General features: G+C 61.0%; 2 protein-coding genes across 2 annotated transcripts; one reads left to right on the forward strand and one right to left on the reverse strand.

Annotated features, from left to right (window-relative positions):
- Positions 1–3918: 3918 nt before the first annotated feature.
- On the reverse strand, positions 3919–15049 carry naa10 (N-alpha-acetyltransferase 10, NatA catalytic subuni). The gene is given in 10 exon segments (XM_048525823.2): positions 3919–4174; positions 4176–4358; positions 5151–5235; positions 6293–6337; positions 6877–6992; positions 7168–7190; positions 7193–7212; positions 8840–8898; positions 9392–9490; positions 14913–15049. Coding segments are annotated over 10 exon segments (708 nt in total). The 5' UTR covers positions 14934–15049; the 3' UTR covers positions 3919–4117.
- Positions 15050–18780: 3731 nt separating this feature from the next.
- LOC125449926 (red-sensitive opsin-like) lies at positions 18781–26355 on the forward strand (the record flags this gene model as incomplete). The annotated part of the gene is made up of 4 exons (XM_059644100.1): positions 18781–18976; positions 22226–22522; positions 24523–24691; positions 26186–26355. Coding segments are annotated over exons 1-4 (754 nt in total), but the record flags the coding sequence as incomplete, so codon positions are not given.
- Between the last annotated feature and the right edge of the window lie 30277 nt (positions 26356–56632).

Here is a 56632-nt window from a genome sequence, read left to right on the forward strand (position 1 = left end):
GGAATTGGACAGCGTTCTTTGGGGCGAGAGAGAGCGGAAGGGTAGATGGGGAGAAGGCAGGAAACACTGAGTTGGATCATCTTGGTGTGGGGGGGTATTTGTCCCATTAAATCTGAGGGTAGCTATCTGACTTTACCACACACCAGGGGCACTGAGCCTGGCTTGTATACTTGCCAACATCCCTCATTACCTGGGGGAGGGGGGGGGGTATTTAGACCCTCTGGCAGCTCCCCATTTCCCAGGGTTTGGGGGGGGGGGGGTTCTGTCTCTCTCTGTTGCCCTCTAGGGAGGGCTAATTAAACCATCTTACTTAAGGGTAAGTCATCCCTCTGATAAACGTTCGCTGTGTAAAGCTGAGTAACTCGTAAATGCCCCACTGGGCGGGGGGGGGGGGCGCAGGATAATCTGAACTCCATTCATGGGGTATTTAAAACCTAACACAACCCCTCCCCCTCATTTTGTTGGGGAGTTTCAACTCTCCCGCATTCTCATTTTTTTGGGTCTTTATACCAATGAGAAGTCCGGGGGTTGGGTTGGGGGGGGGGGGTATACGCACCCCCAATTGACACCAGGGTGTATATAAATCCCCCAGGGGAGTATGTAACCCTCCCAACACAGCCCTGGGGTGGGGGGGGGGGATTTAACACCCAGACACAGCACAGGGGGGCATTTAAACCACCTGACAGAGCCCAAGCAGATAGTTAACCCCCACGACACACATAGCACTGCCTGGGTGGGGGTGGGGTATTTAGCCCCCCAGACATACACAGCACTGCTCGGGGGGGGGGGGGGGGGGGGGATTTAGCGCCGCCCAACTCACACACAGCACCACCCGGGTTGGGGGGGGGTAATTTAGCCCCTCAGACACACACACAGCTACCCTCCGGGGGGGGGGGTGGGGTATTTGACCCCCCCCGGACACACACCCACAGACATCCCCCCAGGGGGGTATTTGACCCCCCCGACACACACACACACACAGACATCCCCCCAGGGGGGTATTTGACCCCCCGACACACACACACACACACACACACATCCCCCCTGGGGGGGGGTATTTGACCCCCGACACACACACACACACACACACACCCCCCCTGGGGGGGGGGTTGTAATTTGACCCCCCCGACACACACCCACAGCTACCCCCCTGGGGGGGGGGTATTTGACCCCCCCGACCCCCCCGACACACCCCACAGCTACCCCCCCTGGGGGGGGGTATTTGACCCCCCCCGACACACACCCCACAGCTACCCCCCCTGGGTGGGGTATTTGACCCCCCCCGACCACACACCACAGCTACCCCCCCCCTGGGGGGGGGGTATTTGACCCCCCCCGACACACACCCACAGCTACCCCCCCTGGGGGGGGGTGTATTTGACCCCCCCCGACACACACCCACAGCTACCCCCCCTGGGGGGGGGGTATTTGACCCCCCCCGACACACACCCACAGCTACCCCCCTGGGGGGGGGGGTATTTGACCCCCCCCGACACACACCCACAGCTACCCCCCTGGGGGGGGGGGGTATTTGACCCCCCCCGACACACACCCACAGCTACCCCCCTGGGGGGGGTATTTGACCCCCCCGACACACACCCCCACAGCTACCCCCCTGGGGGGGGGGGTATTTGACCCCCCCGACACACACCCACAGCTACCCCCCTGGGGGGGGGGGTATTTGACCCCCCCGACACACACCCACAGCTACCCCCCTGGGTGGGGTATTTGACCCCCCCGACACACACCCCACAGCTACCCCCCCTGGGTGGGGTATTTGACCCCCCCGACACACACCCACAGCTACCCCCCTGGGTGGGGTATTTGACCCCCCCCGACACACACCCACAGCTACCCCCCTGGGTGGGGTATTTGACCCCCCCCCGACACACACCCCACAGCTACCCCCCCCTGGGTGGGGTATTTGACCCCCCCGACACACACCCACAGCTACCCCCCTGGGTGGGGTATTTGACCCCCCGACACACACCCACAGACATCCCCCCAGGGGGGTATTTGACCCCCGACACACACCCACAGCTACCCCCCTGGGTGGGGTATTTGACCCCCCGACACCCACAGCTACCCCCCTGGGTGGGGTATTTGACCCCCCCGACACACACACACACACAGACATCCCCCCGGGGGGTATCTGACCCACTGACACACACACAGCCCCCCGGGGGGGGGGGGGTATTTAACGCCCCTCACGGCCCCCCTGCCACAGGGTGAGGTGGGTATTTACTCACCAGCAGAGCGAACCGCAGCGGTATTTTCCCGAAGAGCTTGCCCGGGTCCGGGGCATTACACCATGACATGGCAGGCGTGCTTGTAACCGACCAGGGCCCGCGAGTCCCGCCGAGAGACGGCGCGATAACCCGGCTCCGCCATCACTCTCCGCCCGGCATCCGGGGACCAGCCGCCTCTAGCAACACGCCCCGCCCCTAGCAAACCACCCGCATCCCTAGCAACTACCGTGTGGGCGCCCTGGCCCCGCCCCTCGTGACCACCGTGTGGGCCCCTGGGCACAAGCCCCGCCCCTAACTACCACCTGCAGCAAGTACCGCCCCCAGCAACCACCGTGTGGGCGCCCTGGCAACACGCCCCGCCCCTAGCAACCACCCGCATCCCTAACAACTACCGTGTGGGCACCCTGGCCCCGCCCCTAGCAACCACCAGCAAGTGCTACCCCGAGCAACCACCGTGTGGGCGCCCTGGCCCGCCCCCTTGTGACCACCGTAGGGGCCCATGGGCACAAGCCCGCCCCTAACTACCACCGGCGCCCCGAGCAGCAGCCACCGCGAGCAGTCACGTGACCAACGCCCCGCCCGCTTGACCACCAGCGAACGGGGCCGAGCAGCAAACCCCACCCATGGCTACCGCCGAACAACCCCCTGGTGTACTTCCGAGGAGGGACCGCCCACTGACACCTGGACCCGCCCCCTCACGACCACAAAGGCAGCCACCGTAACAGGGCCCGCCCTTAGCAACCGCCGACCGGAGAGACTTCGCAACAGGCGGACACTCCGCCTTGACAACAGGCCCCACCCCAATCGCGCCTCTTAGCAACAGCTACCAAACCTGGGCAGACAGCCAAGAAACAACTCTCCCCGCCCCTGGCAACCAGTGATACTACCCTTAGCAACTGAGCCACCCCCATAGCAACCACCCACCATCTGCCTAGCAACTGCACCTCCCCATCCCTAGCAACCCATCACAGTCAACTGTAACACCACTCCAGGCAACCGTTGATTGGCATCGCCAGTGGCAACAGTGGCATGCCTCAACAACCCCAGCCCTTAGCAACGGGGACCCCACTCCTAGCAACCCTGCCCGGTGTCACTGGCAAAACATTTAGCCACCCGCTGCAAATGGGTGACAGCCCCCGGCAACCAGTGACCCCCTCCACCCTCCCTGGTCAACCGTCTCCGCCCCGACAACAGGTAACGCCGCCCTCGGCGATGGCGCCCTGGTCGACCCCCGGCCCGCCAGCGGCTGCAGGCTCAGCGCCCGGGGGAAGGAAACGAACCCCTCACCCCAGCAACACGCCCCACTGCCTGGGGGTGGGGGAGAAACAGGGAGGGTGCCCCATACCCTCCCTGAGAACAGGCGTTCTCGCAGCCTCACCAGCTCCTGTCCGACGGGTGGGGGGGGGGGGGGCGGTTTGGGTGATCCACTGGGTCAGCAGCTCTGGCCAAGAGGATCCCACCCGTCGGGGGACCTGAAGCTCCTTAGATCCCTCCGGCTCGAGCACACCCCCCGCCTCCCACCAAATCAGACGGCTGTACCGGGCATCCCGGTCGTGCGCGCTCCCTCGGCAGCCTCTGACCAAACCCGTTCCCTGAGCGACGAGGCTTTTGTAAGAACCCAGCGACCAAAGTGTCACAGCCCCCTGCATCCAAGAACCACAACAGAGACTCCGTTACAAATGCTCTTTATTCCGTGTGCCCGGGAGCCCAGTTGCTTTACGAAGATTTCTCAGGCATCTGCACGGCAAATAGGGCGGTGCCGAGGCCCGGTGGGTCCGATGGCTGCGAAAGGGACCGCACGATGCGAGCCCCCGCACCCCCCATGTCCGCAGGAGGAGGGGTGGGGTTGTCGGCGAGGGCGATGAAGCCTACGAAGCCGAGTCGGAGTTCTCTGAGCTGTCCTTGACGTCCGTGCTCTCCGTCGCCCTCGCTGACCTCGCTGACATCCTTGCTGTCGCCGCTGTCCTCGACCCCGGGCCTGGGCCCGGACGGGCACTTCTCGTCCCGGCAGCAATCCACCACGTGGTTCGACCGGCTCGGGACCCGGTGATCCAGCGACGCCAGCACCAGGGGTTTCAGCCTCTCCCTCGTGTCGGCCTGTTTCCTGAACTGGAGAAATAGAAGGCCCTGGGTGGAACCGCGGAACATCACACAACTCTCCCCCCCCACCACCCCCCCCATACCAATTCTCCTCATTCACCATCCACCCCACACCCCTGATCACTCCCCCCTCTCCCTGAGGGAGCAAGAAACCCCTCGCCCTCCCCACCCCCGGTTCTCACTCCCCTCTCTCCGAGAGGTTGGGAATGAACCCCCCCCTCCCCACTGTTCTCACACCCCTCTCCCACTGCAGGATCGAGACCCGCCCCCCCCCCCCATCACCCGGTTCTTCCCCCCTCCCTGCGGAGGAAGAGTCCCCCATTCTCCCCCCTCTCTCCCAACCGGAAGGAGTGGCCATGTTCTGTCCCTCCCTCCCTGCGGGAGGTCGTGCCCCCACCCCCCCCAATCTCTGCTCCTCTCCGTCCGCAGGAGGAAGACCCCCATACTGCCCCCTCCGCTCTCTGCCCCCTGTCCCTCTGCGGGACGGAGCCACACCCCCCACCTCCCCATGGGAGCAAGTCCGCTCCCCATTCTCTGCCCCTCTCTCTCTACCACCCCCCCCAACGGGAGGGAGCGAGTCCCCCACCCCCTCGGGCAAATCACCATGGGTGGCAGGGAGCAGGAGTGCCTGCTTCATCTGGAGCCCCTGGCCAAGCGCTCCGCACAGAGCCATTTGGGCAGGTGGCGAGGCCTGATCTCCCCTACATGACCGAGAGGAGCAGAAGCCGCGCATGCGGGGGGGGGGTCACTTGTGGAAATGGAGATGCCTTGGGACAGGGAGAGAAAGGAAGGCAAACAAACCTCATCAGCCATGAGAGTCAGGTCCCGTTTCATCGCGTACGCGTCCTCTCCATCGGCGTAGTACTTGGGCTCCACCTCGCTGATCCTGGAGGGGGCGGGCAGAAAAAAAGACAGCTATTCACCAAGCCATCCCCAGTCTCGCTGACGCTCACGTCGCTCGCTCTTGCTTCAGTTAAGGTTGTAGAGTCACACAGCGCAGACACAGGCCCTTCGGCCCAACTCAGCCAGGTTTTCCCCAAGTGGACATGCTCCCATTTGGCCTGTGTCACCCAAAACCCTTCCTGCCCAACCGCTTATCCACGTGTCTTTTGAACGTTTCACAGGGCAGGTGGTCAATGTGGAATTCTGCCAAAAATCCAACCCATCTCTCAATTGTCAGGAAAGAGCCAATTGATTCGCCCACGTCCTTCAGGGAAGGAAGCCTGGCATCCTGACATGGCCCGGCTTACTCGTGACTCCAGACCCACAGCAGTGGGGTTGACTCTGGGCAATTAGGGGTCACATAAAGCACACTTCAGCCCAACTCACCACACCAAACTCAACTAGTCCCACGTGCCAGCATTGGGCCCAGATCCCTTCCTCTCCACGTACCCACCCAGATGCCTTTGAAATGTCATAACTGAACCAGGCGTCAGCACTGAGGGATTTCGGAGAGGAGTTCCAGAGCCGACGAGCCCAGGCAGCTGAAAACATGGACCCCAAAAAGGTAGAGCGACGACAAGCAGCAACTTCTCCAGGGGCCGGGAGTGGAGAAGAGCACAGACCCCCGAGGGTCGGAGTAAAGGATGGGGTGCAGGGGACAAGGGGGGGTGGCGCGAGTGCACTTAAAGGGAATAGGGACAGGGACGGGGACAAGGAGGAGAGGGATATTGGTGATGCGGACGGGACAGGGAGGGGGCTGGATGTCGGTGACAGCGGGGGGAGGGGGGGGATGTCGGTGACGGGGGCAGCGGGGGGAGGGGGGGATGTCGGTGACAGGGACAGTGGGTGAGGGGGGGATGTCAGTGACAGGGACAGTGGGTGAGGGGGGGGATGTCAGTGACGGGGACAGTGAGGGAGAGGCGGGGGGGGGGGGGGGGAATGTCCGTGATGGAGACAGTGGGGAGATGTGATAGCTGGGGTGGTGCTGACATGGCACTTACTGGAAGTTGAGCGTATTCGAGTACAGGTGTAATGCCGCTCGATTGCTGTAAATTGGAGAAATCAGAAAAGCAGAGATTAAAATTCATTCAGTGTCTCTTCAGCACAGAGTAACACTCCTCAAACACCATGGGCCTTCAGCACTCCGACACAGGCGGGCTGCACAATGAGGGGAGCAGTGCACAATCTCAAAGATGCTGGACTGAAGAGCAAAGGGTAACTTTTCTCAAACCCTGGGGCTGCCCTCCCACAGGAGAGGGGCAACCACTCGCGGGTTTAACCCAAGTTTTATGGCTCAGCTGAGGTTAAGCGGAGACCCTCAGGGTGCAGGGGCTGAAACCGCACCATCAGCGTCGCCGACCAGCTATTCGGCCAACCGAGTGTACTGGACCCGAGCCTGAGCAGCACTGTTCAGTGGGAAAGCCCAGAACTACACCCACCAGCGCCGAGGGCGGAGCGGGCACAGTCAGAGGGCCAGCGCCGAGGGGGAGCCTGTGCTATTAGAGGAACTTGGGGGGGGGGGGGGGGTCGCAAGGGGCGCTGGGGGTGCTTGTCACCCCCAGGAGAGCTGGATCGGTGTGGGTACCTCTTCCGGACATGCAGGGAGACGTAGCGAGCGTTGAAATTCTCGATCATGGCTCTTGACGCCTGGTCCATGAGCTTCTGAGCCAATCCAAGTCGCCGATGGGATCTCTTCACCGCCTGTGTCATTGGACAAAACGCGATGTTCAATCCCACGAGACAGTGCTCTGTCCACGCCCGCCCTCTCCGACAGACGCATTGCACACCTCCCACCCCCCACCTCCATTGCTCCTTCACCACCACCTTCCAGTCCCGTTCCCTCACCTCCGGCCCCCCAACGCCCGCAACTCCATACCAGGGAGGTGATGTGGCCGTGGGTACATCGTCAGGATCTTCTTCCCTGGAAGCAAAACCAGAAAGGAATCATGTTTTACTGAGGGAGAGGGTTGTGGGGGTGGGGGGGGGGGGGGGGGGGGTGGTTCATGTAGCTTATTACAGCCAGCGCTTTGCACAAGATGGCATGAAATTACATGGGGTAGAACACAGCCCACTCCATCCTGCAAACCAGCCTTCCTTCTGTTGACTCCATTTACGCTTCCTGTTGCCCCAGGAAACCAGTTTCGGGAGAAGGTACACACCACACACTAACAGCTGCTGCCTTCCTGTTATCAGACATGCAAACGGACCTCTCAAATATTCCAGCTGATTCTTCTCTGCACCGTCCCCGCAGCTTCCTGTTCTATGACCCTGGCGTACTTATGTCAGGTGCGGTTTCCCTGGTTAGCACGCAAAACAGCACTTTTCACTCTACATTGGTACACGCAACAATAACAAATCAACGCAGTCATTTCTCCATCGTTCTGAAGTGGGGGTGAAGTGCCAACGTAGAGAAGGCAGGCTACCACATTAATTCATCGCCACAGAGCGCGCATGCGCGGGCACACACCCACCATCCCCCCCCACAATGACTTCTCTACCGGCATGCTATGGTTTATAAAAACAGACACCACATATTTAACGTCGCTCGAGTGTCGTCCATCACACTTTTTTAAAAACTCATTGCAGGACGCTGGCTGCGTTATTGTCCCGTCCCGAGGTGCCCCCCCCCCGCTCCCCCTCGCCATGAAGGTGGTGGTGAGCTGCCTTTGTGAACTGCTGCAGTCCACATGCTGTAGGTGTGCTCTTAAGGAAGGAATTCCTGGACTCTGACACAGTGACAGTGAAGGAACAGTGACACTTTTCCAAGGATGGTGAACGGCTCGGAGGGGAACTTGCAGGGGGGGTAGTGTCCCCATTTCCCTGCTGCCCCTGTCTGTCTAGGTGGAGGGGGCCGTAGGAATGGAAGGTGCTGCTTGAGGATCTTTGGGTAGATTTCTGCAGTGCCCGCCTAGATGGTACACACCGATGCCACTTAGCATCAGTGATGGAGGGAGTGAATGCTTGTGGATGTGGTGCTAATCCAGCAGGGGGCTGAGTGGTCCTGGATGGCGTCGAGATTCTCGAGTGTCCATACCTGTCCAGGCAAGCGGGGAGTGTTCCCTCGCACTTTGTCAATGGTGGGACAGGGCTTGTGGAGTTCTGCAGCCTACAGATACCAATGGGCACACACAATATCTTGAACTGCTGCTGGGGTGGGGATCCCTTAGTTCTTGCAGCGCCCCTATTCTCTGCCCCCATTCTCCTTCTTCTTGCTTTCAAAGAGGCAAGTCACTGGAAAGTAGAGAATCCAAACAGACAGAACAACAGGGAGATGGGAACTGAAGGATGTGTGGACGGGAAAGGTTTGGAAGGGTATGGGCCGAGCGCAGGGTAATAGCTCTGGGCCGAAGGCCTGTGTCCCTTCTCCTGCAGGTCACAGCAGAACTCTGTGACCGTCTGACCTACCACCTCTGTGGTAGGGAGACAAAGGAGGTGTGTCGGAAGGCGTGGGGGTGAAATCCCGATGTAGAGAAGGCGGGCTGCCACGTGGCTTCACCGCTGCGCACGCAGGAAACACAGTGAGCACCCCCCCAACCCCAACACCTTACATTTTTGCCAGGACATAGCCCACAATCTTTCCGTTCTCGTCCTCTGCAATGTACGAGAGCTGCAAAGAGCAAGAATAGCCGGTGTAAGGTTGCTCACTGTCAGGACCACCCCAACACCCGCACTTGGCCCCCCTCCTCCACACACACCCCCCTGACCCAGGGGCCTACAGTCAGCCCTCCACTGACAAGGCTAAAGATGAAACGATACGCCGGGGGTGAGGGGACCGTCTGCTGTAGCCGGTGTGACAGCTTGGAGCTCATGCGTTCCCCAACCCCGCCCCCACCCCCACCAGACGGACTCTGCAATACCACGGCGAGCGGGATTTTTTTTTCGGGCCGGACGAAATGTCCTGCACCCAACCCCGCCCTCCCCCAACCTTCCGAACCGTGGCTAGCACTGGGTCGGTATGGACCTGTCGGACCTGCTTCCAGGGATCCGGGTGATAAGCGCTGATCGATTCGGAGGGGAGGCCCTGAGGTGGCGACAGACCGGGATGGCACAGCACAGCACGAGGCCCAATCCCCACGCCCCCTCTCCAAGCCGCTCCGTACCTGTGGCCACGACAGACCATGGTAGAAATAGTATTTCATCTGGTAGTTCTCCGGTAGGCACAGCAGGTTGCAGTGCTGCATGTTCATCAGGTCCTCGGGCTGTGTTTTTTTTGGGGTGGGGGGGGTGGGGAGAGAGAAAAGCAGAGGCAATCACACACAGGGACGTACACTCCCACCCGAACACTTCACACGGGTGTCGGAAATAGCAGCAGGAGCAGGCCCTCCGGCCCATCTTTGCGCGGACTCAGTTCCGCCCACCGTAACCCTTGGCTACTCCAAAATCTATCTTTGCCTGAAGGAAACGCAGCGAGGAAGCCTCAGCTGCTTCCCTGGGCAGGGAATTCCGCAGATTCCCAACCCTTCGGGTGAAGGCGTTGCTCCTCAACTCGGTCTGCAATCTACTCCCCGCTATTTTGGGCCCCCGCCTCCGGTTCTAGTTTCACCTGCCAGCGGGAACAACCTCCCTGCTTCGATCTTATCTATTCCCTTTGGAATTGTGCGTGTTTCTGTAAGATTCCTACCCCTCGTTCTTCTACATTTCGGTCCATTCAATCCCTCTCATAAGCCAAGCCTCTCAAATCCGGAATCGACCTCGTGCACCCCCTCCAGCGCCAGTACATCCTTTCCTCGAGTCAGGAGAGTGAAACCGTACGCAGTACTGTGGCCTGCCCAGCTCCCTATACAGCTGCAGCATCAGCTCCCTGGTTTTTAAACTCCACCAATGACAGAATGTTCCATTTGCCTTCTGCGTTACTTGCTGCACCTGCCAACCAACCTTTTTTTTGTGTGTGATTCATGCACAAGGTCACCCAGATCCCTCTGCGCCGCCATTTTTCACCGTTTAAATAACGGCCCGTTTTGCTGTCATTCTGACCAAAGTGGATGACCTCGCACTTCCCGACATTGTATTCCATCTGCCAGACCCTCGCTCCCTCACTATCTGTGATAACAAGGTGCAGAGCTGGATGAACACAGCAGGCCAGGCAGCATCAGAGGAGCACAAAAGCTGACGTTTCGGGTCTAGACCCTTCTTCTGAAAATCACTATCTATATCCCTTTGCAAACGTTGTCCTCTCCTTGCTTTGTCCTACCAGTTACCTACGCACTTTCTCCTTCAGGACAAACGGGGCAGAGCATCCCCGCTCTGAGCAAGGGTCACGGGACACTACATGTTAACTCGGGTTACTCTCCACAGATGCTGCCAGACCTGCTGAGCGTTTCCAGCAACTTCTGTTTTTCTTGGGGACAGGACAACATTCTAATTCGGGAGGGGGAATAGGGGATGCAGCAATGGGAGGGGAAGGCGAATCCCTGGGGAGCTGGTACAGCATGGACTGGAGGGAGCGAGTGGCCAAATGGCCTGTTTTGGAGACAATGCTGGGGCTGGGTCAGCGGCACTTTTGTTCCTCACATTTAAATGGATCTCCGGGGAGTGCTCCCCACCGATTCCTCATCCCCCTCCCCTCACAGCCATATGGCACGGAAATAGGCCCTTTGGCCCAATTGGTCCATGCTGGCCAGGTTCCCTAAACTGAACGAGTCTCATTTGCCAGCATTTGGCCCCTGTCCCTCTAAACCCTTCCTTATCCACGTCCCCATCCCGATGCCTGTTAAATGCTGTCACTGTACCAGCCCCCACCACTTCCTCGTCCCACACACGCACCACCCACTGCGTGAAAACGCTGCCCCTCAGGTCCCTTTCCCCCTCCCACCTTAAACCCACGCCCCTCTAAGTTTTAAACTCCCCTACACCTCGTCTATTCACCTTATCCATGCCCCTCATGTTTTTATAAACCCCCGAAAGGTCACCCGTCAGCCTCCGATGCTCCAGGGAAAATAGCCCCAGCCAATTCAGCCTCTCCCTATAGTTCAAACCTCCAACCTGGGCAACATTCTCACAAGTCTTTCCTGAACCCTCTCAAGTTTAAAAACGTCCTTCCTGTAGCAGGGAGACCAGGATTGAATGCAGTATTCCAAAAGTGGCCTCATACAGCCACAACATGACCCTCCCGACGCCAACGCTCAACGCACCGACCGATAAAGGCGAGCGCCCAACCCCCAACGCCCCCCTCACCGTCCTGTCTACCTGCGGCTCCACTTTCAAGGAACTATGTACCTGCTCGCCCCGAAGTCTCTCTCTGCTCAGCAACACTCCCCCAGGACCTTCCCATTAAGTCCTGCCCCTGATGTACCTTTCCCCAAGGGCAGCCCCTCACATTTATCTAAATTAAACTCCATCTGCCCCTCCTCAGCCCCATCTGATCAAGGTGCCATTGTACTCTTGAGATCACCTTCCCTTGCTGGACCCACATTGGTACTTTCTCGCCACAGATGTTCCCGGACCCCTCTTGTCCGTTCCTTCACTGTTCTCACTGAGCCAGCATTTATCGCCCATCCCCAATTGCCCAGAGGGCAGCTAATAGTCAACCGCATTGCTGCGAGTCTGGAGTCACATGCAGGTCTGACCAGGTAAGGATCGCAGTTTCCTTTCCTGAAAGGATATTAGCGAACTGGATGGGTTTTTCAGCAAAGGACTGCCTTTGGATTAATTCCAGCTTCTTTTGCAAATTCAAGTTCCACCATCTGCCAGGGCAGGATTTGAAGCCAGGTCCCCAGAACATTAGAGATAGCAAGAACTGCCGATGCTGGAGTCTGAGATAACAGCCTGGAGCTGGAGGAACACATCAGGCCAGGCAGCATCTTCTTCTGAAGAAGGGTCCCGACCCGAAACATCAGCTTTCCTGCTCCTCAGATGCTGCCCGGCCTGCTGTGTTCCTCCAGCGCCACACCGTGTTACCCCAGAACATTAGCTGAGCTTCTGGATTAATAGCCTGGTGATAGAAAACTAGGCCACTGCCCTCCTGCTGAGATTTTCCAGCAATTACTGGAAGCAAGCTCCAGGTGAATGATGGAATTCAGGTCAGTGTTTCTTCTGATCGGGCTGGGGAGAGAAGTAGAGTAACTCAAAACAAGAGTACACTCTCTCTCACCCCCTGCTCTCATCCTCCCTCCTCATGTGGAAGTGGCATCGCTGGACCAGGCTGGAGCTCTGTCTTGCTCCACAGATGCCATCAAGTCTCTGCAGCACCTTATAACTTTTAATTTGCTCCCGATCCACCTCTCAAAAAGGGGGAAATTGGGGAAGGAGGATAGCAATGGCGCGGGCGGGGGGGGGGGGGAAACAGTGCAGATGACTGACAGTGGAGTCAAAACGCAAGCTCGGTCCCCCTCCACAGACGTCACCAGCACCTGCACAGCCTTTGTGGCACAATCCCAGTTTCATTTGTTTCTGAACCCTCAGGAACGGGGGGTGGGGGTGGAAAAGTGCAATTGGGGTTAAAAGAGAGATGTCAGACACTGGAGTGAAAACACGATCTCCATCTCTCTTTCTCCTTCTACACAAACACTCCCAGGAGCTACCAAGTCCGCAAAGCGCTTTTCTGACTTTTATTTGCATTCAATCCCTCTCAGGAAAAGGGGAAAGCGGGGGATAGGAGAGGGGCGATTGGGGTTAAAGAGGGAAGGCAGCAGAGACTGGAATAAAAGCACGAACTCTCTCCTCTCTCAAAAACCGAAAGAAATGCAGATGCTGTAAATCAAAAGTAAAAACAGAAGCTGCTGGAAAAGCTCAGCAGGTCGGGCAACAGCCAAGAAGAGAATTCAGAGTTAACGTTTCAGCTCCAGTGACCCTTGCTCAGACAGGGTCTCTCTCCCCTCCGCAGACACCACCGGGTCCCGCTTGAGTCTCTGTGACACTTTCTCACTTTTATTCAGTCCTGATGCCTCAGGAAAGGGGAGCAATTGAGGGCTGGGGCGGGGGGGCAGCATCAGGAAGGCGATGGGCAACAAGACGGAAGGCGACAGACACTAGAGTTGAAATATGAACTCCATATAATGTCCACAAATAGTATCAAGTCTCTTGTCCCACTTTCATTTTGTTTGAAATCCCCCGTCAGGAAAGGGGGCAGGGCAACTGTGGGGACTGAGGGGTTGGAGAAAGGCGACTAGGAGTTAAAGAGGGACGACAACTGACACCGACGTTAGTAGATTAACTCTAAGCCTCCCTCCACAGACACAGCCAAGTCTATGTCTCACTTCCGGACTCTTACTTGTTTCTGATCCCTCCTCAAGAACGGAGGCAATTGTGGGGGTGCAGGCTAAGTAGAAAGGCAATTAGAGTTTAAAGATGGAAGGTGACGGAGACTGGAGTCAGTATGCTAACTCTATTCCTACCCCAACAGACACACCAGAACCTTCTGAGCCACTTCCTCACTTTTGTTTGTTCCCGACCCCTCCTCAGGAAAAATGGGGGGGTTGGCTAAGGGGAAGGAGGGCGGCAAATTGAGTGTTAAAGAGGGAAGGTGAGAGAGTGGAGTCAGTACATTAAGTCTACACCTTCTCCCCCCACAAAGGACACTGCCAGGACCTGCCCTAGTCTCTGTCCCTGGACTTCCTCACTTCTATTTGTTTCAGATCCCTCAGCAGGAAAGGGGGCAGTTGTGGGGGGTGGGGGTGAGTGTTAGGAGAGGAGCAATTGGTGGGGTGTTAAAGAGGGAAGGTGAGAGACTGGAGGCTGAACCACCCTCCACTGACACTGCCAGGACCTGCCCAAATCTCTGTCCCTGGACTTCCTCACTTTATTTGTTTCAGATCCCTCAGCAGGAAAGGGGGCAGTTGTGGGGGGTGGGGGTGAGTGTTAGGAGAGGAGCAATTGGTGGGGTGTTAAAGAGGGAAGGTGAGAGACTGGAGGCTGAACCACCCTCCACTGACACTGCCAGGACCTGCCCAAATCTCTGTCCCTGGACTTCCTCACTTTTATTTGTTTCAGATCCCTCAGCAGGAAAGGGGGCAGTTGTGGGGGGTGGGGGTGAGTGTTAGGAGAGGAGCAATTGGTGGGGTGTTAAAGAGGGAAGGTGAGAGACTGGAGGCTGAACCACCCTCCACTGACACTGCCAGGACCTGCCCAAATCTCTGTCCCTGGACTTCCTCACTTTTATTTGTTTCAGATCCCTCAGCAGGAAAGGGGGCAGTTGTGGGGGGCGGGGGTGAGTGTTAGGAGAGGAGCAATTGGTGGGGTGTTAAAGAGGGAAGGTGAGAGACTGGAGGCTGAACCACCCTCCACTGACACTGCCAGGACCTGCCCAAATCTCTGTCCCTGGACTTCCTCACTTTTATTTGTTTCAGATCCCTCAGCAGGAAAGGGGGCAGTTGTGGGGGGGTGGGGGTGAGTGTTAGGAGAGGGAGCAATTGGTGGGGTGTTAAAGAGGGAAGGTGAGAGACTGGAAGCTGAACCACCCTCCACTGACACTGCCAGGACCTGCCCAATCTCTGTCCCTGGACTTCCTCACTTTTATTTGTTTCAGATCCCTCAGCAGCCTGCGCATGCGCAAAACCAATACGCGTGAGCAATGGCGGTAACCGTTCCCACTTTGACTTTTGCCCTCCCTCCCCGCCCCCACGAGGAGCGGCTTATCCACCCGCCGCCTCCCGTTCCCGGTTCCCAGCCCCGACCTCCTCTCACCCGGGCGTTGCGGATATTCATTTTCTTCCCGCTATCTCTCACTCTCTCCCTCGCCGACCGTCCTCCGACGACCGGGGAATCACCTGACCTATCCCCATTGGTCAAAAGCCCGGCCCCGCCTCTCCAATGCCGGCCAATCGTACATCGGCGTTTTCGGCCACTGGTGCTCGCCGTTGGGGTGGGTGCGACCAATCAAACGCGAGCTCCGCCCCCTTTCTCCTTTGATTGACGGGGGCCGTACCCACTCTCTGACGGTGAGGCTGACCGACAGTTCGGGTTAGCCAATGGAGAGCCGTATGTTGCAGGCGAGGGGCGGGCGTGTATAGCCTGGGAACCAATACCAAGCGTCCGCCCTCCACTGCGCGCAGATTGTCAGCGTTTCTGACCATGATGAATGGAAGTGCTTGAGTGACGGTGGAAATGGCCAATGGACCGCCGCGAAACCGATGGGAGGCGGTAGCTTTCGAGCACGGAACCCTGAGATTAAAAAGTACCGCCCCCTTCCAAGCTGATTGTCGGCGCTTCGGACCAATCACAGATGGCGACCGCGGATTGATGGCCATGAATGACCAACGAGGTATCGGGAGATGTTGGAGGCTGAGGCAGTTTCGGACTGGGAAACAATCTCAACATTACGCCTCTCCTTAATTCTGTTTGTCAGCGCTTCTGACCAATCACTGATGGAAATGGATGATTGATAACTTGAATTGGCCCGTGCAAATTGTGGGCGGCGGCGGGCTGGGACAGCGAACCAATCCTAAATCTCCGCCCCCCGACCGTCATGATTGACAGTGCGCCTCGGCCAATTGCTCACCGGAGCTGAAGTGATTGATGGGTCAATTGTGCTCCGGGGAGGGGGCGGGGTCAGGGCGGCAAACTATTCCGAAACCTCGGCCCGTCCCGCGCCGGTACCGCCTCCCGGCCAATCAGAATGGCGTTAGGCTAGGATCGACAGCTCGAGAGGCCAATGGGCCAGAGGGACATGTGATTGACGCACCAAACAGACCGGTGAGGTTCGCAGACGTCCTCTAGCCTTCTGACCAATCCGCTGGGACCGTGTGCGACTCTATCCCCGCCCCCCAACGCTTAAAGGGATCCTCCCGATCCTGGTCCGAATTAGGGGGTGAGGGGATCCCAAAGGGATCTTCCTGATCCTGGTCCAAATTAGGGGGTGAGGGTATCAGAATGGGATCTTCCCGATCCTGGTACGAATTAGGGGGTGAGGGTATCAGAATGGGATCTTCCCGATCCTGGTACGAATTAGGGGGTGAGGGTATCAGAATGGGATCTACTCGATCCTGGACCGAATTAGGGGGTGAGGGTATCAGAATGGGATCTACTCGATCTTGGACCGAATTAGGGGGTGAGGGTATCAGAATGGGATCTACTCGATCCTTCTACTCGATCCTGGACCGAATTAGAGGGTGAGGGTATCAGAATGGGATCTTCCTGATCCTGGACCGAATTAGGGGGTGAGGGTATCAGAATGGGATCTTCCTGATCCTGGACCGAATTAGGGGGTGAGGGTATCAGAATGGGATCTACTCGATCCTGGACCGAATTAGGGGGTGAGGGTATCAGAATGGGATCTACTCGATCCTGGACCGAATTAGGGGGTGAGGGTATCAGAATGGGATCTACTCGATCCTGGACCGAATTAGGGGGTGAGGGTATCAGAATGGGATCTACTCGATCCTGGACCGAATTAGGGGGTGAGGGTATCAGAATGGATCTACTCGATCCTGGACCGAATTAGGGGGTGAGGGTATCAGAATGGGATCTACTCGATCCTGGACCGAATTAGGGGGTGAGGGTATCAAAATGGGATCTTCCTGATCCTGGACCCGAATTAGGGGGTGAGGGTATCAGAATGGGATCTACTCGATCCTGGACCGAATTAGGTGGGGAGGGTATCAGAATGGGATCTACTCGATCCTGGACCGAATTAGGTGGGGAGGGGTATCAGAATGGGATCTACTCGATCCTGGACCGAATTAGGTGGGGAGGGTATCAGAATGGGATCTACTCGATCCTGGACCGAATTGGGGGTATCAGAATGGGATCTACTAGATCCTGGACCGAATAAGGGGTGAGGGTATCAGAATGGGATCTACTCGATCCTGGACCGAATTAGGGGGGGAGGGTATCAGAATGTGTGTGTGTGTGTGTGTGTGTTTCTTTATCTGTCTACCTGCCTCTCTCTCTCTATCTCTCACTGTTTCTCTCTCTCTCTCTCTCTCTGTCTCTGCCTCTCTCTCTCTCTCTCTGTCTCTCTCTCTCCTGTCTCTCTCTCTCTGTCTCTGCCTCTCTCTCTCTCTGTCTCTGCCTCTCTCTCTCTCTCTCTGTCTCTCTCTCTCTCTGTCTCTCTCTGTCTCTGCCTCTCCCTCTCTCTCTCTCTGTGTCTCTCTCTCTCTGTCTCTGTCTCTCTCTGTCCTCTCTCTGTCTCTGCCTCTCTCTCTCTCTCTGCCTCTCTCTCTCTCTCTCTGTCTCTGCCTCTCTCTCTCTCTATGGCTCTCTCTCTCTCTCTCTCTCTGCCTCTCTCTCTCTCTGTCTCTCTCTCTCTCTCTCTCTCTCTCTGTCTCTCTCTCTCTCTCTCTGTCTCTCTCACTCTCTGCCTCTCTCTCTCGCTTGTATCTTTCTCAACTTGTCTTTTTACCTCTCTATCTCTGTCTCTCTATCTCTCACTGCCTGTGCCTCTGTCTCTCTCTGCCTCTCTCTCAGTCTCCCTCTATATCTCTCTGTCTCCCTCTATCTCTCTGTCGCTCTCTCTCTGTTTCCCTCTCTATCTCTCTGTCTCTCTGTCTCCCTCTATCTCTCTCTCTGTCTCCCTCTCTCTCACTCTCTGTCTCCCTCTATCTATCTCTCTGTGTCTCCGTCTATCTCTCTCTCTCTCTGTCTCCCTCTATCTCTCTCTGCACCTCTCTGTCTCTCTCTGCCTCTCTTTCTCCCTCTCTGTGTCTTTCTCTCTCTCTGTCTCTATCTCTCCCCCTCTCTCTCTGTCTCCCTCTCTATCTGGCTCCCTCTATCTCTCTCTCTCTCTGTCTCCCTCTCTCTCTCTCTCTGCCTCCCTCTCTCTCACTCTCTGTCTCCCTCTATCTATCTCTCTGTGTCTCCGTCTATCTCTCTCTCTCTGTCTCCCTCTATCTCTCTCTGCACCTCTCTGTCTCTCTCTTTCTCCCTCTCTGTGTCTTTCTCTCTCTCTGTCTCTATCTCTCCCCCTCTCTCTCTGTCTCCCTCTCTATCTGTCTCCCTCTATCTCTCTCTGTCTCCCTCTCTCTCACTCTCTGTCTCCCTCTATCTCTCTCTGCACCTCTCTGTCTCTCTCTGCCTCTCTCTCTGTCTCCCTCTCCCTCTCTATCTCTGTCTCTCTGTCTATCTCTGTCTCTGTCTGTCTCCCTCTATCTCTCCCTATCTCTCTGTCCTGTCTGTCTCCCTCTCTCTCTGTCTCCCTCTATCTATCTCTCCCTCTCGATTTACACACGACTTGTAACGCCATCCTACACGTCTGTGCGGCTTTCGCTGCCAACAGGAGGCAGCCTGGTTTCGCCTCGCTCCCCGCTGACTGGTTTGGGAGGCGGGGTGGGGGGGGGGGGGGGTGGGGAGCGTCGAGCTGATCTGACTGTGGCCACTTTATCCTGATTAGGCCTGACCTCGGACCATGTGGGCCGCCTTCACCCGAAATGCCCAGCAAAGCCCTGGCTCTTAGCTGAGGCCTCTGACGTCAATGGTTAGCGGGCAGCAAATAGAAATGCCGCGTGTCATCCCGGGATCACGATTAAGGGATCAGGGCTCGGGACACCTGAGCCCCGTTCCCCTGCCCTCCCCACCACCACCGCAGCCTATAAAGCACCCCCCCCCCGCCCCAGAGGCGAGAGCAGGCTCCTGCTCTCTGCTCCCTGTATCGGACACTCGCCTCTCCGCGGCCCCGCAGACACGAGAGCGCACGATGGCTTCCTGGGGTCCCGTGACTTACGCGGCGAGGAGGAGGTACGAGCTGGACGATGAGGATCAGGCCACCACCAGGAGCAGCATCTTCACCTACACCAACAGCAACAGCACCAGGGGTGAGTGGGCAGGGCGCCCCCCCCCCCTCACCCCCAACCCCCCACCCCCCCAGCTATGCCCCAATACCTTATGAGTGTCTCACGCACTCGACAAGAGAGAGACAGGCAGAGAGAGACCACAGCAGTGAGGCAGACAGAAAGACAGAGAGAGAGAGAGAGAGACAGAAAGAGAGAGAGAGAGAGAGACAGAAAGAGAGTGAGAGAGAGACAGGCAGCGAGAGAGAGAGGAGAGAAAGAGAGATAGTGATAGAAAGGAAGTGAGAGAGAGAGAGAGAGAGACAGAAAGAGAGGCAGTGAGAGAATAGATAGAGAGAGAGAGAGACAGACAGGGTGACAGAAAGAGAGAGAGAGAGAGGCAGCGAGAGATAGAGAGAGAGACAAAAAGAGAGCGAGAGAGAGAGAGACAGGCAGTGAGAGTGAGAGAAAGGATGGCAAAAACACAGAGATAGATAGAGAGAGAGAGAGAGAGAGAGACAGGGTGACAGAAAGAGAGAGAGAGAGAGATGGATAGACAGAGATGAAGAGAGACAGACTGAGGCAGCAAGAGATAGACAGAGAGAGACAAAAAGAGAGCAAGAGAGAGAGAGAGAAAGCGAGAGAGAGAAAGAGAGAGACAGGCAGCAAGAGAGAGAAAGTGAGAGAGAGAGAGAGAGAGAAAGAGAGAGAGAGAGAGACAGGCAGTGAGAGAGAGAGAGACAGTGTGAGATAGAGAGAGAGAGAGAGAAAGTGAGAGAGAGAGAGACAGGCAGTGAGAGAGAGAGAGAGAGACAGTGTGAGATAGAGAGAGAGAAAGCGAGAGAGAGAGAGAGAGAGAGAGAGAGACAGGCAGTGAGAGAGAGAGAGAGAGACAGTGTGAGATAGAGAGAGAGAGAGAGAAAGCCAGACAGAGAGAGAGAGAGAGAGAGAGAGTGTGAGATAGAGAGAGAGAGAGAAAGCCACACAGAGAGAGAGAGAGAGACAGAGTGAGATAGAGACAGAGCGCAAGACAGAGGCCCCCACCCCCCACCAAGTTTCTCTTCTCTATAAGAACATAACCCCCCCCCCCACAACTTTGGTCAAACCTAATCTCCAGGACCTTCAGAGATCAGCCCCTGCCCTTCACCAGTTCCACAAGTAGATTAAGCTGCGAGAGAAAATAATTCTCCTCTCTATCTCAAACAGTGACAACCTCCCCCCGCCCCAGCTCCCTCATTCAAGGTTCTCTCATGTTCCCACCCCTCTTTTGAGATTTGGTAGCCACCGAGCTCATCCCCCTTCCTTAAGCTGCTTTCCCGCCTGAGTTTTTGTGCTCGTATTCGTCAAAATTTGTCCCGATAACTCCCCTCGGTAGAAAGATATGAGGCGGTAATCACTTGCCACTCTGCTTCCTGCTGGGACCTCAAAGCGAACATCTCCTCCGCCTTCGCCCTTTATTAACCATTAGAGCTTAATTTTCGTCAGATTTTCCAGCCTTAAGCAGTCGGGCCCAGTCAATCTAAAGCGGCCAGAGAGCGCACATTAGCTGCTCTTGGCTGGGGCAGTCCGTTCGGCTTAAGTTAGGATTGAAGGGGCAGAGTCTCCATGGTTTAGAGAAAGGGAATTTTTGTGCTGAGTGGATTTCTTTGAGGAGCTGATGCGCTGAAAGGCGAAGGGAGGACCTCAGATTTTCAGACGGTGGGAGATGACCAGTCTGCGTCCCAATGCCCCCCCCCCGCCCCCGCTGCACGACTTCGCCCCCAAACCCTACAAACAGCCCCTACATGACTCTGAGGAATTGTACACCTTTCTCTGAGCCTCTCCCAGAGCAACCAGCTTCCTGCAGCTGCTACATCCACTTGTGAAAGGCCAGTTGCAGACTGGAGAATGGAACCGGCTGTGGAGGACGAGCGAGGAATCAGCGAGGGGGCGGGGGTGCGGGCGGAAAGCAGACGGGAGCCTGCAGGCTACCATTCAGCCAGGGGGTCGGGATGCGCAGAGGTTCAGCAGCCTCTCAGGCGCATAGCTCTGCGATGTTTAGCAGCTCTTTGGCTATGACTGATTTCTTGCTCCGTTCTCTACCCTTTCGATCCTCTTGTCTTCTTCCTGCTGTGCCATCCTCTCTCCATCTCTTCTCCCCCTCTCTCTCTCTCCTGCTCATCTCACTCTCCCTGCTGTCTCCCTCCCCTCTCTCTCTCTATAAATAACCCCCTCTATCTCTCACTCTCCGCTCAATCTCTCTCCCTCCATCTCTCCCCTCGTCACTCTCTCTTTCTATCTCTCCCACTCATCTCACATTCCCCGCATCTCTCTCTCCCTTCCTCTACCGCTCTTCCTTCTCTCTCTCTCTCTCTCTCTCCCCCATTATCTCTCACCCTCCACCTCTCCCCTCATTTTGCCCTCTATCTCTTCCACTTGTCTCACTTTCTCTACTGTTTCTCTCCTCTCGCTCTCTCTCTCTCTCCCCCTCTCCCTCCTCTCTCTCTATCTCTATCACTCTCTCTACTGTCTCTCACCTCTCTCTCTTTCTCTCTCTCTCTCTCTTTCTCTCTTTCTCTCTCTCTCTTTCTCTCTCTCTCTCTCGTTCTCTCTCTCTCTCCCTCTCTCTCTCTCTCTCTCCTCCTCCCTCTCTCCATCTCTCTCTCTCTCCCTCTGTCTCTCTATCTCTCTCTTCCTCCTCTCTCTCACTCTCTCTCTTCTATCTACTTCTCTCTCTCTCTCCTCTCTCTCCATCTCCCTCTCTCCCTCTTTCTCCCTTCTCTCTCTCTCCTCCCTTTCTCTCTCACTCTCTCTCTTCTCTTTCCCGCTCTATCTCTCTCCCTCTCTTTCGTCTCCTCTCTCCCTCTCTCTATCCCCCTCTCTCTCTTTCTCTTCCCCCCTTTCTTACTCTCTCTCTCTCTCCTTCTCTGAATCTATTTCTCTTTATCTCCCTTTCTCTCTGTCTCTCCTCCTCTCACTCTATCTCTCTCTGTCTCCCTTCCTCTCCCTCTATCTCTCTTTCTCTCTCTCTCTCTCTCTATCTCTCTCCCTCTCTGACTCTCTCTCCCCTTTCTCTCTCGATCTCTCCCTCTCTGACTCTCTCTCTTTCTCTCCCTCTATCTCTCTCCCTCTCTGACTCTCTCTCCCTTTCTCTCTCTCTATCTGTCCCTCTCTGACTCTCCCTCTATCTCTCTCTCTCCCTCTCGCTTTCTCTCCCTATCTCTCTCCCTCCCTTTCTCTCTCTATCTCTCTCCTCCCTCCCTCTCTCCCTCCCTCCCTCCCTCTCCTCAATCTCTTCCCCCCCGCCCGCGCCAGGCCCGTTTGAGGGCCCGAACTATCACATTGCCCCACGCTGGGTGTATAACCTGACCAGCCTTTGGATGGTCGCGGTGGTCATCGCCTCAGTGTTCACTAATGGCCTGGTGCTGGTGGCCACCTGGAAGTACAGGAAGCTGCGCCACCCGCTCAACTGGATCCTGGTCAACATGGCGATAGCGGACCTGGGCGAGACCCTCTTCGCCAGCACCATCAGCATCTGTAACCAGGTCTACGGCTACTTCATCCTGGGCCACCCCATGTGCGTCTTCGAGGGCTTTACCGTCTCCGTTTGTGGTGAGCCCCCAGGGCGGAGGGCAGCGGGGGCGGGGGGGGGGCGGGGGGAGGGATCCGCACCTCGGTGCGAAGACCGCTCGGCCCACCCGGAACCCCGTTATCTGTGCTCTCCTGCCTCCAGCCACGGCCGGCCCTCACCCGCAGCCCAACCCCTCCGTGCCCAGCACCCCTCGGTCGGGGCCGGGCACCTCTCCTTCCCTCCTCTCCCTCTCTCCTTCCCTCCTCCCCCCTCTCCTTCCCTCCTCCCCGCTCTCTCTTTCCCTCCTCCCCCCTCTCCTTCCCTCCTCCCCCCTCTCTCTTTCCCTCCTCTCCCCCTCTCTCTCTCTCCCTCCCCCCTCTCCTTCCCTCCTCCCCCTCTCCTTCCTTCCCTCCTCCCCCTCTCCTTCCTTCCCTCCTCCCCCTCTACTTCCTTCCCTCCTCCCCCTCCTTCCCTCCTCTCCCTCTCTCTCTTTCCCTCATTCTCACTCTCTCTCTTCCCATCTGTCCTGCCCTCTCTTGTCTGTCTCTCTCCCTCCCTCCATCTCCCATCTTCTCTCTCTCTCTCTATCAATCTCTCTTTTTCTCTCTCCTGTTTCTCCGTCTCTCTCTCTCTCTAAGCCCTCCCTCTCTCTGCTCCATCTCTCTCTGTTTAACCCCCTCTTCCCTCTCTCTTTCCCTCCCTGTCTCCTTTTGTCCCTCCCCCATCCCTCTCTCCATCTCTCTCCCCTCCTCTCCTCCCCTTTCTCTCTCCCTCCTTTCTCTCTCCATCTGTCATTCCCTCTCTCTCTCTCCTCCATCTCTCTCAGTCTGTCTCACCCCCATCTCACCCTTTCTCCCTCTCTTCCCCTTCCTTTTTTTTCTCTCTCTCTATCTCTCTCTCTCTTGCTCTCTCCCCCAACTGTCCCCCCATCTCTCTATCTCTCATTCCATGTTCATCTCTCCCTCTCCCTCTCTTCCTCTTCCGCTCTCTCTCTCTCTCTCTCTCTGTCTCCCTCCCTCTATCTCCCTTCCCCACCGTCTCTCCCTCTCTCTCTCTATGTCTCACGTGTCTCTCAATTATTCCCTCTCCCTCCATCCCATTCCCCCACAGCACCCCCCTCTATAGAGCGCACCAATGTCTATCTCTCACCCCAGTCCCTCCGTCCCACTCCCCCACAACCCCCTCACACCCCCCCCCAGAGCGTATCGATGTCTGTCTGTCTCTCTCTATCTCTCACCCCTCTCCCTCCGTCCCACTCCCTCACAACCCCCTCACACCCCCCTCTCTCTCTAGAGCGTACCGATGTCTGTCTGTCTCTCTCTCTATCTCACCCCAGTCCCTCCGTCCCACTCACCCCACACCCCCCCTTCTCTAGAGCATACCGATGCCTGTCTCTCTCTCTCTATCTCACCCCAGTCCCTCTGTCCCACACCCCCCCTTCTCTAGAGCGTACCGATGCCTGTCTCTCTCTCTCTCTCTTCCCAGTCCCTCCGTCCCACTCGCCCCACACACCCCCCTTCTCTAGAGCGTACCGATGCCTGTCTCTCTCTCTCTCTCTTCCCAGTCCCTCCATCCCACTCGCCCCACACACCCCTCTTCTCTAGAGCGTACCGATGCCTGTCTCTCTCTCTCTCTCTTCCCAGTCCCTCCGTCCCACTCGCCCCACACCCCCCCCTTCTCTAGAGCGTACCGATGCCTGTCTCTCTCTCTATCTCACCCCAGTCCCTCCGTCCCACTCGCCCCACACCCCCCCTTCTCTAGAGCGTACCGATGCCTGTCTCTCTCTCTCTCTCTTCCCAGTCCCTCCGTCCCACTCGCCCCACACACCCCCCTTCTCTAGAGCGTACCGATGCCTGTCTCTCTCTCTCTCTCTTCCCAGTCCCTCCGTCCCACTCGCCCCACACCCCCCCCTTCTCTAGAGCGTACCGATGCCTGTCTCTCTCTCTCTCTCTTCCCAGTCCCTCCGCCCCACTCCCTCACACCACCCCCTTCTCTAGAGCGTACCGATGCCTGTCTCTCTCTCTCTCTCTGCCTTTCCCAGGAATCACTGCCCTCTGGTCTTTGACCGTCATCGCCTGGGAGCGGTGGGTGGTGGTCTGCAAGCCCTTTGGCAACGTAAGGTTTGACAGCAAGTGGGCCTTGTTTGGCATCGTCTTCTCCTGGACCTGGTCCATCGCCTGGTGCCTGCCCCCAATCTTCGGCTGGTCCCGGTGAGGTTCCTCTGCTCCATCTCCCATCCGCGTCTTCCCCCCGCCCCTCAGACCACCGTTCCCTCCCATTCCTCTCCTACCGGGCTCCCTCCACCTCTGGCTCGCCCCGTTCCTCCCCCCTGCCCGCCTTCCATTCCCAACACGTCACCAATTAGCCAGCATTCCTGCTCCTAAGGGAGGGAGAGAGAGTTGGAGGGTGGGGGGGTGGGGGGTCTGCGGAGAGAGAGTGTGGAGGGTGAGAGAGGAAGAGACAGAGAGAGAGAGAGAGAGAGACAGACAGAGAGAGAAAGACGTGGGAAGAGAGGGGGTCGAGAGAGAGAGACAGAGACAGAAGGGAGAGGGGAGACAGAGGGAGAGAGAGAGGGGTGGGAAGAGATCTGGGGGGGGAGAGAGAGAAAGAGACTGAGGGACAGAGAGAGATAGAGGGAGAGGGGAGGGAGAGAGGGGAGGGAAGGGGTGTAGAGAGAAGAGGTGGAGAGAGAGGAAGAGAGAGGAAGAGACAAGGAGGGGAGAGAGAGAGGAAGGAAGGGGGGAAGAGAGAGAGAGGGTTGAAGAGAGGGGGGATGGAGGGGCCTGTGTGTCTGGGGGGGGGGGGTGGAGAAAGGGAGAGATGGTGGGTGAGAGAGAGGAAGAGACAGAGAAGGGAGAGGAGAGACAGACAGTGAGAGAGAGAGAGAGAGGAGACAGACAGAGAGAGAGAGAGGGAGGAGAGACAGACAGAGAGAGAGAGAGAGAGAGAGAGACAGACAGAGAGAGAGAGCAGGGGGTGATCTCTGGATTGGTGTTGGGGTGGGGGGGGGGGGGGGTTTCAGCCAGGATTCCAGCCCGTGATCCCTGTCCCATGGTGTTACCGTCACTGAATCCCCCGTCCCCCCAGCGATCGACATCCTGGGGGTTCCCATTGAGCGGAAACTGACCCCAGCCCCGTATCAATGCAGCGGCTACAAGGAGCAGCTCAGAGGCCGGGAATCCCGCAGCGAGTAACTCCCTCCCCCGCTCCCCCACAAGCCTGTCCCACGCAAGACCGGAGAGTGAGGGAGCACGCCTCACTTGCTCTAAATGGGGGTTCGCTCCAACAACGCTCGAAGCTCCGCACCGTCCCGGGATAGAGCAAACCCCCCCCCCCCCCCGCCATCCTCCCCCAACCTTCCCTCAAGCGTGGCAGCAGCTGGGCTCATTAGGAATACTCGGCTGAGCTCCAAACACCGATGCACAGCCGCAGCAGAGTCTACCGTCTGCACGCTGCACTGCAAGCCTCCTCCCTCAGCAGCTTCCAGCTCGGAGGGAGGGGGGCCGCAGCCACCCCCGCCCCACAAGACCCCTCGGAGACCCCCGTCCCATCTCCCACCAACTGGGCCTGCACTTCAGAGCCACCGGGAATTCTGGGAGGAGGCCTTCCCTCATGGGCGCTCTCGATTGTGCGACCCCCACCCACTGCCGAAAGCCTCCGGTGTGGTATATTTTGGTTCTTTCCCCCCCCCCCCCCTCAATCAGGTACTGGCCACATGGGCTGAAGACATCGTGTGGGCCTGATGTTTTCAGTGGGAGCACAGACCCCGGCGTCAAATCCTACATGATCACCCTCACTGTGACCTGTGCTGTGTTCCCCCTCAGCATCATCCTCATCTGTTACCTGCAAGTCTGGATGGCCATTCGAGCTGTAAGCATTAACCCCCCCCCCCCCGCCCACAGCAGTGTCAACCCATCAATGCCTCTGGGGCTTGGGAGACATTTACCAGGATGTTACCTCCGGGGCTGGGAGAGATTTACCAGGATGTTGCCCCTGGGGCTGGGAGGGATTTACCAGGATGTTGCCCCTGGGGCTGGGAGAGATTTAGCAGGATCTTGCCCCTGGGGCTGGGAGAGATTTACTAGGATGTTGCCCCTGGGGCTGGGACAGATTTACCAGGATGTTGCCCCTGGGGCTGGGAGAGATTTACCAGGATGTTGCCTCTGGGGCTGGGAGGGATTTACCAGGATGTTGCCCCTGGGGCTGGGACAGATTTACCAGGATGTTGCCTCTGGGGCTGGGAGAGATTTACCAGGATGTTGCCCCTGGGGCTGGGACAGATTTACCAGGACGTTGCCTCTGGGGCTGGAGGGATTTACCGGGATGTTGCCTCTGGGGCTGGGAGAGATTTACCAGGATGTTGCCCCTGGGACTGGAGGGATTTACCAGGATGTTGCCCCTGGGACTGGAGGGATTTACCAGGATGTTGCCCCTGGGACTGGAGGGATTTACCAGGATGTTGCCCCTGGGACTGGGAGAGATTTACCAGGATGTTGCCTCTGGGGCTGGGAGGGATTTACCAGGATGTTGCCTCTGGGGCTGGGTGGGATTTACCAGGATGTTGCCTCTGGGGCTGGGAGAGATTTACCAGGATGTTGCCTCAGGGGCTGGGAGGGATTTACCAGGATGTTGCCTCTGGGGCTGGGAGAGATTTACCAGGATGTTGCCCCTGGGGCTGGGAGAGATTTACCAGGATGTTGCCCCTGGGACTGGGAGAGATTTACCAGGATGTTGCCCCTGGGACTGGGAGAGATTTACCAGGATGTTGCCTCTGGGGCTGGGAGGGATTTACCAGGATGTTGCCCCTGGGGCTGGGAGAGATTTACCAGGATGTTGCCTCTGGGGCTGGGAGAGATTTACCAGGATGTTGCCTCTGGGGCTGGGAGGGATTTACCAGGATGTTGCCCCTGGGGCTGGGAGGGATTTACCAGGATGTTGCCCCTGGGACTGGAGGGATTTACCAGGATGTTGCCCCTGGGACTGGAGGGATTTACCAGGATGTTGCCTCTGGGGCTGGGAGAGATTTACCAGGATGTTGCCTCTGGGGCTGGGAGGGATTTACCAGGATGTTGCCTCTGGGGCTGGGAGAGATTTACCAGGATGTTGCCCCTGGGGCTGGGAGAGATTTACCAGGATGTTGCCCCTGGGACTGGGAGAGATTTACCAGGATGTTGCCCCTGGGACTGGGAGAGATTTACCAGGATGTTGCCTCTGGGGCTGGGAGGGATTTACCAGGATGTTGCCCCTGGGGCTGGGAGAGATTTACCAGGATGTTGCCTCTGGGGCTGGGAGAGATTTACCAGGATGTTGCCTCTGGGGCTGGGAGGGATTTACCAGGATGTTGCCCCTGGGGCTGGGAGGGATTTACCAGGATGTTGCCCCTGGGACTGGAGGGATTTACCAGGATGTTGCCCCTGGGACTGGAGGGATTTACCAGGATGTTGCCTCTGGGGCTGGGAGAGATTTACCAGGATGTTGCCCCTGGGGCTGGGAGGGATTTACCAGGATGTTGCCCCTGGGGCTGGGAGGGATTTACCAGGATGTTGCCCCAGGGGCTGGGAGGGATTTACCAGGATGTTGCCCCTGGGACTGGGAGGGATTTACCAGGATGTTGCCCCTGGGACTGGGAGGGATTTACCAGAATGTTGCCCCTGGGGCTGGGAGGGATTTACCAGGATGTTGCCTCTGGGACTGGGAGGGATTTACCAGGATGTTGCCCCTGGGGCTGGGAGGGATTTACCAGGATGTTGCCCCTGGGGCTGGGAGGGATTTACCAGGATGTTGCCTCTGGGACTGGGAGGGATTTACCAGGATGTTGCCTCTGGGACTGGGAGGGATTTACCAGGATGTTGCCCCTGGGGCTGGGAGAGATTTACCAGGATGTTGCCCCTGGGGCTGGGAGGGATTTACCAGGATGTTGCCTCTGGGACTGGGAGGGATTTACCAGGATGTTGCCTCTGGGACTGGGAGGGATTTACCAGGATGTTGCCCCTGGGACTGGGAGAGATTTACCAGGATGTTGCCTCTGGGGCTGGGAGGGATTTACCAGGATGTTGCCTCTGGGGCTGGGAGGGATTTACCAGGATGTTGCCCCTGGGACTGGGAGGGATTTACCAGGATGTTGCCTCTGGGGCTGGGAGGGATTTACCAGGATGTTGCCTCTGGGGCTGGGAGGGATTTACCAGGATGTTGCCCCTGGGGCTGGGAGGGATTTACCAGGATGTTGCCTCTGGGGCTGGGAGAGATTTACCAGGATGTTGCCCCTGGGGCTGGGAGGGATTTACCAGGATGTTGCCTCTGGGGCTGGGAGAGATTTACCAGGATGTTGCCTCTGGGGCTGGGAGAGATTTACCAGGATGTTGCCCCTGGGGCTGGGAGGGATTTACCAGGATGTTGCCCCTGGGACTGGGAGGGATTTACCAGGATGTTGCCCCTGGGGCTGGGAGGGATTTACCAGGAAGGAACGGGAGGAATCTGGAACTCGCTGCCTCTAAGGGTGGGGAGGGGTAGAACACCCCGTGTCACACCGGATATCGATGGGCACTGCCCGCGGGCACAGAGCCGGGGAACGGGGTGAGCGCGTCGTCACGGACAAGCTCCCACTCGATGGGCTGCAGCTCGGAGCCTGCGGCTGCCCTGTGATAGACACACAGCCTGCGCACACGTGCACACCCTGCACACACTCACACACCCTGCACTCACACTCGCACACTCTCTCATACGCACTCGCACACCCTGCACACTCCCGCATACACTCCCACACACCCTGCACACACCCACATACGCTCTCACACACCCTGCACTCACACTGCACACACTCACACACCCTGCACACACCCACATACGCTCTCACACACCCTGTACACACTCGCGTACACTCCCACACACCCTGCACACACTCATATACGCTCTCACACACACTGTACATACCCGCATACGCTCTCACAAACCCTGTACACACTAGCATACGCACTCACACACCCTGCACACACCCACGTACACTCTCACACACCCTGTACTCACACTGCACACTCTCACGCACTCTGCACACACCCGCATACACTCTCACACACCATGCACACTCCCACATACACTCCCACACACCCTGCACACACCAGCATACACTCCCACACACCCTGCACACACTCGTATACGCTCTCACATAGCCTGCACACACCCGCATACACTCTCTCAAACCCTGTACACACCCACATACGCTCTCACACACCCTGTACTCACACTGCACACACTCACATACACTCTCACGCACTCTGCACACACCCGCATACACTCCCACACACCCTGCACACACCTGCATACACTCCCACACACCCTGCACACACTCGCATACGCTCTCACACACCCTGTACACACTCGCACACGATCTCACACACCCTGCACTCACACTCACACACCCTGCACACACTCGCATATGCTCTCACACAACCTGCACACACTCGCATACGATCTCACACACCCTGCACTCACCCTGCACACACTCACACACCCTGTACACACTCGCATACTCTCTCACACACCCTGTACACACCTGCAAATATGCTCACACACCCTGCACTCTCACTGCACACAATCAGACACCCTGCACACACTCGCATATGCTCACACACACCCTGTACACACACGCATGCCCTCTCACACACCCGCATACGCTCTCACACACCCTGCACACACTCGCATACGCTCACACACACCCTGTACACACACGCATGCCCTCTCACACACCCTGCACACACTCACATACGCTCTCACACACCCTGCACTCACACTCACACACCCTGCACACATTCGCATATGCTCTCACACACCCTGCACACACTCGCATACGCTCTCACACACCCTGCACACACTCACATACACTCCCACACACACTGCACACACTGGCATATGCTCTCACACACCCTGCACACACTCACATATGCTCTCACACACCCTGCACTCACACTGCACACACTCACACACCCTGCACATACTCGCATACGCTCTCACACTCCCTGTACACACTTGCATACTCTCACACACACCCTGCACACACCCACATACACTGCACTCACACTGCACACACTCGCATACGCTCTCACACACCCGCATACGCTCACACACACACACCCTGCACAAACTCGCGTATGCTCTCACACACACTGCACACGCCCACATACACTCTCAGACACACTGCACACACTCACATACCCTCTCACACACACTGCGCACACCCGCATACACTCTCACACACCGTGCACACACCTGCATACGCTCTCACACAGCCTACACACACCCACATACGCTCTCACACACCCTGCACACACCCGCATACACTCTCAGACACACTGCACACACTCGCATACTCTCCCACACACCCTGCACACACCCGCATACTCTCTCACACACCCTGCACACACACGCATACTCTCTCACACACCCTGCACACACGCATACTCTCTCACACACCCTGTACACACTCGCATACTCTCTCACACACCCTGTACACACTCGCATACACTCTCACAGACCCTGCACTCACACTGCACACACTCACACATCCTGCACACACTCGCATACGCTCTCACACTCCCTGCACTCACTCGCATACTCTGCCACACACCCTGCACACTCCCGCATATACTCTCACACACACTGCACACCCTCGCATTCTGTCACACACCCTGCACTCACACTGCACACACTCACACACCCTGCGCACACCCGCATACGCTCTCACACACCCTGCGCACACCCGCATACACTCTCACACACCCTGCACACACTCGCATACGCGCTCACACACACTGCACACACCCGCATACGCTCTCACACACCCTGCACACACCCGCATACACTCTCACACACCCGCATACGCTCCCACACACTCGCATACTCTCCCACACACCCTGCACACACCCGCATCCTCTCTCACACACCCTGCACACACCCGCATACTCTGGCACACACCCTGCACACTCCCGCATACACTCACACACACTCGCATTCTGTCACACACCCTGCACTCACACTGCACACACTCACATACCCTGCACACACCCGCATACACTCTCGCACACCCTGCACACACTCGCACACCCTGCACTCACTCACACACCCTGCACACACTCGCACACCCTCTCACACACCCGCATACACTCTCACACACGCTGCACACTCACTGCACACGCTCACACACCCACATACGCTCTCACACACCCTGCACTTACACTGCACACATTCACACACCCTGCACACACTCGCATACGCTCTCACACACCCGCATACATTCACACACCGTGCACACACTTGCATATGCTCTCACACACCCTGCACACACTCGCATTCTGTCACACACCCTGCACTCACACTGCACACACTCACACACCCTGCACACACCCGCATACACTCTCACGCACACTGCACACACCCGCATACGCTCTCACACACCCTGCACACTCCCACATACACTCCCACACACCCTACACTTACACTCGCATACACCCTGCACACACTCGCATACACTCTCACACACCCTGCACACACTCGCATACGCTCTCTCACACCCTGCACACACCTGCTTATGCTCTCACACACCCTGCACTCACACACCCTGCACATACTCTCACACACCCTGCACTCACACTGCACACACACACCCTGCACACACCTGCATACGCTCTCACACACCCTGCACTCAGACTGCACACACTCGCATACACCCTGCACACACCCGCATACGCTCTCACACACCCTGTACTCACACTTGCATACACCCTGCACTTACCCTGCACACACCCGCATACGCTCTCACACACCCTGCGCACACCCGCATATGCTCTCACACACACTGCACACACCCGCGTACGCTCTCACACACCCGCGTACGCTCTCACACACCCTGCGCACACCCGCATACGCTCTCACACACCCTGTACACACCCGCATACGCTCTCACATACCCTGCAAACACCCGCATACGCTCTCACACACCCTGCACACACTCGCATACTCTCTCACACACCCTGCACACACCCGCATACGCTCTTACACACCCTGCACACACTCGCATACTCTCTCTCACACCCTGCACACACCCGCATAGGCTCTCACACACCCTGCACTCACATGCATACACTCTCACACACTCTGCACTCACACTCGCATACTCTCCCACACACCCTGCACACACCCACATACACTGCACTCACACTGCACACACTCGCATACGCTCTCACACACCCGCATACGCTCACACACACACACCCTGCACAAACTCGTGTATGCTCTCACACACACTGCACACGCCCACATACACTCTCAGACACACTGCACACACTCACATACTCTCTCACACACACTGCGCACACCCGCATACGCTCTCACACACCCGCATACGCTCTCACACAGCCTGCACACACCCACATACGCTCTCACACACCCTGCACACACCCGCATACACTCTCAGACACACTGCACACACTCGCATACCCTCTCACACACCCTGCACTCACACTGCACACACTCACACACCCTGCACACACTCGCATACTCTCTCACACACCCTGCACACACCCGCATAGGCTCTCACACACCCTGCACTCACATGCATACACTCTCACACACCCTGCACTCACACTTGCATACTCTCCCACACACCCTGCACACACCCGCATACTCTCTCACACACCCTGCACACACACGCATACTCTCTCACACACCCTGCACACACGCATACTCTCTCACACACCCTGTACACACTCGCATACACTCTCACAGACCCTGCACTCACACTGCACACACTCACACATCCTGCACACACTCGCATACGCTCTCACACTCCCTGCACTCACTCGCATACTCTGTCACACACCCTGCACACTCCCGCATATACTCTCACACACACTGCACACCCTCGCATTCTGGCACACACCCTGCACTCACACTGCACACACTCACACACCCTGCGCACACCCGCATACGCTCTCACACACCCTGCGCACACCCGCATACACTCTCACACACCCTGCGCACACCCGCATACACTCTCACACACCCTGCACACACTCGCATACGCGCTCACACACACTGCACACACCCGCATACGCTCTCACACACCCGCATACACTCTCACACACCCGCATACGCTCCCACACACTCGCATCCTCTCTCACACACCCTGCACACACCCGCATACTCTGGCACACACCCTGCACACACCCGCATACACTCACACACACTGTACACACTCGCATTGTGTCACACACCCTGCACTCACACTGCACACACTCACACACCACACACTCACACACCCTGCACACACCCGCATACGCTCTCACACACCCTGCACACACTCGCATACGCGCACACACACACTGCACACACCCGCATACGCTCTCACACACCCTGCACACACTCGCATACTCTGGCACACACCCTGCACACTCCCGCATACACTCACACACACTGCACACACTCGCATTCTGTCACACACCCTGCACTCACACTGCACACACTCACACACCCTGCACACACCCGCATACACTCTCACACACCCTGCACACACTCGCACACCCTGCACACAATCGCACACCCTGCACTCACTCGCACACCCTGCACTCACTCGCACACCCTGCACACACTCGCACACCCTCTCACACACCCGCATACACTCTCACACACCCTGCACTCACACTGCACACATTCACACACCCTGCACACACTCGCATACGCTCTCACACACCCTGCACACACCCGCATACATTCACACACCCTGCACACACTCGCATACGCTCTCACACACCCTGCAAACACCCGCATACGCTCTCACACACCCTGTACACACTCGCATACACTCTCACACACCCTGCGCACACCCGCATACACTCTCACACACCCTGCACTCACACTGCACACACACACCCTGCACACACCCGCATACACTCTCACGCACCCTGCACACACCCGCATACGCTCTCACGCACCCTGCACACACCCACATACACTCTCACACACCCGCATACGCTCTCACACACCCAGCACACACTCGCATACGCTCTCACACAACCCTACACACACCCGCATACACTCTCACACACCCTGCACACAGCCGCATACACTCTCACACACCCTGCACACTCCCACACACCCTACACTCACACTCGCATACACCCTGCACACACCCGCATACGCTCTCTCACACCCTGCACACATCTGCTTATGCTCTCACACACCCTGCACACACTCTCACACACCCTGCACTCACACTGCACACACTCACACACCCTGCACACACCCGCATACACTCTCACGCACCCTGCACACACCCGCATACGCTCTCACACACCCTGCACACTCCCACATACACTCCCACACACCCTACACTCACACTCGCATACACCCTGCACACACCCGCATACGCTCTCACACACCCTATACTCACACTTGCATACACCCTGCACTTACCCTGCACACACCCGCATAAGCTCTCTCACACCCTGCACACACTCGCATACGCTCTTGCACACACACCGTCTCCGTCTCTCTCACACACACTCTCATATACTCACTTACACACACATTCTTCCGTCCACACTCACACACTCATACACTCGCTCACTCACACTCACACACAGAGGCCCTGCCCGCCCCCCACACACACACACACACACACACAGTCACATACTCATGCACACTCTCTCTCACACACACATACACTCATACACACTTACAGTCACTCACACAGGTACTCACATACACACTGTCTCTCATAAGCACACCCACACTCACACGCACCCTCACACACACTCGCAGTCTCACACACACACGTGCCCTCGCACACTCACACATGCATGCACCCTGCCCCCAAATAGACAAATACTCTCTCTCTCTCTGTCTCTCTCACACACACACACACACTCACAGTCACATTCACACACACTCACTCACACAGATCCTCACACACACTCACACTCTCGCACACACACGCACCCTAACACATGCACACATCCTGCCCCCAATCACACATAGTCTCTCTCACATACGCACACTCCCACACAATCACACACTTACTCACATACTGACTCTCACACTCACTCTTTCTCTCTCACACACACATACACACACCCGTCCTCACACTCTCACACGCTCTCATATACACACTCACATACACAGACACACTCACAGACACACACACACACAATCACACACACTCTCTCTCACACACACACTGAACACGCCCACACTCACACACATACTCACACTCATTCACACACGTACACACTCTCACACACACACACTCACTCACACACATAAACACTCACACTCACACAGACACACACATATACACACTCACTTGTTCACACACACACTCATTCACTCACACAGATGCAGTCTCACACTAACACACATACACACACTCATACTCACATACACACCCTGCCCCTACACACACATACTCTCTTACGTATGCACTCACATTCACACTCACACACAAATTCATACACCACTAATACACATATTCTCTCTCACACACACACACAGACACACAGACACACACACACTCTCTCACACATACACACACATACGTACACACACACACACGTTCACACACACGTACACACACACACACGCGTACATTCAGTCACACACACACATTCTCACACACATATGCACTTGTGCAAACGCACAAAACACAATCGCACACACTTAGTCTGACTCCCTCACACTCATACACACTCTCTCATACTATCACTCTCTCATGCACTTTCACTGTTACCCACACGATCTCACCCATGCACGCTCCCACTTGCGCGCGCTCTGACACCCGCGCGCGCTCTCACCCATGCACGCTCCCACCCACGCGCGCTCTCACCCATGCACGCTCCCACCCACACGCGCTCTGACACCCGCGCGCGTGCTCTCACCCACACACGTGCTCTCTCTCACCCACGCGTGCTCTCTCTCACCCACGCGTGCTCTCTCTCATCCACGCACGCTCTCTCTCACCCACGCGCGCTCTCTCACCCACGCGCGCTCTCTCACCCACGCGCGCTCTCTCACCCACGCGCGCTCTCTCACCCACGCGCGCTCTCTCTCACCCACGCGCGCTCTCTCTCACCCACGCGCGCTCTCTCTCACCCACGCGCGCTCTCTCACCCACGAGCGCTCTCTCACCCACGCGCGCTCTCTCACCCACGCGCGCTCTCTCACCCACGCGCGCTCTCTCTCATCCACGCGCGCTCTCTCTCACCCACCGGCGCTCTCTCACCCACCGGCGCTCTCTCACCCACGCGCGCTCTCTCACCCACGCGCTCTCTCTCACCCACGCGCGCTCTCTCTCACCCACGCGCGCTCTCTCACCCACGCGCGCTCTCTCACCCACGCGCTCTCTCACCCACACGCGCTCTCTCACCCACGCACGCTCTCTCACCCACGCGCTCTCTGACCCACGCGCTCTCTCACCCACGCGCTCTCTCACCCACGCGCACTCTCACCCACGCACGCTCTGACACCCACGCGCGATCTGAAACCCGCGCGCGCTCTCTCATCCACGCGCGTTCTCTGACCCACGCGCTCTGACACCCACGCGCTCTGACACCCACGCGCTCTGAAACCCACGCGCGCGCTCTCTCACCCACGCGCGCGCTCTCTCTCCCACGCGCTCTCTCTCCCACGCGCTCTCTCTCCCACGCGCTCTCTCTCCCACGCGCTCTCTCTCCCACGCGCTCTCTCTCCCACGCGCGCGCTCTCTCACCCACGCGCGCTCTCTCACCCACGCGCGCTCTCTCACCCACGCGCGCTCTCTCACCCACGCGCGCTCTCTCACCCACGCGCGCTCTCTCACCCACGCGCTCTCTCACCCACGCGCTCTCTCACCCACGCGCTCTCTCACCCACGCGCGCTCCCCCACACGCACGCTCTGACACCCACACGCTCTCTCACCCACGTGCTCTCTCACCCACGCGCTCTCTCACCCACGCGCGCTCTGACACCCACACGCTCTCTCACCCACGTGCTCTCTCACCCACCCGCGCTCTCTCACCCACCCGCGCTCTCTCACCCACCCGCGCTCTCTCACCCACGCGCTCTCTCACCCACGCGCGCTCTCACCCACGCGCGCGCTCTCTCTCCCACGCGCGCGCTCTCTCTCCCACGCGCGCGCTCTCTCTCCCACGCGCGCGCTCTCTCTCCCACGCGCGCGCTCTCTCTCCCACGCGCGCGCTCTCTCTCCCACGCGCGCGCTCTCTCTCCCACGCGCGCGCGCTCTCACCCACGCGCGCGCTCTCTCACCCACGTGCTCTCTCACCCACCCGCACTCTCTCACCCACGCGCGCTCTCACCCACGCGCGCTCTCACCCACGCGCGCTCTCTCACCCACGCGCGCTCTCTCACCCACGCGCGCTCTCTCACCCACGCGCGCTCTCTCACCCACGCGCGCTCTCTCACCCACGCGCGCTCTCTCACCCACGCGCGCTCTCACCCATGCACGCTCCCACCCACGCGCGCACTGACACCCACGCACGCTCCCCAACGCGCGCGCTCTGACACCCACGCACGCTCTGACACCCACGCGTGATCTGAAACCCTCGCGCGCTCTCTCATCCACGCGCGTTCTCTGACACCCACGCGCTCTGACACCCACGCGCTCTGACACCCACGTTCGCACTCTCACCCACGTTCGCACTCTCACCCACGTTCGCTCTCTCACCCACGTTCGCTCTCTCACACCCACGCGCGCTCTCTCACATCCACGTGCGCTCTCTCTCATCCACGCGCGCTTTCTCACCTACGCGCGCTCTCTCACCCACGCGCGCGCTCTCACACCCTCGCGCGCTCTCTCACCCACGCGTGCGCTCTCTCACATCCACACGCTCTCTCTCACCCACCCACGCGCTCTCTCTTACCCATGCGCGCTCTCTCTCACCCATGCGCGCTCTCTCTCACGCACGCGCGCTCTCTCTCACCCATGCGCGCTCTCTCTCACCCATGCGCGCTCTCTCTCACCCACGCGCGCTCTCTTTCACCCACGCGCGCTCTCTCACCCACGCGCGCTCTCTCACCCACGCGCGCTCTCTCACCCACGCGCGCTCTCTCACCCAAGCGCGCTCTCTCACCCACGCGCGCTCTCTCACCCACGCGGGCTATCTCACCCACGCGCGCTCTCTCACCCACGCGTGCGCTCTCTCACATCCACACGCTCTCTCACCCACGCGTGCGCTCTCTCACATCCACACGCTCTCTCTCACCCACCCACGCGCTCTCTCTCACGCATGCGCGCTCTCTCTCACCCATGCGCGCTCTCTCTCACCCACGCGCGCTCTCTCACCCACGCGTGCTCTCTCACCCACGCGCGCTCTCTCACCCACGCGGGCTCTCTCACCCACGTGCGGGCTCTCTCACCCACGTGCGCTCTCTCTCATCCACGCGCGCTCTCTCTCACCCACGCGTGCTCTCTCACCCACGCGTGCTCTCTCTCCCACGCGCGCTCTCTCACCCACGCGCGCTCTCTCACCCACGCGGGCTCTCTCTCATCCACGGGCGCTCTCTCTCATCCTCGCGCGCTCTCTCTCATCCACGCGCACTCTCACACCCACGCGCGCTGACACCCGCGCGTGCTCTCACCCATGCACGCTCACACCCACGCGCGCTCTGACACCCACGCGCTCTCTCACCCACGCCCTCTCTCACCCACGCCATCTCTCACCCACACGATCTCTCACCCACGTGCGCTCTCTCACCCACGTGCGCTCTCTCACCCACGCGTGCTCTCTCACCCACGCGCGCGCTCTCTCACCCACGCGCGCTCTCTCCCACGCACGCTCTCACCCACGCACGCTCCCACTCACGCGCGCACTGACACCCATGCGCGCTCCCTCACGCGCACGCTCTGACACCCACGCGCTCTCTCACCCACGCGCTCTCACACCCACGCGCTCTCTCACCCTCGCGCTCTCTCTCTCATTCGCGCTCTCTCACCCACGCGCGCGATCTCACCCACGCGCACGCTCTCTCACCCACGCGCGCGCTCTGACAGCCGCGCGTACTCTCACCCATGCACGCTCCCACCCACGCGCACTCTGACACCCGCACGCACTCTCACCCACGCGCAGTCTGACACCCACGCGCGATCTGAAACCCGTGCGCGCTCTCTCACCCACGCGCGTTCTCTCACCCACGCGCGTTCTCTCACCCACGCGCGCTCTCTCTCATCCACGCGCGCTTTCTCATCCACGCGCGCTCTCTCACCCACGCGCGCTCTCTCACCCACGCGCGCTCTCTCACCCACGCGCGCTCTCTCACCCACGCGCTCTCTCACCCACGCGCTCTCTCACCCACGCGCTCTCTCACCCATGCACGCTCCCACCCACGCGCACTCTGACACCCGCACGCGCTCTCACCCACGCGCAGTCTGACACCCACGCGCGATCTGAAACCCGTGCGCGCTCTCTCACCCACGCGCGTTCTCTCACCCACGCGCGTTCTCTCACCCACGCGCGCTCTCTCTCATCCACGCGCGCTTTCTCACCCACGCGCGCTCTCTCACCCACGCGCGCTCTCTCACCCACGCGCGCTCTCTCACCCACGCGCGCTCTCTCACCCACGCGCGCTCTCTCACCCACGCGCGCTCTCTCACCCACGCGCGCTCTCTCACCCACGCGCTCTCTCACCCATGCACGCTCCCACCCACGCGCGCACTGACACCCATGCACGCTCCCCAACGCGCGCGCTCTGACACCCACGCACGCTCTGACACCCACGCGCGATCTGAAACCCGCGCGCGCTCTCTCATCCACGCGCGTTCTCTGACACCCACGCGCTCTGACTCCCACGCGCTCTCTCACCCACGTTCGCACTCTCACCCACGTTCGCACTCTCACCCACGTTCGCACTCTCACCCACGTTCGCTCTCTCACCCACGCGCGCTCTCACACCCACGCGCGCTCTCTCACATCCACGCACGCTCTCTCTCATCCACGCGTGCTTTCTCACCCACGCGAGCGCTCTCTCACCCACGCGCGCGCTCTCTCACCCACGCGCGCGCTCTCTCACCCACGCGCGCGCTCTCTCACCCACGCGCGCGCTCTCTCACCCACGCGCGTGCTCTCTCACCCTCGCGCGCTCTCTCACCCACGCGTGCGCTCTCTCACATCCACACGCTCTCTCTCACCCACCCACGCGCTCTCTCTCACCCATGCGCGCTCTCTCTCACCCATGCGCGCTCTCTCTCACGCACGCGCGCTCTCTCTCACGCACGCGCGCTCTCTCTCACCCATGCGCGCTCTCTCTCACCCATGCGCGCTCTCTCTCACCCACGCGCGCTCTCTCACCCACGCGCGCTCTCTCACCCAAGCGCGCTCTCTCACCCACGCGCGAACTCTCACTCACGCGGGCTCTCTCACCCACGCGCGCTCTCTCACCCACGCATGCGCTCTCTCACATCCACACGCTCTCTCACCCACGCGTGCGCTCTCTCACATCCACACGCTCTCTCTCACCCACCCACGCGCTCTCTCTCACCCATGCGCGCTCTCTCTCACCCATGCGCGCTCTCTCTCACCCATGCACGCTCTCTCTCACGCACGCGCGCTCTCTCTCACCCACGCGCGCTCTCTCACCCACGCGCGCTCTCTCACCCACGCGGGCTCTCTCTCATCCACGCGCGCTCTCTCTCATCCACGCGCGCTCTCTCTCATCCACGCGCGCTCTCTCTCATCCACGCGCGCTCTCTCTCATCCACGCGCGCTCTCTCTCATCCACGCGCGCTCTCTCTCATCCACGCGCACTCTCACACCCACGCACGCTGACACCCGCGCGTGCTCTCACCCATGCACGCTCACACCCACGCGCGCTCTGACACCCACGCGCTCTCTCACCCACGCGCTCTCTCACCCACGCGCTCTCTCACCCACACGATCTCTCACCCACATGCGCTCTCTCACCCACGCGCGCTCTCTCACCCACGCGCGCTCTCTCACCCACGCGCGTGCTCTCTCACCCTCGCGCGCTCTCTCACCCACGCGTGCGCTCTCTCACATCCACACGCTCTCTCTCACCCACCCACGCGCTCTCTCTCACCCATGCGCGCTCTCTCTCACCCATGCGCGCTCTCTCTCACCCATGCGCGCTCTCTCTCACGCACGCGCGCTCTCTCTCACCCATGCGCGCTCTCTCTCACCCATGCGCGCTCTCTCTCACCCATGCGCGCTCTCTCTCACCCATGCGCGCTCTCTCTCACCCACGCGCGCTCTCTCACCCACGCGCGCTCTCTCACCCACGCGCGCTCTCTCACCCAAGCGCGCTCTCTCACCCACGCGCGAACTCTCACCCACGCGGGCTCTCTCACCCACGCGCGCTCTCTCACCCACGCGTGCGCTCTCTCACATCCACGCGCTCTCTCTCACCCATGCGCGCTCTCTCTCACCCATGCACGCTCTCTCTCACGCACGCGCGCTCTCTCTCACGCACGCGCGCTCTCTCTCACCCATGCGCGCTCTCTCTCACCCACGCGCGCTCTCTCACCCACGCGCGCTCTCTCACCCATGCGGGCTCTCTCACCCACGCGCGCTCTCTCTCATCCACGCGCGCTCTCTCTCATCCACGCGCGCTCTCTCTCATCCACACGCGCTCTCTCTCATCCTCGCGCACTCTCACACCCACGCACGCTGACACCCGCGCGTGCTCTCACCCATGCACGCTCACACCCACGCGCGCTCTCTCACCCACGCGCTCTCTCACCCACACGATCTCTCACCCACACGATCTCTCACCCACGCGCGCTCTCTCACCCACGCGCGCTCTCTCACCCACGCGCGCTCTCTCACCCACGCGCGCTCTCTCACCTACGCGTGCGCTCTCTCACATCCACACGCTCTCTCACCCACGCGTGCGCTCTCTCACATCCACACGCTCTCTCTCACCCACCCACGCGCTCTCTCTCACCCATGCGCGCTCTCTCTCACCCATGCGCGCTCTCTCTCACCCATGCGCGCTCTCTCTCACGCACGCGCGCTCTCTCTCACCCATGCGCGCTCTCTCTCACCCATGCGCGCTCTCTCTCACCCATGCGCGCTCTCTCTCACCCATGCGCGCGCTCTCTCACCCACGCGCGCTCTCTCACCCACGCGCGCTCTCTCACCCAAGCGCGCTCTCTCACCCACGCGCGAACTCTCACCCACGCGGGCTCTCTCACCCACGCGCGCTCTCTCACCCACGCGCGCACTCTCTCACCCACGCGCGCGCTCTCTCTCCCACGCGCGCGCTCTGACAGCCGCACGTGCTCTCACCCATGCACGCTCCCACCCACGCGCACTCTGACACCCGCGCGCGCTCTCACCCACGCGCAGTCTGACACCCACGCGCTCTGACGCCCACGCGCGATCTGAAACCCGCGCGCGCTCTCTCACCCACGCGCGCTCTCTCACCCACGCGCTCTCTCACCCACGCGCTCTCTCACCCACGCGCGCTCTCACCCATGCACGCTCCCACCCACGCGCGCACTGACACCCACGCACGCTCCCCAACGCGCGCGCTCTGACACCCACGCACGCTCTGACACCCACGCGCGATCTGAAACCCGCGCGCGCTCTCTCATCCACGCGCGTTCTCTGACACCCACGCGCTCTGACACCCACGCGCTCTCTCACCCACGTTCGCACTCTCACCCACGTTCGCACTCTCACCCACGTTCGCTCTCTCACCCACGCGCGCTCTCTCACATCCACGTGCGCTCTCTCTCATCCACGCGCGCTTTCTCACCTACGCGCGCTCTCTCACCCACGCGCGCGCTCTCTCACCCACGCGCGCGCTCTCTCACCCACGCGCGTGCTCTCTCACCCTCGCGCGCTCTCTCACCCACGCGTGCGCTCTCTCACATCCACACGCTCTCTCTCACCCACCCACGCGCTCTCTCTCACCCATGCGCGCTCTCTCTCACCCATGCGCGCTCTCTCTCACCCATGCGCGCTCTCTCTCACCCATGCGCGCTCTCTCTCACGCACGCGCGCTCTCTCTCACCCATGCGCGCTCTCTCTCACGCACGCGCGCTCTCTCTCACCCACGCGCGCTCTCTCTCACCCACGCGCGCTCTCTCACCCACGCGCGCTCTCTCACCCACGCACGCTCTCTCACCTACGCGTGCGCTCTCTCACATCCACACGCTCTCTCACCCACGCGTGCGCTCTCTCACATCCACACGCTCTCTCTCACCCACCCACGCGCTCTCTCTCACCCATGCGCGCTCTCTCTCACCCATGCGCGCTCTCTCTCACCCATGCGCGCTCTCTCTCACGCACGCGCGCTCTCTCTCACCCATGCGCGCTCTCTCTCACCCATGCGCGCTCTCTCTCACCCATGCGCGCTCTCTCTCACCCATGCGCGCTCTCTCTCACCCATGCGCGCGCTCTCTCACCCACGCGCGCTCTCTCACCCACGCGCGCTCTCTCACCCAAGCGCGCTCTCTCACCCACGCGCGAACTCTCACCCACGCGGGCTCTCTCACCCACGCGCGCTCTCTCACCCACGCGCGCACTCTCTCACCCACGCGCGCGCTCTCTCTCCCACGCGCGCGCTCTGACAGCCGCACGTGCTCTCACCCATGCACGCTCCCACCCACGCGCACTCTGACACCCGCGCGCGCTCTCACCCACGCGCAGTCTGACACCCACGCGCTCTGACGCCCACGCGCGATCTGAAACCCGCGCGCGCTCTCTCACCCACGCGCGCTCTCTCACCCACGCGCTCTCTCACCCACGCGCTCTCTCACCCACGCGCGCTCTCACCCATGCACGCTCCCACCCACGCGCGCACTGACACCCACGCACGCTCCCCAACGCGCGCGCTCTGACACCCACGCACGCTCTGACACCCACGCGCGATCTGAAACCCGCGCGCGCTCTCTCATCCACGCGCGTTCTCTGACACCCACGCGCTCTGACACCCACGCGCTCTCTCACCCACGTTCGCACTCTCACCCACGTTCGCACTCTCACCCACGTTCGCTCTCTCACCCACGCGCGCTCTCTCACATCCACGTGCGCTCTCTCTCATCCACGCGCGCTTTCTCACCTACGCGCGCTCTCTCACCCACGCGCGCGCTCTCTCACCCACGCGCGCGCTCTCTCACCCACGCGCGTGCTCTCTCACCCTCGCGCGCTCTCTCACCCACGCGTGCGCTCTCTCACATCCACACGCTCTCTCTCACCCACCCACGCGCTCTCTCTCACCCATGCGCGCTCTCTCTCACCCATGCGCGCTCTCTCTCACGCACGCGCGCTCTCTCTCACCCACGCGCGCTCTCTCTCACCCACGCGCGCTCTCTCACCCACGCGCGCTCTCTCACCCACGCACGCTCTCTCACCTACGCGTGCGCTCTCTCACATCCACACGCTCTCTCACCCACGCGTGCGCTCTCTCACATCCACACGCTCTCTCTCACCCACCCACGCGCTCTCTCTCACCCATGCGCGCTCTCTCTCACCCATGCGCGCTCTCTCTCACCCATGCGCGCTCTCTCTCACCCATGCGCGCTCTCTCTCACGCACGCGCGCTCTCTCTCACCCATGCGCGCTCTCTCTCACCCATGCGCGCTCTCTCTCACCCATGCGCGCGCTCTCTCACCCACGCGCGCTCTCTCACCCACGCGCGCTCTCTCACCCAAGCGCGCTCTCTCACCCACGCGCGAACTCTCACCCACGCGGGCTCTCTCACCCACGCGCGCTCTCTCACCCACGCGCGCACTCTCTCACCCACGCGCGCGCTCTCTCTCCCACGCGCGCGCTCTGACAGCCGCACGTGCTCTCACCCATGCACGCTCCCACCCACGCGCACTCTGACACCCGCGCGCGCTCTCACCCACGCGCAGTCTGACACCCACGCGCTCTGACGCCCACGCGCGATCTGAAACCCGCGCGCGCTCTCTCACCCACGCGCGCTCTCTCACCCACGCGCTCTCTCACCCACGCGCTCTCTCACCCACGCGCGCTCTCACCCATGCACGCTCCCACCCACGCGCGCACTGACACCCACGCACGCTCCCCAACGCGCGCGCTCTGACACCCACGCACGCTCTGACACCCACGCGCGATCTGAAACCCGCGCGCGCTCTCTCATCCACGCGCGTTCTCTGACACCCACGCGCTCTGACACCCACGCGCTCTCTCACCCACGTTCGCACTCTCACCCACGTTCGCACTCTCACCCACGTTCGCTCTCTCACCCACGCGCGCTCTCTCACATCCACGTGCGCTCTCTCTCATCCACGCGCGCTTTCTCACCTACGCGCGCTCTCTCACCCACGCGCGCGCTCTCTCACCCACGCGCGTGCTCTCTCACCCTCGCGCGCTCTCTCACCCACGCGTGCGCTCTCTCACATCCACACGCTCTCTCTCACCCACCCACGCGCTCTCTCTCACCCATGCGCGCTCTCTCTCACCCATGCGCGCTCTCTCTCACCCATGCGCGCTCTCTCTCATGCACGCGCGCTCTCTCTCACCCACGCGCGCTCTCTCTCACCCACGCGCGCTCTCTCACCCACGCGCGCTCTCCCACCTACGCGTGCGCTCTCTCACATCCACACGCTCTCTCACCCACGCGTGCGCTCTCTCACATCCACACGCTCTCTCTCACCCACCCACGCGCTCTCTCTCACCCATGCGCGCTCTCTCTCACCCATGCGCGCTCTCTCTCACCCATGCGCGCTCTCTCTCACGCACGCGCGCTCTCTCTCACCCATGCGCGCTCTCTCTCACGCACGCGCGCTCTCTCTCACCCACGCGCGCTCTCTCTCACCCACGCACGCTCTCTCACCCACGCGCGCTCTCTCACCCACGCACGCTCTCTCACCTACGCGTGCGCTCTCTCACATCCACACGCTCTCTCACCCACGCGTGCGCTCTCTCACATCCACACGCTCTCTCTCACCCACCCACGCGCTCTCTCTCACCCATGCGCGCTCTCTCTCACCCATGCGCGCTCTCTCTCACCCATGCGCGCTCTCTCTCACGCACGCGCGCTCTCTCTCACCCATGCGCGCTCTCTCTCACCCACGCGGGCTCTCTCGCCCACGCGGGCTCTCTCACCCACGCGCGCTCTCTCTCATCCACGCGTGCTCTCTCTCACCCACGCGCGCTCTCACCCACGCACGCTCTCACCCACGCACGCTCCCAATCACGCGCGCACTGACACCCACGCGCGCTCCCTCACGCGCACGCTCTGACACCCACGCGCACTCTCACCCACGCGCTCTCTCACCCACGCGCTCTCACACCCACGCGCTCTCTCACCCTCGCGCTCTCTCTCTCATTCGCGCTCTCTCACCCACGCGCACGATCTCACCCACGCGCACGATCTCACCCACGCGCACGCTCTCTCACCCACGCGCGCGCTCTCTCACCCACGCGCGCGCTCTCTCACCCACGCGCACGCTCTCTCACCCACGCGCGCGCTCTCTCTCCCACGCACGCGCTCCGACAGCCGCACGTGCTCTCACCCATGCACGCTCCCACCCACGCGCACTCTGACACCCGCGCGCGCTCTCACCCACGCGCAGTCTGACACCCACGCGCTCTGACGCCCACGCGCGATCTGAAACCCGCGCGCGCTCTCTCACCCACGCGCGCTCTCTCACCCGCGCGCGCTCTCTCACACACGCGCGCTCTCTCACCCACGCGCGCTCTCTCACCCACGCGCGCTCTCTCACCCACGCGCGCTCTCTCACCCACGCGCTCTCTCACCCACGCGCTCTCTCACCCACGCGCTCTCTCACCCACGCGCGCTCTCACCCATGCACGCTCCCACCCACGCGCGCCCTGACACCCATGCACGCTCCCCAACGCGCGCGCTCTGACACCCACGCACGCTCTGACACCCACGCGCGATCTGAAACCCGCGCGCGCTCTCTCATCCACGCGCGTTCTCTGACACCCACGCGCTCTGACACCCACGCGCTCTCTCACCCACGTTCGCACTCTCACCCACGTTCGCACTCTCACCCACGTTCGCTCTCTCACCCACGCGCGCTCTCTCACATCCACGTGCGCTCTCTCTCATCCACGCGCGCTTTCTCACCTACGCGCGCTCTCTCACCCACGCGCGCGCTCTCTCACCCACGCGCGTGCTCTCTCAGCCTCGCGCGCTCTCTCACCCACGCGTGCGCTCTCTCACATCCACACGCTCTCTCTCACCCACCCACGCGCTCTCTCTCACCCATGCGCACTCTCTCTCACCCATGCGCGCTCTCTCTCACCCATGCGCGCTCTCTCTCACCCATGCGCTCTCTCTCACCCATGCGCTCTCTCTCACCCATGCGCGCTCTCTCACGCACGCGCGCTCTCTCTCACCCATGCGCGCTCTCTCTCACCCACGCGCGCTCTCTCACCCACGCGTGCTCTCTCACCCACGCGCGCTCTCTCACCCACGCGCGCTCTCTCACCCACGCGCGCGCTCTCTCACCCACGCGCGCTCTCTCTCATCCACGCGCGCTCTCTCTCATCCACACGCGCTCTCTCTCATCCACGCGCGCTCTCTCTCATCCACGCGCACTCTGACACCCACGCGCACTGACACCCGCGCATGCTCTCACCCATGCACGCTCCCACCCACGCGCACTCTGACACCCGCGCGCTCTCTCACCCACGCGCGGTCTCTCACCCATGCGCGCGCTCTCTCACCCACGCGCGCTCTCTCACCCACGCGCGCTCTCTCACCCACGCGCTCTCTCACCCACGCGCTCTCTCACCCACGCGCGTTCTCACCCACGCACGCTCCCACCCACGCGCGCACTGACACCCACGCACGCTCCCCAACGCGCGCGCTCTGACACCCACGCGCTCTGACGCCCACGCGCGATGTGAAACCCCGCGCGCGCTCTTTCACCCACGCGCGTTCTCTCACCCACGCGCGCTCTCTCTCATCCACGCGCGCTTTCTCACCTACGCGTGCTCTCTCACCCACGCGCGCGCTCTCTCACCCTCGCGCGCTCTCTCACCCACGCGTGCGCTCTCACACATCCACACACTGTCTCTCACCCTCGCGCGCTCTCTCACCCACGCGTGCGCTCTCTCTCACCCACGCGTGCGCTCTCTCTCACCCACGCATGCGCTCTCTCTCACCCACGCGCGCTCTCTCACCCACGCGCGCTCTCTCACCCACGCGCGCTCTCTCTCACCCACGCGCGCTCTCTCTCACCCATGCGCTCTCTCTCACCCATGCGCTCTCTCTCACCCACGCGCGCTCTCTCTCACCCATGCGCGCTCTCTCTCACCCATGCGCGCGCTCTCTCACCCACGCGCGCTCTCTCACCCACGCGCGCTCTCTCACCCAAGCGCGCTCTCTCACCCACGCGCGAACTCTCACCCACGCGGGCTCTCTCACCCACGCGCGCTCTCTCACCCACGCGCGCACTCTCTCACCCACGCGCGCGCTCTCTCTCCCACGCGCGCGCTCTGACAGCCGCACGTGCTCTCACCCATGCACGCTCCCACCCACGCGCACTCTGACACCCGCGCGCGCTCTCACCCACGCGCAGTCTGACACCCACGCGCTCTGACGCCCACGCGCGATCTGAAACCCGCGCGCGCTCTCTCACCCACGCGCGCTCTCTCACCCACGCGCTCTCTCACCCACGCGCTCTCTCACCCACGCGCGCTCTCACCCATGCACGCTCCCACCCACGCGCGCACTGACACCCACGCACGCTCCCCAACGCGCGCGCTCTGACACCCACGCACGCTCTGACACCCACGCGCGATCTGAAACCCGCGCGCGCTCTCTCATCCACGCGCGTTCTCTGACACCCACGCGCTCTGACACCCACGCGCTCTCTCACCCACGTTCGCACTCTCACCCACGTTCGCACTCTCACCCACGTTCGCTCTCTCACCCACGCGCGCTCTCTCACATCCACGTGCGCTCTCTCTCATCCACGCGCGCTTTCTCACCTACGCGCGCTCTCTCACCCACGCGCGCGCTCTCTCACCCACGCGCGCGCTCTCTCACCCACGCGCGTGCTCTCTCACCCTCGCGCGCTCTCTCACCCACGCGTGCGCTCTCTCACATCCACACGCTCTCTCTCACCCACCCACGCGCTCTCTCTCACCCATGCGCGCTCTCTCTCACCCATGCGCGCTCTCTCTCATGCACGCGCGCTCTCTCTCACCCACGCGCGCTCTCTCTCACCCACGCGCGCTCTCTCACCCACGCGCGCTCTCTCACCCACGCGCGCTCTCCCACCTACGCGTGCGCTCTCTCACATCCACACGCTCTCTCACCCACGCGTGCGCTCTCCCACATCCACACGCTCTCTCTCACCCACCCACGCGCTCTCTCTCACCCATGCGCGCTCTCTCTCACCCATGCGCGCTCTCTCTCACCCATGCGCGCTCTCTCTCACCCATGCGCGCTCTCTCTCACGCACGCGCGCTCTCTCTCACCCATGCGCGCTCTCTCTCACGCACGCGCGCTCTCTCTCACCCACGCGCGCTCTCTCTCACCCACGCGCGCTCTCTCACCCACGCGCGCTCTCTCACCCACGCACGCTCTCTCACCTACGCGTGCGCTCTCTCACATCCACACGCTCTCTCACCCACGCGTGCGCTCTCTCACATCCACACGCTCTCTCTCACCCACCCACGCGCTCTCTCTCACCCATGCGCGCTCTCTCTCACCCATGCGCGCTCTCTCTCACCCATGCGCGCTCTCTCTCACGCACGCGCGCTCTCTCTCACCCATGCGCGCTCTCTCTCACCCATGCGCGCTCTCTCTCACCCATGCGCGCTCTCTCTCACCCATGCGCGCGCTCTCTCACCCACGCGCGCTCTCTCACCCACGCGCGCTCTCTCACCCAAGCGCGCTCTCTCACCCACGCGCGAACTCTCACCCACGCGGGCTCTCTCACCCACGCGCGCTCTCTCACCCACGCGCGCACTCTCTCACCCACGCGCGCGCTCTCTCTCCCACGCGTGCGCTCTGACAGCCGCACGTGCTCTCACCCATGCACGCTCCCACCCACGCGCACTCTGACACCCGCGCGCGCTCTCACCCACGCGCAGTCTGACACCCACGCGCTCTGACGCCCACGCGCGATCTGAAACCCGCGCGCGCTCTCTCACCCACGCGCGCTCTCTCACCCACGCGCTCTCTCACCCACGCGCGCTCTCACCCATGCACGCTCCCACCCACGCGCGCACTGACACCCACGCACGCTCCCCAACGCGCGCGCTCTGACACCCACGCACGCTCTGACACCCACGCGCGATCTGAAACCCGCGCGCGCTCTCTCATCCACGCGCGTTCTCTGACACCCACGCGCTCTGACACCCACGCGCTCTCTCACCCACGTTCGCACTCTCACCCACGTTCGCACTCTCACCCACGTTCGCTCTCTCACCCACGCGCGCTCTCTCACATCCACGTGCGCTCTCTCTCATCCACGCGCGCTTTCTCACCTACGCGCGCTCTCTCACCCACGCGCGCGCTCTCTCACCCACGCGCGTGCTCTCTCACACTCGCGCGCTCTCTCACCCACGCCTGCGCTCTCTCACATCCACACGCTCTCTCTCACCCACCCACGCGCTCTCTCTCACCCATGCGCGCTCTCTCTCACCCATGCGCGCTCTCTCTCACGCACGCGCGCTCTCTCTCACCCACGCGCGCTCTCTCACCCACGCGCGCTCTCTCACCCACGCACGCTCTCTCACCTACGCGTGCGCTCTCTCACATCCACACGCTCTCTCACCCACGCGTGCGCTCTCTCACATCCACACGCTCTCTCTCACCCACCCACGCGCTCTCTCTCACCCATGCGCGCTCTCTCTCACCCATGCGCGCTCTCTCTCACCCATGCGCGCTCTCTCTCACGCACGCGCGCTCTCTCTCACCCATGCGCGCTCTCTCTCACCCATGCGCGCTCTCTCTCACCCATGCGCGCTCTCTCTCACCCATGCGCGCGCTCTCTCACCCACGCGCGCTCTCTCACCCACGCGCGAACTCTCACCCACGCGGGCTCTCTCACCCACGCGCGCTCTCTCACCCACGCGCGCACTCTCTCACCCACGCGCGCGCTCTCTCTCCCACGCGCGCGCTCTGACAGCCGCACGTGCTCTCACCCATGCACGCTCCCACCCACGCGCACTCTGACACCCGCGCGCGCTCTCACCCACGCGCAGTCTGACACCCACGCGCTCTGACGCCCACGCGCGATCTGAAACCCGCGCGCGCTCTCTCACCCACGCGCGCTCTCTCACCCACGCGCTCTCTCACCCACGCGCTCTCTCACCCACGCGCGCTCTCACCCATGCACGCTCCCACCCACGCGCGCACTGACACCCACGCACGCTCCCCAACGCGCGCGCTCTGACACCCACGCACGCTCTGACACCCACGCGCGATCTGAAACCCGCGCGCGCTCTCTCATCCACGCGCGTTCTCTGACACCCACGCGCTCTGACACCCACGCGCTCTCTCACCCACGTTCGCACTCTCACCCACGTTCGCACTCTCACCCACGTTCGCTCTCTCACCCACGCGCGCTCTCTCACATCCACGTGCGCTCTCTCTCATCCACGCGCGCTTTCTCACCTACGCGCGCTCTCTCACCCACGCGCGCGCTCTCTCACCCACGCGCGTGCTCTCTCACCCTCGCGCGCTCTCTCACCCACGCGTGCGCTCTCTCACATCCACACGCTCTCTCTCACCCACCCACGCGCTCTCTCTCACCCATGCGCGCTCTCTCTCACCCATGCGCGCTCTCTCTCACCCATGCGCGCTCTATCTCACCCATGCGCGCTCTCTCTCATGCACGCGCGCTCTCTCTCACCCACGCGCGCTCTCTCTCACCCACGCGCGCTCTCTCACCCACGCGCGCTCTCTCACCCACGCGCGCTCTCCCACCTACGCGTGCGCTCTCTCACATCCACACGCTCTCTCACCCACGCGTGCGCTCTCTCACATCCACACGCTCTCTCTCACCCACCCACGCGCTCTCTCTCACCCATGCGCGCTCTCTCTCACCCATGCGCGCTCTCTCTCACCCATGCGCGCTCTCTCTCACCCACGCGCGCTCTCTCTCACCCATGCGCGCTCTCTCTCACCCACGCGGGCTCTCTCGCCCACGCGGGCTCTCTCACCCACGCGCGCTCTCTCTCATCCACGCGTGCTCTCTCTCACCCACGCGCGCTCTCACCCACGCACGCTCTCACCCACGCACGCTCCCAATCACGCGCGCACTGACACCCACGCGCGCTCCCTCACGCGCACGCTCTGACACCCACGCGCACTCTCACCCACGCGCTCTCTCACCCACGCGCTCTCACACCCACGCGCTCTCTCACCCTCGCGCTCTCTCTCTCATTCGCGCTCTCTCACCCACGCGCACGATCTCACCCACGCGCACGATCTCACCCACGCGCACGCTCTCTCACCCACGCGCGCGCTCTCTCACCCACGCGCGCGCTCTCTCACCCACGCGCACGCTCTCTCACCCACGCGCGCGCTCTCTCTCCCACGCACGCGCTCTGACAGCCGCACGTGCTCTCACCCATGCACGCTCCCACCCACGCGCACTCTGACACCCGCGCGCGCTCTCACCCACGCGCAGTCTGACACCCACGCGCTCTGACGCCCACGCGCGATCTGAAACCCGCGCGCGCTCTCTCACACACGCGCGCTCTCTCACCCACGCGCGCTCTCTCACCCACGCGCGCTCTCTCACCCACGCGCTCTCTCACCCACGCGCTCTCTCACCCACGCGCTCTCTCACCCACGCGCGCTCTCACCCATGCACGCTCCCACCCACGCGCGCCCTGACACCCACGCACGCTCCCCAACGCGCGCGCTCTGACACCCACGCACGCTCTGACACCCACGCGCGATCTGAAACCCGCGCGCGCTCTCTCATCCACGCGCGTTCTCTGACACCCACGCGCTCTGACACCCACGCGCTCTCTCACCCACGTTAGCACTCTCACCCACGTTCGCACTCTCACCCACGTTCGCTCTCTCACCCACGCGCGCTCTCTCACATCCACGTGCGCTCTCTCTCATCCACGCGCGCTTTCTCACCTACGCGCGCTCTCTCACCCACGCGCGCGCTCTCTCACCCACGCGCGTGCTCTCTCAGCCTCGCGCGCTCTCTCACCCAGGCGTGCGCTCTCTCACATCCACACGCTCTCTCTCACCCACCCACGCGCTCTCTCTCACCCATGCGCACTCTCTCTCACCCATGCGCGCTCTCTCTCACCCATGCGCGCTCTCTCTCACCCATGCGCTCTCTCTCACCCATGCGCTCTCTCTCACCCATGCGCGCTCTCTCACGCACGCGCGCTCTCTCTCACCCATGCGCGCTCTCTCTCACCCACGCGCGCTCTCTCACCCACGCGTGCTCTCTCACCCACGCGCGCTCTCTCACCCACGCGCGCGCTCTCTCACCCACGCGCGCTCTCTCTCATCCACGCGCGCTCTCTCTCATCCACACGCGCTCTCTCTCATCCACGCGCGCTCTCTCTCATCCACGCGCACTCTGACACCCACGCGCACTGACACCCGCGCATGCTCTCACCCATGCACGCTCCCACCCACGCGCACTCTGACACCCGCGCGCTCTCTCACCCACGCGCGGTCTCTCACCCATGCGCGCGCTCTCTCACCCACGCGCGCTCTCTCACCCACGCGCGCTCTCTCACCCACGCGCTCTCTCACCCACGCGCTCTCTCACCCACGCGCGTTCTCACCCACGCACGCTCCCACCCACGCGCGCACTGACACCCACGCACGCTCCCCAACGCGCGCGCTCTGACACCCACGCGCTCTGACGCCCACGCGCGATGTGAAACCCGCGCGCGCTCTTTCACCCACGCGCGTTCTCTCACCCACGCGCGCGCTCTCTCACCCTCGCGCGCTCTCTCACCCACGCGTGCGCTCTCACACATCCACACACTGTCTCTCACCCTCGCGCGCTCTCTCACCCACGCGTGCGCTCTCTCTCACCCACGCATGCGCTCTCTCTCACCCACGCGCGCTCTCTCACCCACGCGCGCTCTCTCACCCACGCGCGCTCTCTCTCACCCACGCGCGCTCTCTCTCACCCATGCGCTCTCTCTCACCCATGCGCTCTCTCTCACCCACGCGCGCTCTCTCTCACCCACGCGCGCGCTCTCTCACCCACGCGCGCGCTCTCTCACCCACGCGCGCACTCTCTCACCCACGCGCGCGCTCTCTCACCCTCGCGCGCTCTCTCACATCCTCGCGCTGTCTCTCACCCATGCGCGCTCTCCCACCCACGCGCGCACTGACACCCATGCACGCTCCCCAACACGCGCGCTCTGACACCCACGCATGCTCTGACACCCACGCGCGATCTGAAACCCGCGCGCACTCTCTCATCCACGCGCGTTTTCTGACCCACGCGCTCTGACACCCACGCGCTCTGACACCCACGCGCTCTGACACCCACGTGCTCTCTCACCCACGTTCGCTCTCACACCCACGCGCGCTCTCACACCCACGCGCGCTCTCTCTCATCCACGCGCGCTTTCTCACCTACGCGTGCTCTCTCACCCACGCGCGCGCTCTCTCACCCTCGCGCGCTCTCTCACCCACGCGTGCGCTCTCACACATCCACACACTGTCTCTCACCCTCGCGCGCTCTCTCACCCACGCGTGCGCTCTCTCTCACCCACGCATGCGCTCTCTCTCACCCACGCGCGCTCTCTCACCCACGCGCGCTCTCTCACCCACGCGCGCTCTCTCTCACCCACGCGCGCTCTCTCTCACCCATGCGCTCTCTCTCACCCATGCGCTCTCTCTCACCCACGCGCGCTCTCTCTCACCCACGCGCGCTCTCTCTCACCCATGCGCTCTCTCACGCACACACGCTCTCTCTCATCCATGCGCGCGCTCTCTCATCCATGCGCGCTCTCTCTCATCCATGCGCGCGCTCTCTCATCCACGCGCGCTCTCTCTCATCCACGCACGCTCTCTCTCATCCACGCGCGCTCTCTCTCATCCACGCGCACTTTCACACCCACGCGCGCTGACACCAACGCGCACTGACACCCGCGCGTGCTCTCACCCATGCACGCTCACACCCACGCGCGCACTGACACCCACGCGCTCTCTCACCCACGCGCTCTCTCACCCACGCGCTCTCTCACCCACGCGCTCTCTCACCCACACGCGCTCTCTCACCCACGCGCGCTCTCTCACCCATGCGCGCTCCCCCACGCGCACGCTCTGACACCCATGCGCTCTCACACCCACGCGCTCACTCACCCACGCGCTCTCTCTCTCATTCGCGCGATCTCACACACGCGCGCGATCTCACCCACGCGCGCGCTCTCTCTCCCACGCGCGCGCTCTGACACCCGCGCGTGCTCTCACCCACGCACGCTCTCTCACTCACGCGCTCTCTCACCCACGCGCTCTCTCACCCACGCGCTCTCTCACCCACGCGCTCTCTCACCCACGCGCGCTCTCACCCACACACGCTCCCACGCACGCACGCTCTGACACCCACGCGCGATCTGAAACCCGCGCGCGCTCTCTCATCCACGCGCGTTCTCTGACACCCACGCGCTCTGACACCCACGCGCTCTCTCACCCACGTTCGCACTCTCACTCACGTTCGCACTCTCACCCACGTTCACTCTCTCACCCACGCGCGCTCTCACACCCACGCGCGCTCTCTCACATCCACGTGCGCTCTCTCACATCCACGCGCGCTCTCTCTCATCCATGCGCGCTTTCTCACCTACGCGCGCTCTCTCACCCACGCGCGCTCTCACCCATGCACGCTCCCACCCACGCGCGCACTGACACCCACGCACGCTCCCCAACGCGCGCGCTCTGACACCCACGCACGCTCTGACACCCACGCGCGATCTGAAACCCGCGCGCGCTCTCTCATCCACGCGCGTTCTCTGACACCCACGCGCTCTGACACCCACGCGCTCTCTCACCCACGTTCGCACTCTCACCCACGTTCGCACTCTCACCCACGTTCGCTCTCTCACCCACGCGCGCTCTCTCACATCCACGTGCGCTCTCTCTCATCCACGCGCGCTTTCTCACCTACGTGCGCTCTCTCACCCACGCGCGCGCTCTCTCACCCACGCGCGTGCTCTCTCACCCTCGCGCGCTCTCTCACCCACGCGTGCGCTCTC

The sequence above is a fragment of the Stegostoma tigrinum genome, unplaced genomic scaffold, assembly GCF_030684315.1.
Source record: "Stegostoma tigrinum isolate sSteTig4 unplaced genomic scaffold, sSteTig4.hap1 scaffold_505, whole genome shotgun sequence".
Classification (NCBI taxonomy): Eukaryota; Metazoa; Chordata; class Chondrichthyes; order Orectolobiformes; family Stegostomatidae; genus Stegostoma; species Stegostoma tigrinum.